Source organism: Dipodomys spectabilis, unplaced genomic scaffold, assembly GCF_019054845.1.
Source record: "Dipodomys spectabilis isolate Male_0828 unplaced genomic scaffold, ASM1905484v1 ptg000234l, whole genome shotgun sequence".
NCBI lineage: Eukaryota > Metazoa > Chordata > Mammalia > Rodentia > Heteromyidae > Dipodomys > Dipodomys spectabilis.
The window spans coordinates 5,895,669-5,967,757 of record NW_024870911.1 but is presented as its reverse complement, the minus strand read 5'-3'; the positions used below and the strand labels follow the sequence as shown (position 1 = coordinate 5,967,757).

The following is a 72,089-nucleotide window of genomic DNA, read 5'->3' as shown; positions in this document are numbered from 1 at the left end:
TCTGATACTTGGGAAATGCTAAATAATAAGCTCTTGCACATTTCTGATCCAGGAATAAATATGTCTTCCTCTGTAAATGGATTTTGTAGGATGACTGTCTTTGTTTGAAAAAGGAAACTTTTATAGGAATTAGCAATAAAATCTTAGATAATTAGAACTGATAAATAATACAACTGTAGCCTAGCATTTTCATTATATACTCATAGTATGTAAATTTTAAGTTTTTCATATAAAATTTATGTTTAATAATCTATATTTGTGATTTTCTTGGCTTGTTGTACAATGTTTTGTCCATTCTCTTAAAGACAAGTGTAAGAAGTCCTTTTATTTTTATCTAGTAATTGTCCATTATATATTTTTATTTTTTTTTTATTGTGAAAATACTGTACAGAGGGGTTACAATTACATGGGCAAGATAATGAGTTATTTCTTATCAAGCATTGTAGACTCCTCCTTTGTTTCCCTTTCCCATCCCTTCCCATTCTCCTCCCGCCCCTCCCCCCCACCAAATCCTCCCCCCTCCCACCAAAGTTGTAAAGTTCATTTTCAACATAACGACTTGTACATCTCATTGTTGCAATGGGTCCACCTGTATCCCTATTTAAATGATTTGTTTTTCCCCTTCCCCTCCACAAATTATACCGACATCAAATACAGTGAAAGCAGGGGTTATACTGTGGGGGAGGGACATACAAAAGAACAAAGAAATAATCTTATAAATGTGTTAGAAACAATCACATGAAAGAAAAAAAACATTTGAATACATATCATAGGATTCATTTCCCTAACATCACCTTATCTGACCTTTTCTGCTTGACTCAGACATATACTAGATATTGCAAATAAGGGAAACCATGGGACCTATGTTTCTTTGGGCCTGGCTTACTTCACTTATAATTTTTTCCAAGTCTCCATTTCCTAACAAATGGGGCAATGTCACTCTTTCTGATGGAGGCATGGAATTCCACTGTGTATATATACCACATTTTCTTGATCCATTCATCTACTGAGGGGCATCTGAGTTGGTTCCATATCTTAGCTGTAGTAAATAGTGCTGCAATAAACATAGTCGTGCTGGTAGCTTTAGTGTTGTCCATTATATTTTATTTTAAGATAATTTCTTAAATCCACATTAACTGTTGTTTTTTAAATATGTTCTCCCCGAATAGACTTAATTATCTCAAAACCATTTAAACCTGTCCTTACCTAATTTCTGAAAACATTCTTTTAAATAATAAAAATAATAAAATCGCTAGTAGAGGGATTTTTGTGCTATGTGTTTTATGTATTCATTTATGTGCATATGTAAGTATATTTAATCTATTCTTTCAGACTAATGTGTGTCATGTTATAATGTTTTACAAAAGGGGCATAGATTTTTGTTCTCATGCAAAATTAGAACTTCACTGAGAGATTAAATTCTGGAAAGAGGTGTGTGTGTGTGTGTGTGTGCATGTGTGTGTATAGTATTGTAAAAATCATCAAGGAGATATAAAGGTATCTTGGCAGAATGTTGAGGTAAAAGGTAGACTTTTACAAATATAGATCTTTTCTACATAGAGGATGTTACTTTGGTCTTTATCTAGGTTACATCAATTGTAAGAAGTGTGTGGAAGTTTCCTGATGAGACACACTCATAGGTAGAATTTATTTTAGAAGAAGTCATGCAATGAATTTTGGCCATCATACAACAATATCTGCCTTGTACTTGCTTGGGCTTTTATTAACTGGATTCAAATCAACCATTATATTGAATTTATCTAATGTTGATGTATTTTCCAAAAAGGTATTACTTATTCTTAAAATTTAGATCAAAACACAATGCATAGCAGTGGTTATTTTGAAGAATTCCCTATTATCTATTTGAAGTAATTATTTTGAAATTGGTCTTGATGAAAAATCTCTAGAGAAATCCTCTAGGCAACATTTGTAAAAACATAAATATTTCAATTCCCAAGAAATTACAAAATTAGAAGGGTTCTTTTAGCTTAGAAATATGAATGTAACACCTGAACTCTTGCAAATATTTTCCCGTAGCATGAGAATGAGACTTTATGTAGGAATAAAAAATGGTGATAATTGCTGAATAGCAGAAAGGTCAGAGCTCTAGTATATTATATTTTGATCTTATGAACTTCCAAGCTACTTTTTTAAACTCAGCAATACATTTTCTTTTATTTAAATCATTTAGGGCTTTTCTGCTTTAATGGTGAATAGCTTATAGTACTTATTACATTGTTTTTAAAATTTTAGTTCATGTCTGATGTTTGAAAGTGAAGATTATCAGAGAAAGCTGGAAAATGGCTTCAAAAATCTATTTCTCTTAGCCTCAAGAATGCATGTCCATATGATTTTTCTTAAAATTATTTGCAGGAAATATGGAATTGTATTACTATTTATCTAATATCCTTTACTAATATGTACAATTATTCAATTTTATTTTAAAGTAATTTTAACAAAATCGTATTGGGCCTTTTACAAGTAAAATCATGTTCCTTCACGCTCACTTACATATGCCTCAGAAATAAATCTGATGATTTTCCCCCATAGAACTGAGGCTTTTTTTTTTTTTTTTTTTTTTTTTTTTTGTCGGTTGTGGGGCTTGAACTCTGGGCCTGGATGCTGTCCCTGTCATCTTCAGCTCAAGGCGATCGTTCTACTGCTTGAGCCACAACGCCACTTCCGGTTTTCTAGTGGTTTATTGGAGATAAGTGTCTCACGGACTTTCCTGCCCGGGCTGGCTTTGAACCGCGACCCTCAGATCTCAGCCTCCTGAGTAGCTAGGATTACAGGCATGAGCCACCAGCGCCCGGCTAGAAGTGAGGATTGAAGTTCGTTTTTTGACATAGCATCTTGTACATCTCATTGTTGCAATGGGTCCACCTGTATCCCTATTTAATCAATTTGTTTTTTCCCCTCCACTCCCCAAATTATACCAACATCAAATACAGTGAAAACCGGGGTTATACCATGGGGGAGGGACATACAAAGCAACAAAAAAAATCACATGGTACCTTATAAAGACGTTAAAAACAATAGCAGCAAAGAAAAACACACTTGTGTCCTTATCTTGGGGTTCATTTCACTTAACATCATCTTATGTGATTTAGGCAGGGAGTGAGGGGGTTTGGGGGAGATGGGGGAGGAAATATAGTTGTGGATGTGGGAGGGCAGGGATGGTAGGGGAAAAACAAAGGAGGAGGCAACAATGCTTGATAAGAAATGTACTCATTACCTTGCTCATGTGATTGTAACCCCTCTGTACAGTATTTTCACAATTAAAAACTTATTTAAAAAATAAACAAATATAATGAATTCCAGGGAAAAAAAGAACTGAGGCTTACAGTGGAAGGTAGTGCCACATTAAGCTACAGAAAATTGAAGCATTTGTTTGCTGTATTCCTGCATAGTTCCTACAGACCCCAAGATCTGTCTTTTTCTTATGCTTGCTGCTAGCGGCAATATGTGTTGTTTGCATCACCATTGTTAACTGTGTGACCACACATGTTCTAATGCTGCTTTGCTGTGATTTTTATTAGACCTGACACTGAGCCTTTCTTTCTGGACTGTTTACCACGAGAATGGATATTGCCTTCTTTATCATGGCCCCTCTCTTTTGGGGTTCTTTTTCTGTCTTGTGTAATGATGGCACCTAGCAGGAATTCTGACGTTAAAATACACATTATACAGTATTTTGATATTTTTATACTGGAAAATCTACTGCTGAGATAATTTCTATCTATTATTTTCCTGTAGTCCTACAAATGGTTTACTACCATACTGAAATCTTTTAATATGAAAGTCAGTATAACAATTGGGTTACACCCAAATATATTAATTTAGTTCATAAATCAGTTTAATTCATTTCTATATATTTTCAGAAGAGAAATTAAAATCTTCCTCTGTCTACTTTCTACTTTTTCCAATACTAGGTAAAAAAGCTGCTAGCTCAAATAGATTGTTTGCTAGAATCAAGTTATTGATGATCATTTAAAAATTGTTAACATATATCAATTGTGCTTAACATCTCACTTTTGGAAACATAGATGCAAAATGAGGTAGTTAGAAAATGACTTGAAGGAAAATGTTCTGTGTGCTATCTGGACAAAATTTTAAGGCAAAATAACATGAAATAACAGGAAAATAAGAAATATAATGATTTCAGTTTGTAGCACAGAAATTGTTAATTTATGAGTTGAATTTAGTGTTCCTAGAATAAAAAAATGTTATAATACAACTTAAATAGCCCTTCCAGATATTAAGTAGTAGAGCTGCCTTATGTTTCTCTTAGAATTCTTGTATGCATCTCTCCTATGAGCCTCCTGGGAAGACTCGCTCATAGAATTTATTATACACCATTTAATTGTCTATCTTTTCTTTCTATATCTTTATTAGCCCTTTGTGAATTTCTCATTTACACACTTTACTCATTTTAATGAGTTGTTGATCTTAACATTTTTTGTTAAACTATTACTAGTGATGATTTCATACTTATTCATTTAGATAAACATTAAAGTCATTCATTCAACTGTTGACTTTAAAAAACAATGGACCTCTCCAGGAAAATGAAAAACTAAGTCACTTGAAGGAATGATACAGCTAAAAATACCAAAAGAATTAGATATAATATTTCACAACATTTTAGATCACAGAGATTGAACCAATAAGTAAATGGATCAATGGAATTAGGAATTTAAAGAAGTAAACATACAATTTTTGTCCTATGAGCTTTTTCTAACCCAAGAATATGTAAAATTTCTGTTTGGTAACCACTGGTTACATGAGAAACAGAAGGTAAAGTCTTGGGTTTTGCAAAGTACAGACTCCAATGGAACCTAAGACATATTACATTAGTATTTCCAAAAAATTGACTTTCCCAGGCAAGGGGCTACAATCACTACCATTAGAAGTCATTATAGAAAGTACTTAGAGCTTCGCAGAGTAAAGGAAAAGAATCCTAAACAGTAAAAATGGAAAATTGTCCTTTTATGTATTTGTAACTGCAACCAGACTTATGTATATATAAAGCATTGTTAGTTGATAGGACAAAATTGCAGATCACTGGAGAAAGTTCAGTTCCAAATGGAGTGGGTTAAAAGAAACATTTACATAAGATTTGAGAAAATGAACTGAAGAGTTAACCATATCCCTTCATATTCAGGGTATGGACACCATATATCAATTCCCATGCACTCTTATTTTATTTTCTGTTCATTCGTTCAGTATTTGTCAGAAATCAGATAGGTTGGGCCAGACTGTATTCTTCAAAGAGCTGTGCTGATTGAGTTCCTGCTATTATTATGTGTGATTTGTGAATATGATATCTTTGTAAATAAGTTCTTTGTAATCACACTTAAAACTAGGTCAAATTAGATTAGGGTGAATTTTGATTCAAGTTAACTGGTGACTTTATAAGAAAAGATAAAAAGCAGACCTACAGAAAAGAAGCTCACATGAAGACAAGGCAAAAGAGAGGGTGCTTCAACTGTCCAGGGTTCTGAATACAGGAGGACAAATGTATTACTGGGTTAAATATAAAATCCCGTGCTAATGCAAGATTCTACATTTGATCCTGAGGAAATAAGTAAGTGATCAGGAGTCATACTTTGGCAAATGATACAGTATCTTTTTTAATATATATTTTTATTGCTTTGATCTGAATTTTATCTAGATGAATTATATCTAGATGAATTTGTGTATGTGAAATTGCTAATCACGTAGTACATTTTCTTTACTTATCTCCAAATAGCTTTATATATCTTGACAAAAGTCACACAATTTTGGTTATTAGAAATTGCAATGTAAATTATAATCTACATAGAACATTCTCCAAAATAGACTATATTTTAGGTCACAAAGAAAATCTGTACAAATTCTGAATTATGCCCTGCATTCTCTCAGACCACAATGGAATAAAATTATAGCTCAACACCAAAAGCCACCAAAGAAAATCTTGCAATACATAGAGACTGAACAACACAGTTGAACCACCAGTGGGTCATCGAAAATATTACAAAGGAAATTCAACAAAAATGAACATACATATTACCCACTCCTCTGGGACACAGCAAAGAGAATACTCAGAGGAAAATTTTGCCTTTGAGTTCCTACCTCAACAAAATTGGAGAGAGCTCAAACCAATAATTTAATGATGCACCTAATGCTCCTTGAAAAAGAGCAACAAGCCAAATCCCAATGGGGTAGACAAAAAAATTAAAATTAAATCAGAATTAAATGAATTAGAGTCCAAAAATAGAAAGAATCAACAAAACAAAGAATTGGTTCTTCAGAAAAATTAACAATATTGACAGATCCCTAGTAAATCTTAAAAAAGAAGAGAACACACCCAAAAAACAAACTCAGAAATGAGCTTGGAAACATCAGTACAGAAACACTGAAGATTCAGAATATTATAAGGGAATACTTCTCAAACCTTTATGTTAACAAAATTGACAATATGGAAGAAATGAAAGAATTTCTAGCAAATATTGTTATACCTAAACTAAACCAAGAAGCTTTAAACCAACTAAACAGACCCATATCAAGCATTGGCATAGAAACAGCAATAAGATACCTCCCATCCATGAAAAGCTCAGGACCAGATGGATTCTACAAGACTTTCAAAGTAGAACTCATACCAGTACTCCTCAAACTCTTCAATGAACTTGTAAGTGAAATTTCACTACCAAACTCATTCTATGAAATCAACATAACCCACATCCCAAAATCAGACTGGGGCACATCAAAGAAGAGAACTATAGACCCATTTCTATATAGATGCAGAACTTCTCTACAAAATCTGGCCAATCAATTTCAATAATTCATCAAAAAGTCATACATTATGAGCAAAAAAGATTCATTTCATGGATGCAACGTTGGTTCAATATATGCAAGTCAATGTAATTCATCACATCAACAAGAGAAAGGATAAGAACCACATGATCATCACAATAGATGCAGAAAAAGCATTTGACAAGATCCAGCACACCTTCATGATGGAAGTTCTGGAGAAACTAGGAATCCATGAAACAATCCTCAATATAATAAAGGCTGTGTATGATAAACCTACAGCTAGTATTTCACTTAATGGAAAAAAGCCAAAGACATTTCCTCTAAAATCAGGAACAAGACAAGGATGTCTACTCTCTCTCCCCTCTTCAACATAGTATTAGAATGTCTAACTAGACCAATTAGGCAAGATACAAATATAATCATACATACAAACCATAAAGGGGATCCAAATAGAGAAAGATAAAGTAAAACTCTCCCTCTTTGCAGAAGACATGATCTTTTTTTTGGGGGGAGGGGTCCGGTTGTGGGCCTGAACTCTGGGCCTGGGCACTGTCCCTCAGCTCTTCAGCTCAAGGTTAGCACTCTACCACTTGAGCCACAGCACCACTTTTGGCTTTTTTTTTCTGCTTATGTGGTGCTGAGAAATCGAATCCAGGACCTCCTGCATGCAAGGCAAGTGCTCTACCACTGAGCTACCTTCCAGCCCATGATCTTGTATTAAAAAAACCCCTTTGCTCCACTCTCAAGTTACTCAAGTTGATCCAAAACGTTGGCAAAGTAGCAGGGTACAAAAATTAACCCTCAAAAATCGATGGCTTTTCTGTATGCCAATAAGGAGAAGAACACAGCTGAAATCAGGAAACCAATTCATTTTCTAATACCTGCTCCCAAATAAAATACCTAAGAATTAATGTAACCAAAGAAGTGAAGGACCTCTATGATGAAAAACTTTAAAACCTGAAAAAGGAAAATAATGCAGAACTAAGGAAGTGGAAAAACCTCCCATGCTCCCAGATTGGAAGGATTATCATCATGAAAATGGCAATATTGCCAAAGGCTATCTACAAATTCAATGCAATACCCATCAATATCTCAACATCATTCTTTAATGAAATAGAAGAAGAAGCAATCTAAAAATTCATAGTTAATAATAAAAGATGCCAAATAGCAAACTAATCCTTGCCACAAAGAACAGTGCAGGAGGAATATCAACACCAAACTTCAAACTCTACTACAAAGCCATAGTAATCAAAACAGTTTAATACTGGAATAAGACCTGAGGACCAATGGAATAGAACTGAAGACCCAGAAATGAACCCGTTGACCTATAGCCACTTAATCTTCGATTAGGGAGCAAAAAAAATAGGATGGAAGAAAGACAGCCTCTTCAGGTGCTGGCAAAATTGGTTAAACACCTGTAGAAACTAAAGTTAGATCCTTATATATCACCTGCACCAGAATCAACTCCAAATGGATCAAAGCCTCAAGGTCAAAGCAGATACCCTTAAAACATTACAGGAAGGAACAGGAGAAACTCTAGGGCTCTTTGGCACAGGCCAAAATTTTCTTAATAAAGACCCAGAACACAAAAAAATCAAAGAAAGTTGGAAAAATGTGATTATATTAAACTGCAGAACTTCTGCATGGCAAAGAACATAGGTAGCAAGATCAATAGAAAGCCCACAGATTGGGAGAGGATCTTCACTAGCCATACAACAGATAAGGGCCTCACATCTAATATCTATTTAGAACTCAAAAAATTACATTCCCCAAAAATAAATCCTTAAAGAAACAATCACACCATTCATAAGTGAGCTAAAGACTTAAGGAGAGACTTCTCTGAATAGAATATAAGAATGGCCAATAGACAAATGAAGGAATACTCAACTTCTCTGGCCATAAAAAAATGCAAATCAAGAAAACACTGAGATTCCACCTCACTCCGGTTAGAATGGCTATAATCAAGAAATCTACTTACAACAGATGCTAGAGGAGATGTGGCCAAAAGGGAACCCTACTGTTGTACACTTGTTCAACCACTCTGGAAAGAAGTATGAAGGGTCCTCAAAAGATTACATTTTTCTTACTTGAGGAGGGGAAGGGAAATAACAAAATGCTGAAACAAGGATACAGGTTGATCCATTTAACAAGACACTATGTTAAAAATGAGCTTTACAACTGGGAGAGGAAGGGAGGAGTTGGGGAGGTGGAAAGGAAAAGGATGGTAGGGGGAACAAAAAAAGGGGGTAACAATGCTCAACAGGAAATGTACTGATTACCTTATGCAACTGAAACCCTTCTGCATGTGTGTGTATGTATGTGTATATATATACTAAACAGAGCTCCCTATGATCCAATAATCCCACTTCTGGGCAATTACCACAAACAAGGCCATACTAAAACTACCAGCACAACTATGTTTATCAAGCATTATTCACAATAGCTAAAATATGGAATCAACCCATATGCCCTCACTAGATGAATGGATCATGAATATGTGATATATAAGTAGATAGATAGATAGATAGATAGATAGATAGATAGATAGATAGATGAATTCTATGATTCCATCAGAAAGAATAACACTGCCCCATTTGTAAGGAAATGGAAAGACTTGGAAAAAATCATATTAAGTGAAGTAAGCCAGACCCAAAGAAACATAGGTCCCATGGTTTCTCTTTTTTGTAATAATTAGTATACAACTAGGATAATCTTATCAGATGAGCAGAATAGCTCAATAACTACTTATATATGGCCATATAAGATGATGCTAATCAAAATAAGCTCCAAGACATGGACACAAGAGGTTTTCCTTTGTTGTTGTTGTTTTTAATGTACTATGTGATTTCTTGATTCTTTTGTATATTCTCCCCCCATGAAGTGGAACAGAATGGTGAGACAAAGAACAAGGGGTAACAATGCAACAGTGATACTCACAAGACATTATATAGGAAATAACCTGTACAACTTGGTGGGATATTGGGGAGGAGGGAAAGGGGAAAATGTGGGAGGGGGTAACAAGTTGGACAAGAAATGTACTTGTTACCTTACTTATGTAGCTGTAACCCTCTATACTTCACCTTGACAATGAAACAAAAAAATATATTATAATCTATGAACAAGTTATTAGATACATTTTCAATTAATATTTAAGCATATTTTCCACACGTTTATGCTGAATTAATTTATTCATGGAAATTGAAATGCTTTCTAATCCACAGGAATTTCAGAAGAGTATAGCATTCATAAAACTGAAATGTGAATAGAAATGAGGGTGTTAAACCAGGCACCATGATTCAAGCCTGTAATCCTAGCTACTTGGGATATGGGGATCATGGCTCAAGGACAAGCAGGGAAAAATAATTTCATCTCAATCAACAGCTGGGGGAAGGGATGAGAGGGCTAGCTACACGGGAAACACATGACTGCACAGATAAAGAATAGATAGCTCATGCCTGTCATCCCCAGCCACTTGGGGAAATAACAGGAGGAGGATTGCATCTTACCTTGGAAATAACCAATGCAACAGGATCTGAAGTTTGACTGAAGGGGTAGAGCACTTACCATATAACAGAACATTACTTAGAAACCCTTTTAGAGTCTTTTAAATAAGATTCAGTGTGTGGAGGATTCCAATGTATAACTTACACTCAGTCACTGTGTCAAAAGTTATATGAATTTTAAAATTGTCAGTTTTTTATTAATGATTATATTATACTAGTACTCTTTTGTTGTTGTTTTTGTTGTCTGTTTTTGTCAGTCATGGGCTTGAACTCTGGGCCAGGATGAGGTAGCTCCCTGCGCTCTTCTGCTCAAGGCAAGTGCTCTACCATTGGAGCCGCAGCACCACTTCCGATTTTCTGGTGGTTTATTGGAGATAAAGAGTCTCACGGACTTTCCTGCCTGGGCTGGCTTGGAACCACGATCCTCAGATCTCAGCCTTCTGAGTAGTTAGGATACATGCATGAGCCACTGGTGCCCAGCTTACACCAGTACTCTTGAATAGTCTCTTCAAATAACATTTCACTGTTTTACCTTGAATTCTTTTCTTTCTTCCTTCGCTTTCTTCCCTTTTGTCTGCCTTTATTTTAAGGAAGTTGTTTCACACACACTTCCTCTTAGTGCACTATAGCATAGTAAGATTTAGTCAGGTTAGGCCAATTTCACACTGCTGTTCTTCTCTATGTTTCTTAAAGATTTGATAAATAAGTAAACAAACATTTCCTAAACCTATAAAAGTGATTTTACATGTCTCCAGTAAAAATAATTGGCAGTAACACATGTGATAGTCACGTAATTATCCATGTAAAATTTCTGAAAGCCATCATACAACTTCTGATAAGTCCAAAGGCCTCCGTCTCCTGATCTCAAATATTCCCTACGCTCTCATATTGATAACTACATATTTTGGTAGATGATTTTAAATAGCTGTTTTAAATAAAATATTCTCTCAGATTATGTACTAAATTATTTAGATTTTTAAAGTAGTACAATGTATTATATGTTTTAAACAATCACTTAGATTTAATGTTTATCACAATATTTTTAAGCCTTCTTCTCTGAATTTAAGTATTCCATAGAATGAATATACCATGCTACTGTTCTATGCTGTAGAACTGCTTCTATCATCGTTTTGATTTTCTGATTTTATTTCTGCAGACCCCCTCACTAGTTCATAATTGGTTATGAGATCTGTTTGAAATTGAAAGAAACAACATCCGTTATTAAAGCTGATATCTGTTTTGAACATTATCTTCAGATAGGAAACTATTTCTAGAGGAGTAAACCTGTCTTGAATAATGAGGAGTTTTTGAAAACAAAGTTTTATTTTCAGGATCTTTATCCTTGTTAAAAAAAAGTCCAATCAAATACAGTGAAAACAGGGGAAGTACATACAAAGCAACAAAGAAATCATCTTATAAATATGTTAGAAACAATAGCAAAAAAGAAAAACTATTTGAGTCCTTATCTTGGGATTCATTTCGCCTAACATCAACGTATCTGACCGTTTTTGTCTCAGACATATACTAGTTATTGAAAATAAGGGAAACTATGGGACTTATGTTTCTTTGGGCCTGGCTTACTTCACTTAATTTAATTTTTTCCAAGTCTTTCCATTTCCTAACAAATAAGGCAATGCCATTCTTTCTGATGGAGGCATAGAATTCCATTGATGTTGGTATAATTTGTGGAGGGGAAGGGAAAAAACAAATTATTTAAATAGGGATACAGGTGGACCCATTGCAACAATGAGATGTACAAGATGCTATGTCAAAAAATGAACTTTATAACTGGAAAGGGGGCCAGATGGTAAGGGGAAACAAAGGAGGAGGCAATGGTGTTTGATACCTTGCTCATGTAATTGTAGTGGTATTTTCACAATTAAAAAAAAACTTACGAATAAAAAAGTCAAATCGATGTTTTGTAGTTCCAAATTTCTCTTATAAGTAAATGAAACACTTTTTCCCCCTTTTGAGCATTTTCAAAGCAATTCATTTGTGCTAGATATTCATTATAGAAATTGTGATGTTCCTAGTTTTTCTTAATAATAATAGCCAGATTTTAGGCCATTACATCTTAGCTGTTCTGAGTTGTACATGCTGTGCCTATGTTCACCTGAATCAGACACATTCCAGTGTCTCCAGAGGATTCCTCCAGCCTCAGACAGTATTGATCTCAATGTGACTTTGCATATGTACATTCCTATTTTACTGTAAAGTATGCATATTCTGAGATCATCAATAATTCTGAGATCAACAACGAAAGAATAAATGTAACAGTAGTCTGCAGTAAAGCTTGTAAGAGTGCTTTTTGTGTGTCTAAAAAGAAGCAAGACAAATATTAGTATTATTGGACTCTTGTCAATCATCAGTAAGTAAAAGCAGCAGAATCAAGCCCACTCATCAAGAAGAGTATAGGGACACACTTCTTTTGCTTTAATATTAACCTGTTAGGATTTTAAATAGATGCTATTTCTTTATCTTTGTTTTAAAAAGTTGAATATTTACATCACTCTTTGGGAATGCTGGGAAGACTTCTATATGAATTCTCTCAGTAATGATTTCCAATTTTTACTAAATATTTCTAATGGATGACTTCAGAAGACATTCTTCTATTTAGGTCAGAAGACATTTTTTCTATTTAGGTCAATTTGTATCTCTTATGTAAATACATGCTGTTTGTAGAAACATTAAATGGCAGTGATGGTGTATACCATGTATGAATGATAAAAATACAATCTTTTAAAATTAAATCTCTGGCATATTGTAATTTTTAACTGTGTATGTGTCAACATTCTCAAGATTATAACTGAGCATGCTCATCAGTTGCCTGTTGGTTATGAGTTCTCTGACTTTCTTCAAGTCAGAAGCCTAATAATTATATATTCCCCATACTTGTCACCAGCAATAGTTGATGAATACAGATGCAAGGCTCCTCCATCAAATGGAAAGGGTGTGTATATGCCTTTTTAATTCCCTGTAGTACTAAATATACAACCTAATTAAATTGGATTTCATGTGCAGAGATGTTAACTGTGCATTTCACAATTTTTATATGTTTCCAAGGATCTTTCACTTTTTATCTCTACCCAAAGATAACTCCACTAACATAGGGAAATAGAAATCATTCTGCTGTAAAGTACAGAAATCAGTGATATATTAAAAAAATCTGAGGCTTTTAGAGTTTCCTCAATGCTTTTATAACCTGATTTCAGTGGGTTTCTTGGCTATGCCAATATATCACATGGGTTTCTAAATCTTTTCTTCTCTTTCTTTTCAGGGCATCTGGGGCTAATCACAGAGGAAGAAAAGGAAAGAGAGGGGTAGAGAGAGAGAGAGAGAGAAAAGAGATTGACTCTGGGTAAACCAAATGGCATTTCCATAGAGCAGATCATTTTTAAGAACTGTAGACTTTTCCTCTGTCTTTTTCTTCAGTTGCTATTAACTCTGATTGCTATAGTATCAACTTCAAGATTTCTGTTAAAGTATCTCCATCTTCTTTCTTCATAAACATCAAGGACAGTCTTTTAGCCATGGTACATGTATGGCACATATAGAAAGGAACAGGGAATCTTCCACACCCTCAAGCATGATGTCTTATCACTTCATGCTCTAAAGTGGAAGTTCGGTCATGGCCTCTCCATGCCAAATACTGCCTACAAAGATTTTGAAACCATATGAAACCAGGAGCATTGCAATACACAAAGATATAAAGTATGGACCTCTCTATCTCCCATAGGAACTCTGCTTTGACTGTCCTTTAATATAATCTTGCTTCTCCTCTTTCTGTTTCTTTCAGGTGCCTATCCAGAGATCACATCACAGATACTCTATTCTGAAGTACAATAGTAATTTCTCCCTTATTTCAAAGGCAGACTGTTTTCGTAGGATTTAAATTGCATTCTTCTGCTTATATTTATTTCCTTTAAAATTGTTATCTGTTTTTGACCATGCTTCCAGTCAATTAAAATAAAAGACTTTCATCTATCTCATCTCTGTACATACTATTGAATCTTCTATGATTTTTCAGTAGGATGCAAAGAGAATGTAAGCAAATTTGTTATAACTTTATTGCTTATTAGATTTTTTTAACCTGGGAAAAGAAGAAAATAATTTGTATACACTATTGGTCTAGCAAGCAGTATGAAAAAAGGTGCTTTTGTTCAATTTGGAGCAGTTTGAAATGCTTGTACCAACAGACAGGGCACAGATGACTATAACTCCTATTGCTCCCTTGGCTTCCAGTATTTCTAGACTTTCTATTGCTGATCTCAGGATATAATGACCACTGGTTGGTTATTTCTGCCTCTGGCCATGTTTCTGTTGGGAAGTGTACCCAGAGGAATGTGAAAAAGAAGTTTGTAACAAACTAATGGCCCTAGATAGCTGCCTGTGAACATAGCTACATAGACACTCTATTATAAAAATTTTAAAAGAAATCAGTGAAATACCTAGGTTTTTACAGGAGTAGAATTCAGTAGGGGATGGATTGGTTCAATGACATCTCAAGGCTTCATGTCCTGATGTTTCATTACAATCCGTAACACATTCATGCTACCCAAAACTCCACCTGGATCTTAGTGGATTTGACAGTCCTTAGAATTTCAAATTTTATCACTGCAATTCATATTTTTTGATGTTCTTTACCTACAAAATTTATTTTATAACAGTTATGGAAGCACTTGTATTGCATTTACCAAATAATATTGTTCATTTTTAAGCATTGCAAAGTGAGAAAATGCCTGTGGCGATGTTTACTTGATTGGAAGCACATGGTTTTGCAGAGTCTGACTATGCATCAATATAAGGTAGGAGCTTCCCACCTCATGACTTGCTCATCACGTTTTCTTAACACTATCAATTGTTTTGCCTCAGCACCAATTGATCCTATCTTGTCACTATAGCCAACATCAACATCTTTCACATTCTTTAGACAACTGTAAACACAAGTCCTGGTCATTTTTGTGGAAGATCTTGATTAAATAAAATGTTCATTAAAGAGGAGGGTATAAATAGTAAATTGATGTGGACCTTTTCACATAGTATTCTAGGTGGGAATGCTCTGATGCTGTGAATCTTGCCTTTCTCAACTTCCTCGCTGCAGATTCTCATATATACATATATATACATATATGTATATGAATCTATAACATATATACATACATATACATGAATATACATGCATGCATATCTTTGTATATGCATACATGCACACATATAGGTATATGTGTTCACACATGAATGTATAAATGCACGTACAAATGTATTTGCACATATGTGCATACATATATACATAGATATCAAATTTTCCAAGGGAAAGAGTTTAATCATATCCTGCACAGAAATTGAAATGCTAGGCATATGTATTTAGGCAAAATACAGTTGAGAACCCAGAGATTTGTCTAACTAATTTTAAATCCATCTTTAAATATATATATATATATATATATATATATATATATATTCATTCAACAAACTGGTATCCTACAAAAGGAATTTTTTCAAAGATACTTTAATTTAGGAGTGATTAAAAAATAATTAATAGAAGTCTGAACCCTACTACAGACAACATGTGAAAATGTGGATATCATCCAAAGGTTTAAATCTAACGTTAAGTCACTTATGTGGGCATCAACCAAATGTTATGTCCTCTAGTGAGGAAAAGCATACAAACTCACTTTTGTTAAATCACTGTGACATTTGCCTGAACTCAAGCTACATTGTAATACATTACAACCCAAATTCATGGAAAAAAAGCACTTAACATAATCAAATTTAGAGTCCTTTATCTGAACTCTATTTCAAATATCTGAAGTAGGGTTTCTGCTTTATCTTTTTTTCCCCATTCTTCTTCACCTCATCCTCAGGTTGTATGGCAGCAGATTGTCGAGGTTGGGGGCAATTCAGGTCAGCTTTGATCTGCCCACGGGATTCTGTCTTATTTTTTAGGAGAAATCTTCCAGCTCATTGTAAGTGAACATCTGTGCACTTACTGTTTCAAGTGCAAGACTTTTAACTGTGGAATGAAAGAAATTATAACCTCAACCTTTTAATAATTATGATCTTGGTAGACTTAGCAAGCAGGATGTCAATGTATAGAAAGCATTTGAAAGGGAAATAATGGCTTCAGAACTAGATTAAAATATCTTGCTCCAAGATGGAAATAAAGAAGTGAGAATATTACCATTTTATTAATAACATTTGTTGTAGACCAAAGATAAAAGTCTAACTCTTCCTAAATTCTTTTCAAGGTTTTCTATTTATCACTCAAATAATGCTATGGTAAATTCACTCAAATAGGAAGTTTCTTCTTTGATCTAAGCAGCTTGCCACAGAAAAATAACTTATATGGAAAAAATATATATTGACAGATGCTTTTCAATTCTAGTATTTGGAGGTTCCTAAAGCTATTTTGTCAACTAGGAGGCATTTTAATAGATATAAAGTTCATAAGGCTGTCAAATTGGTTCCCCACATCTGAGAAATCTGTATGCATTTTAATAGAAAGTTAATATATTAAAACATTCCAATTTGTTCTTTCCAGGAAGTTGGATTAAAGAAGGAAGGAATACATTATTTTTAATATATCAGGTAGGTCAGAAATTAAGCTTTTGATGTTACAGGAAAATATTATAAAGTTATATTCCAGAAAGAGAACCAGGATATGAAAATATATAATATTTCAGAATTTATTTCACCAATAAACTCATTGTGCAGAAAATCTCCATACTGGCTTATGTATTATGTATAAAGCATGCTTTGATATTTTTAAAGAAAGATAATATTGAAAAATAAAGTATAAAATTTTCAACATTTATATTAGGCTTTTGCTGATATTTGATAATGAAGTTCCAAGCTCTGTCTACATTGTTTTTAATAGATATACTAGAAGATATACTTAGAGTTTTTGAATAGCCAACAGTGTACTTAATACAAATTGTTTAGAGCTATTTAATTTCCTCACAACTTTTATAAAGCCTCTGAATTTTCTTTCTGAGGAAGATTTTGAGTTAATAAGATTGTCAAGGTCCTGATTATGTACATTGGCACTAAGTGATGATTGTCTGATTAAACCAATCTAATCTAATCAGTTATATGCTTGACCAGAGAATACTCAGAACACTACACCACAGTCTTAGAGTTCCATTCACATTATGAGCAAGGGTAGTATGGAAAAATTTCCCTCATGCTTTAACAATTCATAACTTGAACCTGTAAAAGATTTTCAAGTTCATTTGCTAAATGTCATTTGTCTTACTGTATATTCAAATCACACAAGCAGGCTTGATTTTGTTGTTGCAATTAATAATTTTTTTCACATTTAATAAGTTTTTATTGTGAAAATAATGTGCAGAGGGGTTACAATCACATGAGCAAGGTAATGAGTACATTTCTTATTAAGCATTGTTGCCTCCTCCTTTGTTTTTCCCCTACCATCTCTCCTTCCCTACCATCTCCACAACTATATTCCTCTTCCCACCCCCACCCCCACCGCCTAAATTGTAAAGTTCATTTTTTGACCTAGCGTCTTGTACATCTTGTTGTTGCAATGGGTTAACCTGTATCTCTATTTAAACAATTTGTTTTTTCCCTTCTCCTCCACAAATTATACCAACATCAAATACAGTGAAAAACGGGTTATACCATGAGGGAGGGACATACAAAGCAACAACAACAAAAAATACATGGTACCTCATAAATACGTTAGAAACAATAGCAAGAAAGAAAAGCCGCTTGTGTCCTTATCTTGGGGTTCATTTCACCTAACATCATCTTATCTGACCTTTTCTGCTTGTCTCAGATATAAACTAGCTATTGTAAATAAGGAAACCCATGGGACCTATGCCTCCATCAGAAAGAATGACATTGTCCCATTTATTAGGAAATGGAAAGACTTGGAAAAAATTATATTAAATGAAGTAAGCCAGGTGTTGAGAAGTTTTTGAAAAATATCTGAAATACATTATTTTTGTTCATCTTTCAAGTATACATCACGGATACAGGAAGACCTACCTTAGGTTTCTAGAACTCAGTTCCTCTGCCCTTACTCTCATGTCTCAGCCTATACTTCTGTCTTCTTATCAATTAAATACCCGTTCGTTTTTTGTCAGTTGTATCTTCATCACTTGGTAGATGATACTAATACATCTAATATACTCTCCAGACATCTAATTGTGACTCTACTTTCCCCTTCACTTGAGAAAAAAAAAACCTTCAGTATTATATTAAAAGCCACAAAACACACGCAGAACACCCTATTTGTCTGGCCCATGACTCATAATTGAGGACACCTGAATTAAGTATAAGCAGTTTGAGATATTAACACATATCTAAATCTCAGAGGAACTAAGTGACTAGGGCATCCATTCCATGCCAACATGGAATGATGGAGACTCTTATTTGAAAACTAAATTCATTAACAGAATCATGGATATAGCCCTTCAGTGTTAGTGATACCTAATTTCACCTTTCTCTACTACATTCACCAGTCTTTTTTTAATGGAAGAACAGTTATAAAATATTTTTATTTTCTCTGTCTTTGCCATTCAACAAAGTATCTTATGAATGCATCTTGATGAACGTCACCCCTTTCAACATTCTCATCCAGCCCTCCCAACCTATCCCTTACCTCACTTTTCTTAATTTTTAGGCTATGTATTGATTTTTTCCCATTGACAAAGCAGTTTATCTATACAATGCATCTCAATCTGTATCATCCCTTCAACATCTTCACCCCCCTTTGACCCACCCCTTCCCTTATTTTTCTCAATTCTGTGGTATATACAATGTATTCTTACCCCTATCTCCCACCTCTCCCACCCTCTTCATTCTTCTAACCCTCTTGCCTTGGACTGATTCCCAGTCTGGCAAGTACTGGTTTCCTGGTACTTACCTCATTGGGCTTTGACTTAAATCCTTCTAAAGAACTATATACTATTTGAGGAGCAAAGGGCTGAACTCAGCAGTGTCCTACAGCACTCCTCACTATCTGGGACCAGAGACTAAAGGCCTTGATTTCACAATCCCACCCTGACCTAAGCTCATAGAGCTACGTGAAGCACAGGCTCCCAGCCTCCAGCCCTCCACTACACATACAAAGTATCCATAAAAAAATCGTTTTGGTGACCAATAACTGAGAGCACTTGCCTGTTTGATAGTAGTCTACAGACAACATCAAATTTTTAATTACTCTATTTTTTACTTCTCTTTTCAATATATTGGCACAGAAAGTTGTTCTCAAGATTTTCTCCCAGTTCCTGCTCTCGTAAAAACTCCCATTTATCTGCTTCCCTTAGTTATGACAGTTTTGGGCGAACCACTTTTTTTTGTGTGTGTGCTTACATTCTAAACATATTTCAAAAACTATCTTTGTCTTAAGTTTGCTTCTGATTTAATTCAAGACACTATTAATTTTATTTCTCAGGATGACTTTTTGAATGTCATATTTGAAGCTTAGCACAATACCTGGCTTATAATTGTTTCTATGAACACTTGTGGATTAAGAAAAAGGTTTAGGCTTATGCTATCAATGAAGCCCATTTAACCCCTAAGGGTCATTCTTGCTAGCTTCTATTAACACTTGAGTCTCCTTCTTTAACAATGTTTTTCAAACCTGCAAACTTGAATTTCTGTTGTTAGCTAAATTGTGCCGAGATGCCTAGGTTAGTAAAGTGCAATGTTGAGTGTGTCAGGATTTTTCCAGAAAAGCATCGAAGATAAATGTGCTGTTGTAGGCAATGTTTAGCCTATTAAAGGAATGTGAGTAGACTGCTGGGAAAACTGCAGAAGTGAGGAAGATGGGACTTATTAGTGGACACAGGTACCTGGGGATGTGCTTTTGAAAGTTATGTGTTGGTCCTGGCCCTGTCCTGTTATTCTCTCTGCTCCCATGAAGAAAGCAGCCTCTGATACTTGCTTCCATTGCCTCACCTCTCATCCAAAGCAGTGGAAAGTCAATTTTGGATTGAAACCTCTAAAATCATGAGCCCAAATCAATCATTCCTCTTGTAAGTTGTTTCTCTCAGATTATTCTTCACATGGATGGAAAGAAAATCAAACACAAACCCTTATAGCCCACTGATCAAACAAAAAACTTCAGCTCATGTTCTGCTTTAAAAAGTCCTGTTTGAAAATATTTGGAAGATACATGTCCAATTTTACTGTAGTTGTTATCACTGCTTATTGTTCTAGATAGGGCCTACCCATATTTATTTGCATGAATCTCCTTCTTTTTCTTTTTCTCCTAGTACTGGAGTATGGATATGGGGCCTGGTGTTTGCTAAGCTATGTTCCACAACTTTAGCCATGCCTGAATCCCTGTATTTTGCTGGTTATTTTGAGACCAAATCTAGTACACTTTGTCTAAGGCTAATCTTAAACCACAATCCTCCAAATCCCACTCTCTCCTGAGTAGGTATAATTACAGGAATAAATCACAGTTACCCAGTTAGAGATTAATTCTAAAGAGAAGATGAAGAGTAGGAGGATCAGACAGGCACAGAAGGAAGAGGAAGAATAGGTTAAAATTTGAATATGAGATAAAATTTAAATTTAACCTGGAGATTGAAGCTTACCAATCAAAAGACAGAATAAAGATATGTATAGGGAATGAAGAGAAATATACTGGATCCTGGTGGAAAGAATTAGAAAGGAAAAGGAATTACACATTTATGACTCAGTTGGACTCATCAATACTTACATCTACTTGCATGTTGAAGTTATGATTGATACAAAGATGAAGCAAAATCAATCACAGGAACACAAAAGCAAGTAGAGACGGAAAAGGGAGTCACCAATGTATCAATGTGTTGTAATATAAAAGGATGTAATAGAAAAAATTAAAAATAGAAACAACAGAAAGGATGCCTGGATTTATCTGTCTGTGGTGATTTATTTTCTTATATTGAACAAGTTTGGACTGCGCTCAAGGAACCTCAAGTGTAAAATAATATCTGATTCAATAAATCCTTTGGGTGCAGCATGATTGAGAATGTGTAGATTTAACGAGCTCCCAAGTGATGAGGATGTATTTAGGTTGTAGATAACCCTGAGAAAGTGACACTATAACAGAGGAAATACAGCCCTGCTGGTACCTCTGGGTACATGTTTTTATGTTGTTTGTTTGTTTGCTTGCTTTTTTATTTTTTTGCTGTTATGGTTCAATCTAATTTTTGCTGATGGTAATCTCTCCTTTAGTGTTACTGTGATGACATCGATGTTATCAATGGCTTGCTTGGGAGGGGTTGAATGTTAATATTAGCTCACCTTATTGCTAAAGTCATTTCACTGTAGACTTGTCTGAAGCCCTCTGGCTCCATCTGTGGGCAAAGCTCCCAATGGCACAGCATGGAAGCCAGTCCAGCCCTGGTGGGCAGTCTGATCTCGGCCTCATTTCTCATCATCTTCTTCCTTCGGGAGGAGTCACAGATCGGATGAGGATTTTTACTATTCCATGGTTTCTGAAAGAGCGTTGAAAACTTCAACGAGATAGAATTTCCTCATGCTCTTATTAAAGATGTTCTTCAATTTTTCAATTTTTCTTCAATTTTTCTTTCTCATCTAACCTTCTGAATTTCCATTTGTATATGTAAAATTTACATTAGTATTTTCCAGGTATTGTGATGTACAATAGGCTATCATCGAAGCACTGAGATGTTACTTGACATGTTTGTAAAGTTCTATATTTGATTAATTTGTATAGCTGTGATTCATGATTTTAGACTATAGGAAATAATTATACTTATAGGTCTTGGAAGGATTTCACAGAAAATTGAACGCTGGCCTGTTTCAGTATAATTTGTGTAACTTCACTAAAGTCACATTATTTTACTATCTGTTTTCCATTGAAAATTGACCTACCTCAGTGATAATTAAGAGAGCATCAGAGACATGCTGGAAAGTGGCTAGTACCCACAATGTTTTTGGCATGTACATATGTATATACTCAAGAGTTTTCTAGTAACTGATTCTTCACAAGAGAAAAATGATAAAATTCTAACGTGCAATGTTTACTGATTTCATGTAGTAATTATCCCTATCATAGCCAAATTAAGCTTCAAATGTAAGGCAACTGAACACAATTGAGAAGAGCACAGTGGAAACTTTTTTTGGGGGGGGGGGATCCAGTCATGGGGCCTAAACTCTGGGCCTGGGTGCTGTCCCTCAGCTCTTCAGCTCAAGGCTAGTGCTCTACCATTTGAGCCACAGTGCCACTTCTGGCTTTTTTCTTTTTGCTTATGTGGTGCTGAGGAATCGAACCTAGGGCCTCAGGCATGCAAGGCAAGCAGTCTACCACTGAGCCACCTTCCCAGCCCCCACAGTTGAAACTTTTAAGGTAATACAAGCCACTAGAAATCCCCATGTTCATTCCACCAATACTTTTTTTAATATCTTTGTTCTAGAAAAAATTCAGGTGGCTCATACAATAGGCAATAAGAGAAGATAAAATAAAATCAAGTAGCAGTAAAATGGTACATAATATGTTAATAAAGAGATTCAGAGAAGTTTGTGAGGCTAGTATGAGATTCAAACCTTAAAGATGTGAAATTTTCTATTTTTATAATAGAATGTAGCTATATTGTTTTTGTTAGGAGTCAGAGGGTCTTTCCAGTAAAAGTGAAATTTTTGCTTATGGTACAGAGTCTTTTGTTAGGAGCTTTAAAAGTAAAAGACTTTGCATAGTGTGTAAGGCTGCTATATTCTAAGCCATGATGCAGTATATCTCACAGTGAACTTTGTAAGAAATACCACTGGGTTTTCACACAGCTGCATATGAAGAAGATGGAGGTGGAGAGGATTTAAGATTGTACAATCCAGTTATAACATTTACATTTCATAATCATCAAAATTAATTCCATATTCTTGCCTTGACTGAATGGATGACATATTTCCCAGGAAAACCAACTGCACTAAGTTTAATATTAGTCTCCCTGAGAATTGCCTGTAGATAATATAGCTAAAAATAGTGCTATGTGCTTTAATAATTAGCTGAACTTGGAGCTAAGATTGTCATGTTCACATGAAAATTGAGGCACCCAGGAAGAATACATTGTCTCAATTAAAGGCCTTCATTTCTAATGAGAGGTGTGCTGAATTTATACATAGAATCAAGGCTAAAATTTTCTTCTTCGAATGATAATTAATCCTATTTTAAACTCAGGTTTGCTTCACTGTTACCCTTTCTAGGTTGTCTTTTTGTTGCACAATTTGTTGCTGCTCTTTCACGAAGTAAGTTTTCCTTGTTACATCCGGTAAACCTAGGTTGTACTTTTATCATTGTAATTCGAAGATATTATGTGCCACCAGTTTTTGAGTAGGTACAAGTTACACGTCTATGGATTAGATTCAACCTGAGTATTAGATAAATGGTAGATATCAAAATATTTTGGAGTGTCCCATTTCTTATTACATATCTTTGTGCTTATATTCATACCAGAAATATCTTTTCTATTAATGTTGAGCTAGACTCCTACTGGCTATTCATAAAAAGTATCATTTGTGCCGGGGCACTGGTGGCTCAGACCTGTAATCCTAGCAACTCAGGAGGCTGAGGATCATGATCAAAAGCCAGTCCAGGCAGGAAATTCCATGAGAGTCTTATCTCCAATAAACCACCAGAAAACCAGAAGTGGTGCTGTAGCTCAAGTGGTAGAGCACTAGTCTTGAGCTAAAGAGCTGAGGGACAACACCCAGGTCCAGAGTTCAAGCCCATGACCGACAAACAAAAAGTAACATTTGTCAATATTGGTTATAATTTTAATTAAATACACGCACATATATATATATATTAATTGTAGGGAATTAATACCTGTAAAATGTTCGAAATAATGAAAAGTAGTCAATATGTATGTTGATCTTACTGTTTTCAAAAACATTTAATTAGATAATGTATAAAATCTGATTGTATAATTTGTTTTACTTCATTTCTTTTGTGGTTGCATTTTATTCTCATTGTATCTGGTTATTATTATATAGATAATAAATTATATTCTACGTTTTTATTCAGTTTTAAACTAGTTACCATCTAAATTGTACCACTATATTATTGTTCTAATATTTTCATTTCCTTGATATCACAAATAAAGGGTTAGGTAATGATAATTTTTTACTTCTTCCTTTCTAATGTAAGTGCTTTTATTCTTACATAAAAGCACTTACATGTAAGTGCTTTAATTCTTATCTAGTATTAAATAAACATTAGATAAACAAGCTTGAACTTTACAACTTCGGTGTGGCAGGGGAGAGTCGTGGGCAAGGTGAGGGATAGTGAGAGAAAAATGGAGTGGGTAACAATGTTTGACAAATAATATACTCACTACCTTACTTATGTAACTGTAACCCCTCTGTACAGCACCTGTACAACAAAATAAAGTAAATTTTAGAAAAAGCATCCTTGTCTTAAATCTGATTTGATGAAGGAGTTTTTAGACAAAGACCATAGAATTTTAAATAGCCTTTTATTTAAAGCACACAGTAGTTTCATAAGACTGTAAATATATGATTGCCACGGTACAGAATATTAACATGATACAGTAGCTCAAATTCTTCATAGTTCAACACTTTTATCCTAGGAAAATTGTCAAACAAAACAAGAAAGACATTGACTAACAAAACAGATATAAAGATGACAACACTGTCCTCAACTCCATATCTAGAGTGTTATGTCAATTTCATAAGTAACAGTTAATGTACATTATGTTTGTAAAAGACAAGTCAATGAGGAAGCAGACAATCAATCAAACAAGAGCTAGAACATATCAATGAGCAAAAAGAAATGAGCTTTGAAAGACTCAAATAGTGTAATTCCTTAGAAAGGCAAAGTTGAAGGTCAACAAAATAAACATCAGGAAGCAGTTACTTGAAAGTGGTGGGGTAGTGTCAAGGGGAAAGGGTGGATGAACAAAGAGTAGAGGGTGAGAATGTAGTCAATAAGTCAATGTATATCTTACCAAATTAATAAGAGTTAGAGAAGGGGTGTGGAGGGGAAGGATGGGTGAGAAGGTTGAAATGGGTGGCATTGATTAAGATGTACTGCAATCATTTGTACTGCTTTGTTAAATGGCAACTCCTTTGTACAAGTACCTAAAGAAAGAATAGCCATAGCTCTCAAAGCAGGAGTGAAATATGCCTGAAAGGACAAGGCTTCCACACAGGTATTCATCCTTCAAGAGCACTACATGTTTCTATACTGTGTCTGATTAAATCTTTTGATGGCCCAAAGAATCAGCTGTCTGTCTCCATTACTAAGTTGTCCCAATTGAGATTGAAAGACAATCTCCTACTGTATTCATAGTCACTATCTCTAGAGCTATACCCAAAGATCCTAATGAAAAAAATGTTTATCATTTTTAATATTCTGAAGAGGAAATATTGAGAATTCTGGCTTCTATGTAAAAAAATTCACAGAAATTAATTCTGTGCTTCAAACAACCACAAGCACTTGGCTAACCCCAAAATTTACAACTTCTCTCAGAACCATCTGGAAATTAAAGTTTCTGGAAAAATCAATGCATCTGAATCCTAGGAAAATGCAAGTTCCTTCAAATTGTTTAAATCCATGGAATAAGTTGGCAAGAAGAAAGTTTTAACTGTCATTAATGAGAAATTTCAAAAAGCCATGTACAGAATAACAAACTAATACAGACCTATTAGAGGTGTAGATATAAGAAAAACTCACTCCTGTAATTTTTTCGATTTAGACTTTAATGGAGAGTCTCATAAGACATAATCAAAGCCAGGCTCCGGTGGCTCACGTCTGTAATCCTAGCTACTCAGGAGGCTGAGATCTGAGGATCGCGGTCAAAGCCAGCCCCGGGCAGGAAAGTCCCTGAGAATCTCATCTCCAATTAACCACCAGAAAACCAGCAATGGCGCTGTGGCCCAAGTGGTAGAGTGCTCATGTTGAACTGAAGAGCTAAGGAACAATGCCCAGGCCCTGAGATCAAGACCCATGACTGACAAAAAAAAAAAAAAAAAAGACATAATCAAGAATGCTAACAAATGAAAGTGGACAGTTATTGTAGAAAGCTTCTATTAAAACGTTGCCAAAACTGAGGTCACTACTTCCATAGAGAATGTCCACCAACAGGAGGAGTATGATCCCAGCCTGCCTGAGCTAAAAGCAAGATCCAATCTCAAAATTAAGCAGAGAAAAATGGTTGGATCCATGGATACATATCTGTTAAAACACATGCCTAGGAAGAATGACACCATGAGTTCAATCCCAAGTACCAAATGGAGAAAAAGAACATTTAAAAACAAGAAGAGTGAGCGTCTCCACTATAGTAATGACTAGTGAAGCTATGGACACATCTCAGAAGTCCACAGCTACCAGCCTTTAACACTGGTCTCCAAGAGCCATAGACATGAAATAGCAATGGTAGTTGCAGGCAAGGCCCAGGACCCCAATGGAGATGAGGTTGATGGAGGCCTTGGGGAACAAAGCATCCTCCAGTGTTGACAGAGTTGGAGCATGGATTCAAGGGAAAATTTTCTGGAGTCTCTTTTTGCAAAGGGATAGTCTATTCTGTGCCTCTTCCATCTTTTTAATGTTTTTGAATTTCACAGGTCTAAAAATGGAAAGAAATAATCCAAATCATGCCTCGACATTCAGTTACATTTTTTTTCTTGTGTTCCTGCTGGCTCTGGGGCTTTAATGCTCAAGGCTAGTACACTACCATTCAAGCCACAGCCCCACTTCCTATTTTTGCTGGTTAATTGAAGATAAGAGTTTCATTAACGGCCTCACCTGGGCTGACTTAAAATCTCAGTCCTCAGATCTCAGCCTCCTGAACAACTAAGATTTCAGGTATGAGCCACTGGCACCTGGCTCAGCCTCAGCTTCAGCTTCAACTTCACTAAATCCAATATTTTAAGTGTTTTTTAAAAAAATTTAAAAAATAAAGGGAGAAGTCTCATATCCTATTGATCTCTCTTGTTTTGTCTTTGCTTTCCTGCCATGGAGTGATATATGCAAAGGCCTAATCAGATGCTGCTCTCTTGATCTTGGATCTTCCACAAACCAGCAAATCTTTCTTTACTATGAGTTACTCAATATGTAGTATTTTATAACAGTGAAAAACAAATAAGCCATTGTACAAGGTCAACTTATATAATAATCATCTTTATTTCAAAATACTAGCAAAGTATGAGTCAAGCGGAAAAAGTCAGATGTGATGTTAGGAAAACGAACCCTCAAATATGTATTTTAATGTTTTTGTTTCTTTCATGCATGTGTTTCTAACGAATTTATAAGATTATTTCTTTGTTGCTTTGTATGTCCCTCCCCCACAGTGTAACCCCCGCTTTCACTATATTTGATGTCAGTATAACTTGTGGAGGAGACGGGGACAAACAAGTCGTTTAAGGATTCAGGTGGACCTGTTGCAACAATGAGAAGTACAAAATGTCATGTCAAAACCAGCTTTACAATGTCGGAGTGGGGGGGGGAGGGGGGGGCTGATTGGGTGGGGGGGAGGGGGGAGGGTGGGAAGGGAGGTGAAGGGTAAACAAAGGAGGAGGCTGCAATGCTTGGTAAGAAATGTATGCATTATCCTGCCCATGTAATTGTAACCCCTCTGTACAGTATGTTCTCAAATAAAATAAAATAAAATTTAAAAAAAACAACAACAAAATACTAGCAAAACCTTCAGATCTTTTGAAAGAGAAAAAGAAAACACTACTATCTTTGATACCACTAATCATGAATAAAATATTTGGGTATAAATTTAACAAAAGATTTATATGCTCTTTATAACATTTTATATAGATATAAATTTAACAAAAATGCTCACACTATATATATGTGTATATACATATTATGCATATAATGATGAGCAGTTGATAAAAGAAGATAGAGAATAGCTACATAAAGAGGGCTAATGGTCTCATACATTAGAGATTCAATATTGCTATGATGTCAAAGAAACCTAATCAAAATCACAGCATGGCTTTGTTGTTCATATTGACAGAATGATTCTAAAATCTATACAGGAAAGCAAAGGAAACAGAATAGCTAGACAATTTGGCAAATAAGTTGAATGACTGACACTTTCTGGTTTAAAGACATACAACGTACTCATCAAAATATTGTGATATTGATAAAAGTAGATTAATGAAACAGAATGATACTTTCAGAAATTGACTCAAACAAATACAGTTTCCAGTTTGACTTCCCAGAAATGAACATCAAATTAATGGAGAGAAGACAACATTTTTATATCAAACTGTGAAGAAAAATTGGATAACTATGCGCAATAAAATGAGAAACAACATGTATTTTGCACCTTGTACAAAAGTAATCATAGACTTACCTGTTAAAAGTAAAACTACAAAACTTATTGAATAAATAGATAGGATGAAGTCTTTGTTATATTATTTAGACATAAGAGTTCTGGTTCTAATGTATAGTTCTAAAAGTTTTCTCCAAAGAACTCCATATGAAGGAAGAAAAAGATGCAAAGGGCTGGGAAGGTGGCTCAGTGGTAGAGTGCTTGCCTTGCATGCATGAGGCCCTGGGTTCAATTCCTCAGCACCATGTAAACAGAAAAAGCTGAAAGTGGCGCTGTGGCTCAAGTGGTAGATTCTTGCTTGAGCTGAAGACTGAAGAGCTCAGGAAAGCACCCAGGCCCAGAGTTCATCAGTTTATCATGTCTTAATCTCATCTCCCCATTCCTTGCCAGTTTTCCCTCTAAATACTCCCACTTAATATTACGCCACTTTTGTTATCATAGCAATTGTCATCATTGTCATCATCATCATCAAGATCATTTTATATCTTCAATATGCAAATGAGTGGGGTCAGGAAATATTTGGCTTTTGGAGTGTGACTTATCTAACTCCATATGATGATATCCTACTCTATCATGTTTTCCTCAAAATGACATATTTTCATTTTCATTTATGGATGAGTAATATTTTAACATGAATTCCACATTGCCATCATTTCCCTCTGTCCTCTGAATCACATGGGAGCAATGTGAAATAGGCAGAAGCTGTACATGCTGCTTATGTGCAACAGAGCCAAGCCTCCCTGAGCTAAGGAAACCTTGATCCTGTACAAGGATTGACTGAAAGCCTGCCTAGTGTTTCTCCTGAAGAGTGGAATATGGTAGGCAAGAAACATACGTCTCTGAACTAGGAGACTCTACTTCATATTGTATAATTTTAATTAATTTTCTTACAAAAGAAGTGATGAATAGAAACCATTAGTGTCTATTTTGACAAGCAGAAACATGAGGTACCAGTGAATAATTCTCTCCTAATCTAGCCAATAGGTGGAAGTATTAAAACCATATTCTTCAAGTATTCTCTAAGAATTAGTTCTAAGCCAGTTAGACCTTCGTCAGTTCAGAACATTCCCAACCACAAATTCCAAAGCAATGTAATAAAGATTGAGACAATAGATGAAAATATTTTGAGTCCTCATTTTCATGCCTGGGCACTTTCTAAGTCTTTTTAAATGCATCATCTTATTTTTCTCTGTGGAAGGTATTTTGTTATCATTTCTTTGACAGCAAATGCAATGTTATTTTAATTTGTCCAACAATTCCCACAAAAATAACTACAAGTGGTCCTGACAATATATGTATTAATCAGCTTGGAAAATAGTGGGCTCACTTAATGTTATCAGTGATACAGAAGTGGAGCTATGTAAGATAGTTGATTTTGATATTTCTTGAATGTTCAATATGCTTTATATAATTCATGCCCCTTTCTATACACAATCGTAAAAGGAACATTTCTTTTTTTCTTTGTTTCTATATAGCTCTTCCCTGCTGCCTTTACATTTCTCAATTCAAAACTATGAGATCATTCTAGTTTATGTTATTTATGTAAGAAGAATTATTTCTCTAGGCAATTACTTCAAATTAACCCAGTTATGCTGACAATCTAGAACACCTTTGAGGAAAGGAGATAAAACCTAACTGGTCCTACTCTCCAATGAGACCATAAAAATTTAATATGGCTAAGAGGAATCCAGGAGAGAACCTTGAATTGTCAATTTTGACTCTTATGCTTGTCTATTTAGGCATTTGGAACCAATGTGCTTAAACTTTGGCAACTTTTCAAAAGCAGAATTCCCTGGCTTGAGTAGTTTGTGATCAACCTATGGGGGTAGTCAACATACTGTCAAGAATGTTTAACCAAAATTTAATTTCAAGACAAGGCTAATGAGAGGCATAATGGAAGAACTGATCCTATGTCTAGCAATGGGAAATTTATTCAGATTACTCTTACTCTTCCAAGTAGTCTTCTTGGACCCAGTTTAAGTGATTCAAAACACCATAAATGTAAAGCAGCATTTATTTTTTGTAGTTAATATAATTGTTTTGTTTTGAAAGAGTTTCCTATGAAAGCATGTATTGGATATTTAATCCCTAGTGCAATAGTCCTAGGAGATGGGGCCTAAGTAGAAGTACTTAATTTCATTATTGAGGGTGAACACTCATTATGGTAGAGGTGAAGAAACAATATAATCTCAGTTCCCCTTCTCTCATATGCCTATACTTCTGCATTTGTTATGTCATGATCCAGCAAGAAGGCCATGATGGGAGTTCCTTCATCTAGGACCTCTCAGTCTCCAGAACAATCAGAAATAAACTACAATAATTATAAACCACACAGTCGATAGTATTCTGGTATCACTTCATAAAATAGACTAAGACATCCAGTAAACTGTAAATGAGAAACCTGCAACCAGGTTTAGGGCAGGCCTGTTAAAAATACCATGAAAAATGTCTATAAAAGTGGCTACTATAATTTATTTTATTTCCAACTTCATATTTTTATAGCAAGAACAACATTTTATAATTAATAAATTAACTATTCAAAACTTACATTGTTTCTGTATTTTAAAAATCCACTTATTTGCTAGTGGCCCAGGAATATTTCTACATTCATATGTTCCCAGACTTTATTCTATATACTTGGATTCAGCTATCATAATAATTGAGGAAATTAGAACTCCTATATGGCCAGGCAACTATCAGCAATAATGATTTATAGCCATAGACCAAGTGAATTATGATTTATGGACTATTTCTACAGATACAATTTCTACAAAGAATGTCTTCTAGCTACAATATTTCCATGAAATTTTCATACAGACTAACTATGTTGTATGCATCTACATTCCAATCAAATTTGTTCTCTTGGTCCTAGAAACTAGGTCCTAGTAACATCATCTCTTGTACATACTATACCCAACCTAAGGAAATAATCAGGGGAGAAAATGTATCTATGCTAAGGAACAGTATAAATATACACCAACTACTGCTTGAAAGTACAGCCATAGAAGTGACCTTTGCTTAACTCTTCTAGGCCTGATGAATAGATGCAAGAAGAACTAAAATGTTGGAGAAGTACCACCATGTGTGTCTTATCTTGTTATGCTTCTCACACTCCTGTGCTTCCTTCACCAAACCCATTAACAGATGTATGCCTACCTATACCAGCAAAAGTAATTGAAAACAAGTGAGCTCTCCAACACTTGTTTTGAAATAATGTAATATTTTCCAGCTTTTTTCCCTTTTGTCTCTTCTTGCCACTGGAATGTAGAGCATTGCTTAGTTGGAATTAAGCATTTTAAATTCTGTCATTTAAACCTTTTTTCCTGAGTGCTTCATATACCTTAATTTTTTTACATATTTTCCTTACATATTTCCTTCTTGAATTGTATTAGATTTCAAATCATAAAGGTCAGAGGTTTTAGACACTCCTGTTTTACACTTTCAATTTCTTTTTTTAAATTTTATTTTATTGTCAAGGTGATGTATAGAGGGGTTACAGTTACACACTTAAGGCAGTGAGTAAATTTGGTTTGTGCTGATCTGTATGGTTGGTTCCCCCTTTTTCACTAATACTTCAAATTCAGTATAGGGGAGATCATCATAAAATACTAACAAAGTGTTTGCTGTTGGATTGCGTAGTACATTAAAGATAATCATAGACTGTTAAATGGATTGTTAGGATGTCCTTGGCAGTTCCTGTATTCATATGAAGAACTGTCATAATTCAGAAATATTTTTCAAACAACCCTGTTAAAGTTGTTGTGACATTCCTTTTTGGTGGCAAACTTCAGTGTGAAATTACCACGGGAAGTTGTTAGGCTATCAGTTGTATTCCAGGACATATGACAAGATGCTTCGAATTCTTTATTCTTGTATAACCCCCAGTTAATTCAGATCAATCCAAGAGATCTTCCTGGTGATATATGTGAGAAGATGTCAGAACAATTCAAGTGAACTTTATCAAACTGAGTGATGGGCTGGTTTATCTAAACTGAAGTTTACTTTTCTTCTACCTTTTAATAGTGGATCATTCTTAAGGTGTTTTATTATAATTGTTCTCAGCTTGCACTGGTATATTGATTAAGCTGCTGTGAAGGTACAGCATAAACCAGGTGATATGAGCCTTTTAAGGTTATTTTTAAGCTTGAAGTCAGATGGCTGCAGTTGTGATGGCTGTGAATGAAAAACAAATGAAATGATTTTAGGGAACTGTAATCACATTTGTCTTGACATTTCACCAATTCCCTCTGGGTAACTAATAGATTCTTTCCATTTCCAAAAGGAAAATTCTAATTAAATATTACTTCTGTTTGTTTCTTCCCCGTAGGAAAGAATTCTATCTATATAAAGACCTTGGACACTGTTTGAAGTTGCATATCTTTCTTCATATTACAATTCCTACTGTGCATATTTCTAAAGTGTTTGTATGCATGTCTATTTCAAGAGGTTTAGGTGTACTTACCTATGGTAAGACAAAAAGCTTATACGGTTTCTAATTAGATTTTGTGAGCAAACAGAATTAACCTGAAACAGAATGAATCTGTTATTGATGATAATCATGAGATGACAAATTTTGCTGAGCATGAATAAGAAGCCAACAAAAGAGATGGACTCCCTGTTCCTTTGACTTTAAAACACTGTGATATCCCATACATCTGACACACTAATGCAGTAAAACCTTCTGTTTTCTTGAGCATCTGATTGTAAGACGTGAGATTCAGGAATGCTATTTTGATGGTCTTGGTCAATTTTTTAACGTCTTAATTCTGACTTTCCTCATCTATAAAAGTAGAGCAACAGTAGTCTCTAAGTAATAAGTTGGTCCCTAAGCGTTAGCTCTATTAAACGCATCATACATAGACATGCACCTATTGGCATACTCCATATAAAAAAGAGATTCTGTCCATTAGAATACTGGGTAGTCATTTGAAATATGACATAATCCTGAATGCAAACTTATTAGAATTAAATTATTGGCATTATTTCCTCTGAGCAGAAAAAAACACTGAAATTATTACTAAGTCAATAGCTGGTAAGCATGTTGCATATGAATCTCATTTGTGTTTAAAGAAAGCATTCATACAGAGTCACTAACACTGATGAATAAGTTAAAGCTATGGCTGGTCAGTATTTTTTTGAGAATTGATGTTACCAGTTGCTTAGTATTCGGAGACTATGTGTAAGAGCTGCTGCACTACTTTTTGTATCTCATTACATGTGCAAGTGCATACACACAGTCAAATAAAAAAGAAACACTTAATTTTCTTTGGTAGGCAAAGTCTCAGGATATACCCATTATGGATGAAGCTGACGCATTAATTATTTGGGCATTGTAACATCAATATTCAATTTTCCAGTGTTAGGACCCCTCTCAGGAGTGAAATAGCCATGATTTATCTCTCTAAATGAAAAAGGTTGAATGGTATTATCTCATATACATAATTCATTTTAATTAAATGCATATTCTCAAATAGCTTCTTAATGGCTATCCAATGCCTCATTAATCTTAAATGTAACAACCTGAAATCCTTTGAGAGGTCATGTGACAACTCAAAATTCACAAACAATGTGTGATGCCCATGCATAGTGTGTATTAGGAATCTTTGTATTTGAAATATTAAGTATGATAAAGGCTCAGATTAGAAGGATATAGTTTTTTAACCATTGCCATCTTCAAAATTCTCTTTTTTGAAGTTTCAATATATATAGTTTCAATATATATAGTAATTTCAATGTGTATAGTAATTTAGGCTATACTGAGTTAAACCAAGTCAATTGTATTTATAATGTATGTGTGTGTGTGTGTGTGTGTGTGTGTGTGTGCGCGCGCGCGCAGAATGTTCCAGTCCACATTAGCTTACAAACTTACCAAAGCAGAAATGTCTGATTGTTTCTTTTTTTATTAATAAGTTTTTTTATTGTGAAAATACTGTACAGAGGGGTTACAATTACATGAGCAAGGTAATAAGTACATTTCTTATCAAGCATTTTTGCCTCCTCCTTTATTTCACCTTCCCATTCCTGCCTTCCCAACTCCCCACCCCCCAACGTTGTAAAGTTCACTTTTCGACATAGCATCTTGTACATTTCATTGTTGCAATGGGTCCATCTGTATCCCTATTTAAACAATTTGTTTTTTCCCTTCCCCTCCCCAAATTATATTAACATCAAATACAGTCTGTTTACTTCTGTGTTTCCAAAAATCTAGAAAAATCTTTCCAAGTGTAATGCAATTCACTAAAAATTGCATGGGTGAATTAATGGCCTTTGAATACTCTAGTGCACTGTGACCATTCAGATGGCAAAAATATTTGTAAGCCTTTTTGTATTCACCTTTTGCATGTTCTGATGGAAGTAGCAGTGGTAACATGATTTTCTAACCAATAGTGTATCTTTCATAATATCCCATAATATCCCTAGTGTAGTCCATGCAAATTGTGATACATAAAACTAAAACAATATGATGTATGATCCAGCACAAACCCATCTCTGTTACTGGGAGAGAATTGTTGTGAGCCAATAAAACAAAACAAGTCAGAACAGAATTCCAATACTTAGCAACTCATTATTCAATAATTGGACACCAAAGAAATATACTTCTACACTATCTTTTCAGGAAAATAAAAACAAAACCATGTATTTGCCATCCATATGTAAAGTCACAATAAATTGTCAACTTATTGAAGGTGTGTGTGCTGGGCAGGGGGCTGGGGGTGGGGGTTGTTCAGGTACAGGCCTTGGACTCAAGGCCTTATGTTCTGACTCAGCTTCTTCCCCTCACAGTAGGCACTCTGCTGCTTGAGCCACACCACCAATCCAACATTTTGCTGGCTGTTGGAGACAGCTTCACAGAGTTTTCTACCCAGGCTATCTTTGAACCATTACCTTCAGATCTTAGAGTCCTTAGTACGTAGGATTATAAGTATGAGCCATCATTGGCCCCCTCATAGTTAACTTTTGATAACAAGAATTTTTTTGTTTGCAAAGTAGACATTTATGCAGGGAAAATAAAGTGTGTAGTATTTTTTTCCTTTTTAGTACATCACAATTTGAGAAAAATAATGACCGAAACAAAAATAGTACATATATATATATATATATATATATGTGCTATATATATATATATATATAGTACATATATATATATATATATATATATATATATATATATATATATATTATATACAGGCTTTTCAGGTTGGCTGCTGAGGTTCCAGAGGTAGTGACATTAGTTTTTAATGATTATTCTTAAGAAACTTGAGAAATATATAAGACATTTGGCTTTTTGAAGCACTGTTACTTCATTAATTAGGCAATGTCTACAACAGTTTAATGAGTTGAATTGGAAGTATGGCCCAGGTTTACAATAATAAAATCTGATACCCACAAGGAGGAATAATTTCTTCAAGGTCACATGAGAAACAAATTACAGAGTATAGAATTATAGTCTCTAAATATGTACACTCATATGACCATGAACAAATCGAGAAGAGAACTGTGGAAGGGAAATAATAGGACAGAAAGTAAAGATTTATATAGAAACTTGACAATATGTCTCTGAAACTTCACAGATCTTTAGGCAAGTTCCACAGAGGAGCTCATGCTTAAAACAGAATCCTGTAGCCATTACACACAAAGGATACAAAAATAAAACCTTCTACAGAAAGATATTCAAATGAACATTTTAATCAGAAAATATACTTCACTTTTTTCAAATAAAATAAAATAGTAGTTATAGTCTTTGTATGTATGCCAGGCAGTTGTTTTCATTCTGTACGTATACATATATTTATCTTCTCAATACTATTATGGCATGGCTAGCCCTATTTTGTAGATTAAAAGTTTAAAGCAAAAATAGATTAAATTTACTTAATCCAGGGCACAAAGCTGAAATTTATACCTGGAGCATTTGGTTCCTGAGACCATGCTCTTACTACCCCTACATTTGTGCTTCTAAATAACTGACTGGCTTTCTTTTTTAAATGTACTTGGATTAAAAATGTAATCTAAGTGACACTGTACAGTACTACAGGACTTAAATGCAAAGAAATTAATTGCACAGAAAATGACCCTTTGATTTCTGGTGCTTGCTGTGTGGTTTTGGAAAAAATATTTAATTTCTCTAAGACAGATTTCTGTTGAATAGGAATAAAAATGGTAAATATGGACTAACTGGAAAAACTAAGTGAGAGGAAAAATACAAAAACGTTTAACCAGGTACCATCTAGTAAACAGCCATTCAAGACAATTATCAATAACTGAATTAATCAATTGATATGATGCCACTAAGTTTTAGTCATGTGGCAAAGAGACTCTAAGAAAAATTTATATATCACCTTTTGCACCATTGGAGGCCTGGTTAGTAGCTTGCTTTACATAGAACATGGAGATATTGAAATGGCGTTTTGAAGTGTTTGTAGGAAATGTTTTCTCTAAAATGTTTTCAGTTTGCCGAGACCCAAGGGTAGAGATGATCTTGATACAGTTCTAAAATGCACTAACGATCCTTTAAAGCCACATTTATTGGAGTTACAAAGAACGAGTTGACTAACAAGAAGATGAGGTTTGGTGACTTTGAGAGGATGAATATGAGTTGTGTGGCTCTGTGCACCTAACTAGAATTTTCACTCAATGTTTTAGAACGTTTTTTTTAAATAGAGAAACATTGATCATTCTTATTCATTTTAGAAGTATATGTTATAGTTGGAACAATATTAGATCTTATGTTTTACCTTGGTGAGAATGGCAGCTGTAAGTGTTTGCATCACCACCATCTGCACTGAGTCACAGCACACAGTGCTCCAGAAAATGCCCTAATGTCCCTTTCAGTCTTATCCCAACCCAGCCACGCTCTTCCATTGTTCTCATTGCCTCATTTCTTCCTTGGACTTCACACACAATATATGCCAGACTTCTTTCAAAAGTCCTCCAGGGTGGACCTCCCTCTTTGTATGTGGCCTACTACTCCAAAACTTGTGGTAGACCTATGAGAAAAATTGGCTGGTAAATATATTTTTAGTGTTTACATTGACAGTACTTGTATTCTAACTAATGCTGGAAATTTGTTTGACAGCAGTGGTAGGGGTGGAGGGGAGCTTCTAATTCATCATCTTCACCAAGATGTAATGTAAAAATTTTAACAAAAATTATGCGGTATTTTACTTATAATATATTACTAACTATACCAATGACAGAATTAATGGTATTTTATTAATGTTTGATGGTAGATTATACAGAGATACATATTTAATAGTTATATGTTAATTTATCACATTACATAATACAATTCTATATTATATATATATATATATATATGTTTTCAGAGGTCTAAGAATATCTAATATATAACTATCTAATACATATATATATATATATATATATATATACATACATACTATTGGCTAGCTTGTTCAATTTATTTCTACCTTTATGGTATTTGTATATTTTGATTGCTTCCACATTGCTACTTTGAAATTTAATTGGATGTATAAAATTCTTTATTCTTTAAAACATTTTTATCTATTATGTACATGCAATACACAAATAAGTCCCTTTCTACATCTTGTCCTCTTTTGCTGCACATTTATGCAGAATAACCATAATTAAGACACAGATGATAACTCAGGGTTATTTTAATAATCTAACCCAGCCACTGCTGAGGGGTTCCTCTCAGGTCATGCAAGTTGTTCGACTTCACTAGCTAAGGATTCTGCTTATGTCCCCCCATCTCTACTGGGTCAATTATTGGTCCCAAGACATCTGGTGTCATCAAACTCTGGACGAAATATACGATCCACAAAGGAGCAGGGGAAACATCAGGGTCTGCAGGGATGTGAACAGGAATAGAGGCTAGCACAGTATCTGTTTAGCAACCTATTTAGAATTTCTAAGTGCCCTTCTCCTTATTTGGTGACCACCACCCAGTGAGAGAAAGTAGGAAATGACAGCTTTTAGCAATGAACCATCTTCAGTCTTAAAAATTCACAGCATGACTATGACCATTCAACACAGTTTAGGGAACTACTGAGTTGATAATTATCTTTTATATGAATGCTGCTTTTATAATTATGCCCTTCACACCCTTCCACTTAGTGCTCAGGAACTCTTCCCATCCTCCTTCTTCCTCACAAAAGAGTGTGAGTATGTGTATTTTGAAAGGAGAATGCTGATATTTTAAAAATAAACCATTTTAAGGCCATTATTTATAAAAATCATAATAGTGTTATGGAATGATTCTATATGCTCCAATCCCAAATATACCTGTAATTAACATCTTATAGTCTTGTGTTCATCAGACTGAGAAGAATTTCGTTAAGCCCACATTTATTCATATGCTTCTAGTTTTCGTTTACTGTGGAAATGACATGTATTTGTAGAATCTCCTGGCTGCAAGTTTTTTAAAGTTTCCTTGTTTTGATGGTCTATATGGCTTAAGGTACTGGTCAGGTTTGTTCCAGAATTCCTACTGTCAGTATGTGTTTATTTTTCCTAATTGATCAGTGAAGTTATTATGGACTCAAGAGGAAGATGTCAGAAGAAAAGTAGCCATCTACCATTCTTCTCTTTTTACAAAGGGTACATACAATCAATCTAACATCGTTCTTGATGTTGACTTTATCACTAGAAGAGGAAGTAGATGTTTTCTCAGCAATGAAGTTACTATTTTCATTTCTCACTTTAAATCTTTTACTCTTTTGAAGAAAGTTACTGTGTGCAGCTCACTGTTAAGGAGTCATAAATTATATTTCCCTTACTGGGATTTTCTTTTCATTCTATTTGTTTATTTATTCAATTATTTATATCACTATGTACTCAGATATTTACCTTTGGATTATATCCAGTACTACATCATATTGCTCAAGTTGTAAATCCTTTCACTCCTCATCTGTATGCTTTGGACCACGATTACATGGCATGATAAGGCATAGTAGCCTCATCCTGTATATTTGATAAGCAATTATGTTTCTGGTTGGAACTACAGCTCTTATATTTTGTGGTTTTCTCTGCTGCAAAGTTGTGTGTATGTGTGTGTGTTGTAATTAATTAATTTAAAAAGTTGTGCTAGTCTAGGCTTGAACCCAGGGCCTGGACACTGTTCCCTGAGCTGTTTTTCTCAAGGCTAGCACTCTTTGTCACTTGAGGTACAGCTCCACGTATAGTTTTCCTTGGTGGTTAATTGGAGATAAGAGTCTCAGGGACTTTTCCTTGCCCATGCTGACACAGATTTCATCATCTTGACTGATAAGTCCACTGTGCCTACCTGGAAGTGAAGAAGCAGTTTAAGTAATAGAAGGAGTGAACATATCTGAAAGAATGATATACATAACAAAGAATTTGGGGGGTTTCAAGCAAGACTCATGTTATTTCAGTGGGGTTTCTAAATCATAGGTTCATATATATATATATATATATATATATATATATATATATATATATTTTTTTTTTTTTTTTTTGGTTGTGGAGGCCTGAACTCTGGGCCTGGAGGCTGTCCCTCAGCTCTTCAGCTCAAGGTTAGGGAACTACCACTTGAGCCACAGTACCACTTCTGGCTTTTTTCTGCCACGTGGTGCTGAGGACTCGATCTCACGGCCTCATGTATGTAAGGCAAGCACTCTACCACTGAGCTAACTTCCCAATCCCTATTGGTTCATTCGTAATAGGCATTTGTACTGAATTTTTCTGTATTATAAATGAATTTCTGAAAAAATGTCTCCCTAAATAGCAAAGCATAGTTAAGTCAAAAATCATCCTAGACTATACTGTTTGGGTTAGTTTTATTGGTTTAAACACATAGAAGTACATTTTAAAATCACAAAGGTGAACAGTTGGGGTCTGATTTCTTTAGTCATTGTAATTTCATGATTTTGAGTATAAACACATAGGATGAGAATTTTATTACTGAAAGTGGTATTCCATTGAACATAAAGGGACATGAATAAACTTGCTGGTTCTAAGCATGGCCTACTTTTCTATTGCCCTAAGCAGTCTTTGCTCCAATAACCTCAGATACTATAAAGGGACCTGTAAGAATAAAAGACTTGCTCTTTCTTTGCAGTCCATTGTGTGGTGATGAGATCTTTTATTTTCATAAATGTAAAAGTAGTGTGGGGATTTCCTTAGCAATGATATGAACACATTAAAAATCTGGCTCTGCATTACAGGAGAATGCTAGAGTGATATGATACCTGAACTAAGTCTTCTCTAGCAATGGCCATTATTTGAATGCAAGTATAGGGTCAAGCTTTTCATGAAAGAAATTCACATGTTAAAAATTCACAAAGCAAATTATAAACAAATAGGATTCAAGAATTTACCTAAGAAGCTAACCCTTAAGAATTTCTATTGGAGATACAAATTTAGCTATATGTTATAATTTTTGCACAAATTAAGTCTGAAAAAATGTGTGTATATAGGTTTTCAGTTTGGTTTTTAGGAAACAAAACTGCAAACCTCTTTAAGGGCTTTTTCTAAATATAAATTAAAATATATTAAACACTCAATTATAGGAGTTAATTGGCCATATGTGTATTTTTCTTCATATTCTGATGTTTATTTAACAGCGTTTGGGTAACTGAAAATTCTATTTTGATCTTTCTTAATTTTGTTATATAGATGACCCTATATCACACCAATTTAAAATATTTCTATTATTCATAGAGTGAGAAGAAATGTCAAATATAAATGAATGGGTTTGGCTAGCTTAAATGATGAAAATGTTTGTATTTATGGGAGAGCTAGCAACTTACCTTTCATCAAGTTTTATTGACAATGGCTCATTTGATCTAATAACATTGATCAAAAATCAAAAGGAACATTATTTTAAATGAGAAAATGAGAATGGGTTAAATTTTTAATGAGATACATAATTAAAAGGTAAGAGTAATGTTATATGCATGTGAGGTGTCAGGTTTTTATTTTTTTGTATTGGTAGCTAAAACCTACATGAAGTAAATGTAGGAAGCTTTGTGACAACTTAAAACCTAGTTATTCTTAAAATTCTAAATATATGAAAAGTTCTTGACCAGAAAGAGAATTTCAATAATTAAATATGCTCTTAAAAGTTAAAAAAAAATCACTTAAGTTTCCAGAACAGATTTCCTTTCAATCTTGAGCTTTAATCTTACATCATCTTAAATATTCTAGTCAGATAGGTGTGTTTTTAAATTAAAACTGGCTTGATTATTGACCACATTTCTTTTTAACGTTCACTCTGGTCATAGTATATTTCAGCAGAGCATCAATGCTTTTCCTCCTACTATCTTTTTTTAAATTTTATTTTATTGTCAAGATGATGTACAGAGGGGTTACAGTTACATAAGTAAGATAGTGAGTATATTTCTTGTCCAACTTGTTACCCCTTCCCTCATTTTTCTCCCTCTTTCCCTTCCCCCATCCCCTCCCCCCAAGTTGTACAGATCATTTCCAACATACTGTCCTGTGGATATCGCTGTTACCTTGGTTCCCCCTTTGTCCTTGTCTCATAATTTTTTTGCTCCCCTTCCCTTCCTAATTCAGATAAACAAATATACAATACCCAGTGTACAAAAATCAAATACAGTGACAGTAGGCGATAAACCATAGGGTGGGGGGCACAAAAGAAAAAATCGTGTAGTACATTGAGAACAACTACAAAGAAAAACCGCTTGTGTCCATGTCTTGGAGTTCATTTCATTTAGCATCATCCTATATGGTCATGTGTACATAGCTATTGAGCTATGCTACTCATCTGCTAAGATTGCCCTAAATGTATATGAATTATTACAAATAAGGGAAATCATGGCACCTATATTTCTTGACTTCAATTAGCACAAATCTTAGCAAGAAGGTCAAATACAGTATATTTTTATACAGTACATTATACATAGATTTGAGAACACAGAGTTGTTGAAAAAATTAACGGAAGCTGGCATAAATAAAACCAAACTGTTGACATATAAAATTTAAAGGAATTTCGTTAAATAATTTTTCTTTGGTGACACAGAGTTATGACTCATTTGTCCAATTTTGTTTAGTAAGTTGATAAATAAGAGGGGATTATTTTGATGCAGTGTATTGATATGTTTCCAGTGACACTAATTTCCAGGTCAACGATTTGTTTGTAATCGGTCATTCAATACTGTTCAACTACAGACTGCTAGTAACTGGTCAAATTATTCATAAATGGTTTCATTTTTATGGCTGATATAATCATTCAGTATCTGAGCTCAGACCTGTATTGATCACTGTAGCTTAAGGTGTAATTTTTGAAATTTGAAATATGTTCACTGGCTATACTTTTTATGTTGCAGAATTTAAATGTAATATAATTTATAGTGGAGATGAGGATCCTTCATTGGCATTGTTAACATTTATATGACACTTTATATTTGAGGGGTGTATGTGTATGCATGTTTGTGCCTATGTATGAGTGCATGTCCTGGGACTTAAACTCAGGTCTAAGTACTTGTTCCTAAGGTTTTTTGCTCAAGACGAGCACTCTACCATTTGTAGAGTGTTTCCGGCTTTTTGGGTGGATAATTGGAGTTAAGTGTCTCTTGGTCTTTCCTGCCTGGTCTGGCTTTGAACTGTGATCTTCACACCTCAACTCCTTGAGTAGCTAGGTTTACCGGTATGTGCCATCACACCTAGATGTATAGGATTATAGTATTTTTATATTATTATTTTACATAACATTATTTTATAGTCTGAAAATTTATAATTTATATATAATTGACAACTATTTAATGAGTCTCAGTTTTGAACAATCCCATTTTCTAGTTTGTTTAAGATAGATAACTGAGTTCTTATCCAAAGAGATTTTGTACTACAGAGCAGAACTATAGTACACTTCACAATGAGTCTGATGAGCATTTGTGTGTAGATTAAATTTCTAAATATGAACGGCATCAGTGATTTTTATGTTTATTATTCATAATTTAAGGCATTGTCTAGGAAACTTAATGTTGCAAATTTAATTCATTGTAATGGTAAATATACCTTGAACTATCTTTTTTTTATCTTAAATACCATATACTCTGAGATAACATGAAACTATTCAAATTATTATTATTGTTACTATTAGTGTAATGAGACTTGAACTCAGGACATTGCTCTTACTAGCTAGACTTTTATCATTTAAATCATACCCAGAGTCTTTTCTTAAAAAATGATGGACCACATGTAAAAAGTTACCCCTTTTGTTTATTTTGGTTTTCTTTCTCTGTCCATTAGAACCTTCTGAATCATTAAAGATTAAATATCTGAAAGATGAAATAATTCACATCAAGGACTAAACACACAGCTTCTAGAAACTTGAGCATTCTCCTTGTCTCAACAATGTAGTTTTTAGGCACTTTACCATTAATATAATTTTGTCATCTAACGTGAACTATATCCAAATATCTACAGTTCTGTGATTCCTACTATTTTTTGAAAAACAATCCAAGATTGAATCAGTGATTTTAAATGGCACTTCTTTGTCATCTCTCATTAATTCCTAGAATTTACAATACTAGGTCAGCCTTCTATTGCATTCTTTTGCATGTGTGTGGTTGGCATGACATTTTGGAAAGCCCACTTGAATTATTTTGCTGAATGACTTTCAGTTTGGATTGCCGGATTGTCTTATCATGATTAGACTTAGGTTGAACATTTTGGAATTTTTCTAGGTGATATTGTTATCATCTTAGTTTGTCACTATTGAAGTAGGACACACTATGAAAATGCCAGGTCAAGTGAGACTGCTTGAGGGAAGTAAATTCCAGGCTGGAGAGTAGGTAGATTGAAAGGTCATGTTTAATTCAAGGCACAGTAGGATGTCCATTATTGAGTTATTTGTGAACATGAGTATTTTGACATATAAAGGATAGATCAATGGAGAATTGACATTTAATCCAACATTGGAATGACCGAATACTTGAAACTGACACAAACAAAAGCAATAGATGCAAACTATATCAGTCACGATGAGCAGGGTTTTATCCACCCCTGGTACTGTGATTCTGGTGTTATGATAAATACAGGTACAGAAACAAAAATAGTGAACGTAATTGCTTGCTTACTCTTTGTAACCTCTGGTTTTATTTTTTAATTTTTATTTTATTGTAAAGATGCTGTACAGAGGGGTTACAGTTACATGAGTAAGGTACATTCCTTGTTGAACATTGTTGCCAACTCTATTATGGTTTCTCCCACTATCCTTTCCCTCCCCCCTTCCCTCCCCCACCCTGAAGTGTAAAGTTCATTTCCAATATAGTGTCTTGCGAGTATCATTGTTGCGATGGGCCATCCTTTGCACTTCTTTCAACATTTTGTTATTTCCCTTCCCTTACCCAAACCAGATAAATGTATATACAAGATGGAGGTTACTAGAATCAAAGACAGAGATCGCCAGGAATAAAGCTATGGAAAAAGAAAAATGAAAAAATATAAGAAAGAACTAGATACAGTACATTGGGGACATCAGGGTTGACGTCTGAAATAAAAACCCGGTGTTTCCATGTCTTGGAGTTCATTTCAATTAGTATAACCTCTGGTTTTAAAACTTATATAAAACTGTATATTTAGGAGATTTCAACTTATAAAGAAAAAGACCTTGAAAAATACAAGTTAATGGTGTTTGGATAACTGGAAATTTTTGGTGTGTGTGTATGTGCTGCCAAGAAATTGACAATAGCTTTGTTTTACGTATTTATTTATTTAACTATATTTTCCTTTTTTTTCTTTATTAACATGAATTAACTGGACAATGGGTTTTCTTCTGGCAGGACCATATAATCTTATAATATGCCTTGATCAGACTCACCACCTGCATCACTGTTCTTCATTGGCACTCCCACCTCCCAGACAAATTGCAAGAAGCCTCATAGTTTCATTTTCACAAAATGAAACCCTCTACATGGTAACTGTGTTTGTATTTTATTTCTATATCTTAAAAGTGTTTTCAAACACAATTTTATTTAACATCAATAATTATTACAGTGCAAAGGTAAAATTATCTTTAAGAATGCTAAATTATAGAAATTAAGAAACAGTTGCTTCGCGAGCTCATCGGTACGTGGAATTTGAACTTGGATTTTTCTTTTGCCAGATTTGGTGCTTCTAATGTTTAAATTGTAATAGTCCCTTCTCGGGACAGCTTTTTATTTTGCACTTTTCATCTATGTTCTCTTTTTCTGATATCACTGGTAGTGGCACTGTAGCCAGATTTCCATTAGACATTTTTATTCATTATTTTTACTTTTGTTTCTGATGAATTTGGGCTAAATTTTTATCTGCAATACCTCTTGAAGTGGAACTGATCATATGAGACAAATGTACTTTACTCACATTAAGCACATCTTATTTTAGAGAGTACAAGTAGTAAAGTTCTTGAATAATGCACTGAAATATAATATAGATTTTAAAGGAAAAAAACAGATTTTTGTCTAGTGGAAATATCATGACAATATATTGTCTTGATATATGTATTTTAAAATACTTTACAGAGCATCAGTAAGACTATCTTTTGATTCAAATGCTGTGATTAACAGAATTCTATTTGAGTTAAAAGATTAGTCAAAGACTTTCATAGGCATATACAATAGGCTTTTATTGAACTACGTATTTATGATTTTCTTCACCAAGTGTAATGAATTTTGAATTATGAAGACTGAAGCAGTAAATGGTGCTGGTCTTAAGGCTTGAACTCAGGACCTGGACCTTGACCCTGAGCATTTTTGTTGTTGTTGCTTTTCAAGGCTACATCTCTTCTACTTAAGTCACAGATCCACTTCCATTTATTTGGTGTTTTTGATGTTGTTGTTTTTGTTTAGTTGTTAATTGGAGATAGGCATCTCACAGGCTTTCTTGTCCAGGCTGTTTTTGGACTACAGTTCTCAGATCTCAGCTTGATCAATGGCTAAGATTACAGGTATGAACTACCAGCCTGTCACCAAACTAATTTCTTAATTTTGCTGAGGCTGTATCCATTCATAAGTTAAGATTAATAACATCATTGGAAATGATTACTAGGAGAAATTTAAGCAATGGAAATAACATGAGCTCTGCTTTATGTAACTATTTTAAAAATAAGGATGCTACTCATTATTCTCCATCATGAGAAACAAACTACTATAACCCAAAATGAGTTTTATGGACAGAGTATTTATTTTGGAGGTTAAAACAGAAGTTTTAATTTGTTATCAATCTGTCTGTTTATCTATATGTCTATCTATTTATCTATCTATCTATCTTCTATTTATACTCTCTCATCACCTACATCGATCATCTATCTCTCTGTCCATAACTACATTTTAAAAATTAATATACCTATTATAGATCTACATATTTTTTATTGATCTACATATTTTTGTAAAAATTGGTACATCTTTCAAAGAAAAGTTTAATGCTATCTTGCAAAACAAAGTAAATCTGATAAGTATAGAAGCAAATCTACCTGGCATTGTGGCACACAGTTTGAAAACCACTGGGCTAAGTAAGCCTCATAGATGATGAGGCATTTCAGTACAGCAGAACTTTTTTCTTTTTCTTTTTTTCGTCCTGGGGCCTGAACTCTGGGCCTGGGCGTTGTCCCTCAGCTCTTCAGCTCAAGACTAGCACCCTACCACTTGAGCCACAGCACCACTTCCGGCTTTTTCTGTTTATGTGGTACTGAGGAATCAAACCCAGGGACTCATGCATATGAAGTAAGCACTCTACCACTGAGCCACCTTCCCAGCCCCAGCAGAGCTTTTCATATGTCCTTCTTACACTTTATTTAATAACACTTTATCATAATCATCTGGATTTTCTTGTCTTGATTATTTTACTTTTTTATGAAGGATTTTGGTAGTCAGCTCAAGCGAATTTGTACTAATCACTAGGAATAAGTAATCCATTTAATAAGAATGTGTACACAGTGTTTTCAAAATAGTAAATCAATGTAGTTTCATTTGAAATATGTCTTCATACTCCTGGTTATTTGTACTCTGCATGTTTTTGTTTAAATAAAACATTTAGAGATTCCAGGAGAAGAACATTCGATAATGTCTTAAAAAATCATGTCTGGGCTTTGGCAAAATCCATGTTCACATATGAACATAAATATGTAGAAATTGGTTAGGTCTAGTGTCCAATTTTCATGAATAAATACTTGAGAGACTTACAAACCTTTTAGGGAAAACTTCTGTTCATCGTGTCTCCCTGTCCCCATGTCATGGAAGCAAGTCCAATACCTGGGTGAATTTAGGTCGATGCTTCTGGGTCAATGCACCCAAAGTCCTAGATGTCTCATCACAGTTCAGTAATACGGTCCACAGTTGTCAGACCCTGCTGGCTTTTGAAGAAGTCCACTTTAGCTTAGGACGTGTATTAATACATCTTGCATTACTGTAAGGAATTATCTGAAGCTAGATAACCATAGAAAGAAAAGATATTCATTTAGCTCATAGTTATGGAGTTGCAAAAGCCTGATGTTTGGCAGCAGCTCAGTTCTCCTGAGGCAGGATCAGGTGAAAGAAAGACAGATCACAACACCAATTAGGAAGCCAGTCCTGGGAACTCACTCCAGGGGATCGGCATGCCATTTCAAAAGCCATTTTGGTGACCTAAGGATCTCATGCTAGATCTTCTTTTTTAAAGATTCCATTTCGCCTCTATTACCAAACTATGGATAAACAATATCAAGCCAGAATGTTATGGAGTGAGGGGACTTGTCACTGAATAAAATAGTATAGATCACACACACACACACACGCACACACACACACACACACACATACACACACACACACACACACACACACACACACACACACACACACTATCCTGTGAGTCAAGCTACATATTGAATAATGGAGCATAGGCAGTCAGTAAAATCTGTAGTCTCAAATGAAGCACTTCACCTAGGGTCATAATAGAAAGCCATCTCTTTCCAGATTTAGAGATTCATACAATTCTAAAGAAAAGAGTGGTCATTTGGGGTCAGGGTTTGTGGTTAAAATGACTATTTTTTCTCGCAGATAACTAGACGTACAAATGGACAATGACTTGAATTGTTTTGACAAATCATTTGACCGTGTCAAGTATCCTTGAATAGAACAGAGTAAATTGTATGCTCAAGGGAACCAGGATATAAAACGTGAACTTCTACTTGAAGAACTAGAGATAGTAATGTTTAAAAATACCTGAGACAACATATATACATGAATTCGTGAAAGCACATTTTTTTTTTTTATTATTGTGAGAATACCATACAGAGGGGTTACAATTACATGGGCAAGATGACGAGTACATTTCTTATCAAGCATTGTTGCCTCCTCCTTTGTTTCCCCTTCCTATCCCTTCCCATCCTCCCCCCCAATCCTCCCCACCCCCGACCAAATTTGTAAAGTTCGTTTTCGACATAACAACTTGTACATCTCATTGTTGCAATGGGTCCACCTGTATCCCTAGTTAAATGACTTGTTTTTTTTTCCCCTTCCCCTCCACAAATCAATAATTAGTATATGTCTGAGTCAAGCAGAAAGCACATTCTTATCCTATTACTTGGCTCATATCATGTCACCTGCTTGGCATCTATCTACACTGCTCAGCAAGAAATCACAGTGACCCACCAATGACCAAGCGGAGTCACTCACCCTTGGCGGTCATATACCACATGTCCATGAAAAAATAGTTATTCGTAACTTCTTTTGCTTGTGGAGAAAAAATGAATATGAACATATTTCTGTACATTTAGACAAGGAAGCTCTGTGGCAAGCTAGTGTCTGCATCAGTGCACAGAATATACTGAGCAGAATTTTGCATACTTTCTTAACCATAGCCCTCTTATTGTATCCAAGGACCCAGACAAGAATCCATATAGTCACAAGATGGATCTTGAATTCATCTAAATGACTGCCACTATTTAAAAAATATTATTTCCCCATATTTTGAAGATCCTATAAACTTTTATCATCTTCCAGGGTGTCTAGATGTAGAACATAGTCAGATGGTAAGTGGTTTTGTTTGTTTGTTTGTTTTTACTTTCTGCTTTTCCATTTGGGACTATCTAAGAGCATAGTGATTCTATGGCCCCACAAAAAAGATATCGAGATGAACCCTGGATATTAACTTGGGGAAAACAAATTTTTCCCTGGTCTTCTGCATATCAACAATATGAAATTTGAAAGAAATCAACTCTCCAAACCTTACTGTTTTCATACAAAGTGGGATAATTATGATGTCCTGTATTTCATATTGCGTAGATGAGAATAAGATGATCAAAATGTATGAATATATTTTTTTTTAATTTTTGTTAGTTTTGGGGCTTCGGCGCAGGGCCTGGATGCTGTCTCCAGGCTTTTTGTTCAAGGCTAGCAATACCTCACTTTGAGCTACAGCTCCACTTCCAATTTTTTTGGTAGTTACTTAGAGATAAGAATCTCATTGTCTTTCCTTCCAGGGCTGGCTTTAAACCTCTATCCTCATGTCTCAGCCTCCTGAGTAGAATTATAGGTGTGAGCCACTAGTGCCCAGCTCATAGTTTTTAAGATGTGTGCATGTATTGATTTTGTTATTACATGTTTAAATTAACTGGGTTTCATTGTGTAATCAGCAATCACCCACCAATGTAAGCAAGTGCCCTCAGCCAGTCGACTGAAGTACTTTACTACAACTAATTACCCCTGGAAAAATGGTCTCACTTTTTAACGCAATTCATATGTAATTCTTCATAACATAGGTGGCATTTTCTTACATTCTTTATATTTTGATTTCCACTTAATTTTCTGTAAACATTTCCCCATTAAGTCAGAACAAAAGAAAATATCTTTACTGTGGCTTGAGACCGATAATTATTCTAAACATATTTTCCCTGAAATTTGAAAAATTGTGAACAACAGGACTAGTTGAAACCAGCTACGCATTATGATACCTTTTGAAAAGCAATACTGCAGTATTTTAGTGATTCTTAGTCCTGCTTGGAATATTATATTTGCATGGGGTTTTTCTATTGAAATTGAGTATATATGCATTATACTTTTGCCCACATTATAAAACAGAACATTTTGCTCTTTTTCTTTTCCCTCAAATCCCATCTCTGCAACAGGGAGACCCTACTGATTTGAGAAACATAATCCATAATGCACTGCATTAAATTAACTTCATCAACATTGGCCCACACTTTAAAGTCACCACTCTAAAATTTTTCTTTCACTGTATCTTTCTAGCCATGTTTATCAGTTAAGAAAAGGTTCTTTAGCATAAATCATTAAACTCTCCACACTTCCCCAAAAAGGGAGCTATTGTGTCTGTAAACCAATCAATCAGATCGACATCACATTAAGTTTTGAAATTACTAGATGAGATCAATCTATTCCTAACTGCAAATGGAAAACTCAGGTGTATATTCACAAATCTCGTTTTGCTTACATTTAAGGATTGCAGAAAGTGACTCAGATATTTATTCCTGTATATTTCATCTCATATTTCCTCCTTTTTACTGATGTGTGAGGTTTTTCCTAAACCACAGTTGATTTAGCAAACAAAATATAACATATGTGATACCCTTTTTCTAAGGGTATCTCAAGAAACCATGGGCATTTCTGCTCACTGTCTTGAATACGAGTTAGCTATATTTTGATGCAGAAGAGTGAAAGGCAGAACTTCATTTTCCTAGCCTACACTTTGCTAGTCTAGGCATTTTCCAGTTGACCCAGAAGCAGATTGTAGATATAGAAATAAGGCAAGCCCAATATCAGAACTGTTAAGCCAACCTATCAACCCCTGCACCATATAAATAATTACTACTGTAAGCCATTCAGCTGGGGGGGGGGTTGCTTATTATGTAGCAATAGATAACTTTTATAAAAGGCTGGTGTGTGATGTAGGAAGAGTTATTTTTCACACTGTGACTGAAATGTCATTTTATTTCACAAAGGTATTATGCCAAGAAAACCTTTAAAGATTTGAAACATTCAAGTAGGAAAAAAGAGTGATAATAATAATTTATGTATTCATCTGATACTAGTCAGTATCAAAATGGAAATTGAACTAAATTCTTTTGGTTTCTTGAAAAGAACATAAAATTGTAAGAGGAAAAAGAATACTATAAAAAGGGTTAACTCCACTGTTCTCTGGATAATAAACTGAAAAGATATGAGGCTCTTCTTAGCAAGACTTTCCTTGGTAATGTATGAAGTTCAGATGAAAGTTTGGGATGGTTGGTTTCGACTAGAATAGAAAAAAAAACTGTATCTTGTTTATTGCCCACACGCTCACATGGGCACGCGTGCGCACACACACACACACACACACACACACACACACACACACACACACAGTGGCTTTCATAGACAAATGGACATGCCACTCGTTCTTGTGTGAACTTTGGTGCTGGTACTGATGTCCCAATAGGGGGTATGATTGTATTCCTGACTGCTGAAGTATATTTTTCTCACATAGCAGAATATATTCGACTTCAGGAATGGCTGTATATAGAAGCTTCTATTTCTTAGGACAATATGAATTCTGACAATGCTGACTTTCTCAACATGGTGCTGCATTGTTATGGGCTGTGTTTTGGGAATAGGGGAGGTGAAATTCCTCCCTGAAACAAAGTTATTGTACTAGGTAGCTCCTTTAACTGGGTTCCAAGCCTATGGAAGCTTGTCTGGTGTGGTCTGGTGTGGTCTGGATCTTTCTGGCCATGAACAAGGTTTTCAGTTGCTGATTTTTTTTTTTTTTTTGCTGGTCATGGGGCCTGAACTCTGGGCCTGGGCATTGTCTCTCAGCTCTTCAGCTCAAGGCTAGCACTCTACCACTTGAGCCACAGTGCCACGGCTGGTTATGTGGTGCTGAGGAATCGAACCCAGAGCCTCACGCATGCAAGGCAAGCACTCAATAACTGAGCCACTTTCCCAGCCCTGTTGCTGGTGTTTTGTGGGTTTATTTATTTATTTTTAATTGTCAAGGTGATGTACACAGGGGTTACAGTTACATACCTAAAGTAGTGAATACATTTCTTGTTACCCTCTTCAGCGTTTTTCTCTCACTTCCCTTGTCCCCAATCCTGCCTCCCCAAGTTGTAAAGTTCATTCCCAACATATTGTCTTGTGAATATCGCTGTTGCATTGGTTTGCCCTTTGTCCTTTGTCTTACCTTTTTGATATTCCCCTTCCCTTCCCTAATTCAAATATATGAATGTACAATACACAGGGTACCAGAATCAAATAGCATGACAACAGGGAACGAGCCCCTCTGTTTCTCTATTGCATTATATGTCACTGTGTCTGCTAGTTTTCTTGTTTCCCTAGGTGAGCCCAGTGCTCTCACTCAGCTATTTATTCACCTTGAAATTCAGATACTCATTCGTTGTTTGTGTGCTTATTTGTGGAGGAGGAGACGTCATTGAACCTCTACTCAGCCTTCTTGTAATTATATTGCATCAATTTTTAATTTGAAAATTTGTATTAAAGTACACAAAGTACCTTCCATAGTTCACAGTGTATGGCAAATATTTTATAATAAGTTATTATTAAGCTAATTGTCACACTTTGTGATTTCAACATGACCAATTTGCAAATTACAATCCAGTAAGTTATTATTTTATTTTTAAAAGGAATTTAAACCTCATTATTTTGTTGGTTTATTCAAAGCTACTTGCAGCTGCCTAGGAGTGGGAAGGTTAAAAGCTATGAAAGGAAACAGCATTTAAGCATTTGAGTCAAAGTGTATGATGAACTCTCAGGAGACAGAATAAATCCTGAAGATGATGAACTAAACTGCTTTCTTCTAGCTAGAGATGGGTAAAACCTTACATTTTAAATGCTTTCCGGTGAGAAAAACAAAAGCAGAAGCAATAAATACACTTCTTAAAGCTTACCTTCAAGGTCAACACAATGATTTCTTTTTTAAAATTTCTGCCTACAACAGAGAAATATTTATGGGGAAACCTGTATGAGTAAAAAACATTTATAAACTTTTTTAAAGATACCAGGATCATCATCTTCCACACGAGCTTGTAAATACTAAGATGTTAAGATACATTTTAAAAATTGGTGGGCACCCTTATAAGCTGTTGGATTGTTCCGTGGAATTTCTGATATGATAGTTATGGCTTATATTGTTGTAGGAATCTTCCCATAATTATGTACAGGTTTCTTTTTTTGTCTATAGGATGAAAAACATCATTTTTATTATTCAAATTATTTTAGTTTGGTTTTCCAAGTATTTTTTTAATAAAAATATGTTTTTTATTTGTATTTTAGATTAAGAATTTTCCAATGGAAAGCTTTTGGTAAAAAATATTGCACCCACTTTCTAGGAACATCTTATAATGAGAAACATGAAATAAGAAAGCCTTAAATGTTACATTCATGAAAAGGCCTTGAGTTGCATACTGTGGCTTGGCAGGCTGACTTGAGACTTGATTATGGAGATTTGGGGGAAGTAGATACTTAAAAGGGGTGGAGCGGGGTCAAGGTGAAAAGGGTAGACAAATGAAGAGGAGAAGAGGGGAAGAATGTGCCCAGAAATCCAATTAATAACCTACAAAATTAAGAAGGATGGGTAAAGGAGAGATGGCTGAGAATGTTGAAATGGGTGGCATTAATTAAAATCGATTATATTCATAAATTCATTTGTGCAACTACTTAAAGATGATAGAATAAATAAATAAAGATAAAGTTTTTTTAAGTATCACTGAGAAACAAATGGTATCTCACATCTAATGAAAATTTCAATTTCATCAGCAGTTCTTATATGAATTATAATTATTTAGAAATATATCTTAATACAATTGATTTTTATATTAGGTGAATATAATTACATTGACAAGGTGAAAAACAAAAATAATATTGATGTTTATGTTCTTTTCATTACATTTAATATGTATAATTATTCTGCACGTCACAGTAAATTGTATTCTCTGCTGTGATTGAGTTGCATTTTTCATCCAATGTCCAGTTTCTGTTGTCTCTTTCATGTAGGAATGAGTATGCTCACCAAAGATGTATTACCACAGTTGGGCTAAAACACCTATTGCTCTTGATATAAATAAAAGGAATAAAAGGTAAATTTAGTTCAACAGACTGATGACAATTTTCTCAGAATTGGTATGCTCCTGTTTCTCATTATGGCATCCAAGCAAATGCATGATGTACAGAAATCTGTACTGGTATGGAACTATATATGGAGCTCCGAATTTAAAGTGCTTTATTTGATTATCTGGCTGTGGTATGTTGTACTCACTTAAAAAACTAGTGTTTTGATACTCATGATTTAAAAAAAACACCTCAAGATATATTCTGCAATGGAAAAAAAAACTAAGAAATTTGTAACTGTTCTTTCTGTTTTACCAGAAATGTCCTTACAAACCAGTGTAGGTGTTCAGAAGTGGGTCCTTTCAGGCAGGAGTGAAAATAAAAAGGAAAATCGCTTAACAACCTATTTTAGAAATAATAAAAGCTTAAGGTTTGAATGTGTCTCAAAAAAAAGTGGGGCAGGATCAGCAAGGGTTTTCATTTTATCTAAAATAGGTTCCTTAAAACTTGAGTATTTGAAATGTGTCAAAGATTTCCTCCCTTTCAAAGTGTCTTCTTATTTAATAAATGTCTAAAAGCCAAGGGAAGTATTGGAGAGTGTGACAAAGTTCACTCTGAGGAACTCAAATTAAATTCTTGTTCTATGATTTATATTGGTGAATCCAGATAAATTCTCTTTTTGACAAGAAACAGTGAGTTCAGAAAAAAAAATTTAATCTTTTGAATTTTTGTTGTCCTTTTTTATCCCTTTAGGGAGATAGTAGGTAGAACACACACACACACACACACACACACACACACACACACACCACAAATCTGAAACAGATTGAGTTTAATAAAACCCCACCATAACCTGCTCCAGGAAGAGGAAAAGAACAGCATTTTTTCCAATGATAAGTTCTTCTTGTAAGAAGACCAAAATAAATATACCTATATTTAAGAATTTACGTTCTAAGGGCAAATATGATTTTTTTCTGCCACATGTAAAAGTTAAATAAAAAATGATAGCCATAAGAAGAACTAGAGAGCCTGATACTGGTGAGCAGGTTTCTGTAGTTTATTAAAATGGGGACCAACACTGAAGCTGGAAAAGGAGCTATCTTTAGTGGTGGCTTTTGTTTCACCTGCACCCTGGCCAAAGGTCATTGTGCATCTTCTCAACTGAAGCTAACTCAACTTGGCATTCTATCTTGTTTCCTAAGAAGTCAGATGGTGGTCAGTAACCCCATCAAGCTATGACTGATATCAGGGGACTTATAAACATTTCCTTTAGGAATAAAAGAATAAAAGCAATGGAAGTGAAAATATGAAATAAGAAAGGGTTGGTAAAAAGTTTAGAAGGAATCATTCCTTTCAAAAACAAAAGCTGGTAATACCAACTAGTAATGAACACTTAGATTCTTCAGAGCTGCTAATACTTACATTAATGGGACACAGAAATTCTTTTCCAGAGCTAATACTTAAATTCATGGGAAATATTTTTCTCATATATGTGTTTTTATTTTGGTAATAGGGTTTCAATTGGGTTTTGTTCTTGCTTTGCTTTCATGGCTGGTGCTTTACCACTTGAACCATGTCTACAGCTCTTTAATCACCTTTACTTATTTATTTTTAAGAAGAATACTATTAGGGAAGGGAAAGGTACCAACAAAATGATGAGACAAAGGACACAGGACAAACCAATGCAACAGCAATACTCAAAGACAATATGTTGGAAATGAACTTTACAACTTGGGAGGGAGCAGAGATTTAGAAAGAGGGAAAGCGGGAGAAAAATGAGGGAGGGGGTAACAATTCAACAAGAAATGTACTCATTACTTTATGTATGTTACTGTAACCCCTCTGTATATCACCTTGACAATAAAATTAAATTAAAAAAGAGAAAATAAAGAATACTACTACAATACAATAAAGGGAAAAATGACTGTGGAAACATCTTTCCCTTTCAGAATTTAGATTTTTTTTTTTTTTGGGTCTGGTTGTGGGGCTGGAACTCTGGGCCTGGGCACTGTCCCTCAGCCCTTCAGCTCAAGGCTAGTGCTCTACCACTTGAGCCACAGCGCCACTTCCGGCTATTTTCTTTTTGCTTATGTGGTGCTGAGGAATCGAACCCAGGGCCTCAGGCATGCAAGGCAAGTGCTCTACCACTGAGCTACCTTCCCAGCCTGAATTTAGATTTTTTTTAAAGGGACGTTGAGATAATCCTCTCACATAAATGTTGTGAAGGACACTCTGAGTGCTAAATGAGTCAATGTTTATATATTATCTTCTACACTTATGATAACACAGACCAGAATTTTGTAGGCTGGGCCTGATCTGTAGGCGCTCATTGGCTTAGTTTTGGATTATCTGTGTAAAGACAATCTAAATGTGACAGCTATGGAACATCCCAAGTAGTTAACACATTTTTGGAATTACTTTTATAATGTGGTGTTAGTTCCCACTCTGTTTATAATTTACAAAAACAATGGGAGTAGGATGATGAATGCTGTTATCCCAAACAACAATAAAACACAGAAGAGTCCAGTGCTAATCAGGCAACTAAGTCCTAATGGTTCATATTTCCTGCCTACCTCCTTCTTTTCATCTTAATAACTTGTTGTTATTTTCAGCTTAAATCTTATTGTCTTTGTTCTATAAGTACTAGTCTACTTTCTAAAGTAGGATTTTTATCATTCAGGATTTTTATCCATTCTAGTTAATTTTGGTTCTTTTATTTGCTTCTTGTCTATAATTTAAGGAAATATAATACCGCCAAATATACTTAACGACTCCCGTTTACATTCCTGTAAGTCCTTCTCCCATGTTAGCGATGAGCTCCATATCTATTCATTTGAAATAAAGTGAAACAATTTTGCTTTGAAATTCAGTCACCCACAGGGCTTTCACATTTCTCACCCAAGTTACTTGCAAAAAAGGACTGATAATTATCTCATCTAGCATGTAAATGGCTTCAAAGAATAATTATTAACAAAATCCCAAGGGTTTCTTTACTTTGCTTCTACTGTTTCTCTATACACTGAATTTTTATATGATCATTAATACTAGCTATACCAGAAGCTATGATTGGAAAAATCAAAGTTGAATGTCAGCCTAAGCAAAAAGTTCTAGAGACCTCCATCTTAACAAAAAAAGTTGGATAGTTGGATGTAGTAGGAAACATCTTTCTTCCTAGTTATGGAAGGAAGTTACAGAAATAATTCAGTCCAGGAAAACCAGGCAAAAAGCTAGATTGTCTCAAAAATAACCAGTGCAAAAAAGGCTAAATTTATGGCTCAAGGGCTATAGTCTCTCCCTGCCTACTAAGCGTCAAACCTCATTGCTGTCAGAGAAAATATTTTATATATGAGGTTTTCAGAACATAAAGGTTACCACCCTATATAGGATTCTATCACTGTCACAATTATCCATGCTTCGAGAATCTGTGACAATGTACACACTCATGTTATTTTCACATTGGATGGGGCAATAATAATAATAACAAATTAATGTAAAAATAAATTCTTATTTATTGAACACCTATTTTTACATTTACTCTTTTTAAAGAAATCATTTTTATTTCAATGTCTAAAGCATAGTGAAGTAAGCTTTACTGTTTTAGTCTTACTTCTACTGATAATGAATTCTATAATCTGACTATAAAAAGTGTATTTTTTTTGTTATAAATTGCTTTCTCTCTGTCTTCAAAGACATAGCAGAAAATTTCCTTTATCATAAAAGAATACTTTCTAGAGCTAATAGAAGGTTTATTATTTAAGAAATAAATCATCATTTGATGATAATTTACATAATTTTCATTTCTTTTAAGTTCATATATACTTGGAAGAGTCATTGAAAAAAATCACAGATATCCTTTTTGATATCTATTAACAAGGACTCAAAAGGTCTTCAGATTTTTTTAAATGGATTATCTTCAGTATTTAAATCTAGTATTTGTCATTGTCTGTATACTTGCCAGGCACTGTCCTAAACATTAAGCATCTTATCTGTAAACCAAGGCCAATGTAAATAGCTCCATTTTCTAAATGTGGAAACTCAGGCTTAGATTCTTTAAATGATTTATGAGAGCTCACAAAGCTAGATAGGGGCAGAATTAGAAATCCAACATAGTTTTGATTATGGAACTCCCTTCAGTAAATTATCCATACAGGTATTTTTTTGTTTTGAATACTTTATTATCTTTAAGTAGATGTACAAAGGTGTACAATAAAACAGCTTATGCAGTACATCTTCACCAATGTTACCCATTTCAACATTCTTACCCTTCCCTCCCAGACCACCCTGGACTCATTTTTCTTAATTTTAGGATATGTACTTTTATATACACACACACACACACACACACACACACACACACACACACACACACACACACACACAGGCTATTTAACAAATCATTTTATGTAAACAATGCAACTTGAACCGTGCCATTCCTTTAACATTTTCACCCCCCACCCTTTGACCTAGCCTTTCCCGTGTTTTTCTCAATTCTGTGGTATATACAATGAATTCTTGACTGAATTTTGATGTTGTTGTTTTGGCAATGATGAGGCTTAAACTCATTACCTGGTTAATTGGAGAGTCTTATGGGAACTTTCTGACTTTGAACCATGATCCTCAGATCTTAGCCACTTGAGTAGCTAGGATTACAGGTGTGAGCTACTAGCACCTGGCTTGCATTCTTTTTAATTTCAACAATTTCTATCCTGTCCATCAGTAGCAGCCAGAAACATTGCAGGGTTTTGCCTAGGTCAACGATGGAAGTTTAAGGCTCTGTTGAATTTGATGACTCCATTTCACCTATAATAAAATACATAATACATTTTTATCTTTATTTAATCTGCAATGTTTGTCTTTGACATGATTGCTGGCTGTGAATGATCAGTACAAAAAAATCAAGGTTTTTAATACCAAACAGGATTTCATTATACTGTGTTCCAAATGTGAAGGTCACTCTCTTAATTTTATTATTAAATTATTATACATATTTAATAACAATCAAATTTTTCTTGTGTAGGAAACTAGGCCTTCAACTCAAGCCTTCACATTCTTGAACTCTCATCTTCATTACACTTACCACATATTATGTACGGGATCTTAAATGTACCCCAAAGCTCAAGTCTGAAGACTTGATCCTTAAATTAGCAATGTTCAAAGATGTGGCCTAGGGTTGTTGAATGTTCGTAAAAATCTCTAATTTCATGAGTAGCCAAATCTTAAAGAAAGAAAGAAGCACTTCTGCCTCCAAATTGTTGTGGCATTTAGCAGCATAATTTTATAAGCATCAAGTAGCAAACGTGTATTCTAATTATAGTGGATAACTCCCCCTTTACTGTTTTCTGATACTTTTCCATTATTTCTCTTCATTGATTAAAAACCCTGCCTTTGTGTTTTACTGGATTTGAGTTCATGATCTTTCCTCTATTATAATCTCTACTAGTGTTCTTCATGTTTATTTAACCTTGTTCAGTGCAAATTTCTTTTGCTGTTGTGTCTAATAAATGAATACTCTGTACAAACTAATATTCTTTCCCCCATGTATCATGCTACACACTCATTAATTCTACACGAGAATATTGAATGAGAGTCAGTCATTCTAGAGGGAAAAAAATAACAATAAAAATGTTAGACTGGAAAGTCATTTTTTGGAAGCAACGGTTATTTAAAAGGCAAGAGCCAAGCTATTGTAAAATGATGATTGACCTGGGAAAAGTAAAAACAAAAGAAAAGCATAACTGATACATTACAACTGAAACAATCTGGTGACTTAATTCCTTCATATGTTTCTAGGTGTGCCAATAAATGGAAACTTGTCAATAAATTCTTTGTTTTCATGTCATCAGAAGATATGACGTTATTCTCAAAATAAAGAAGAAATATACCTCTGCATCCCTGGTTCAAAGTCAAATACAAATATTATAAAAAATTATCGGTATGAGTATATTTCCAAGAAAATGAGACAATAAAAAATAAATAAAGACACTGCTTAAAGTCCCTGTCTCTGTCAAACCTACTTCAGTGTATGCTACTTATGATGATGGTTGTTTGTGTAACAATTAGTATAAAAATACTTATGATTGTTATTATGTAAATTTTATGTAAATGACAAATTATTATGGAAATTGAAGGTAAATTTCATCCGTATTCTATTAGTAATACTTTGGGAGAGGATGTAGGTTAATTATGAGTTATTTGGGCCCAGTTTTATAGATTGAAAGAGGAGAATTTTTTTCTGAGATCCCAGAAAACATGTCCATGGTAGTATATGAATAATAACAAATAATCTGTAGGAATTTTATTTCATGTTTTGGTGACATAATGGATTGATCAGGATGTTTCTTACTTCCTCTGGCTAGAATTTAACCTTTAGAAAATTCAAATATAAGAAATGGAAATTTTAATATCTTTACCTCTTTTATTTATTTATTTTTAACATATTTTTTATTGCAAAGATACTATACAGAGGGGTCACAGTTACATGAGTATGGTAATGAGTACATTTCCTATCTAGCATTGTTACCTCCTCCTTTGTTTTTCCCCTACCATCCCTTCCCCCTCCAAAGTCTTCCCTCCTCTCCCCCTGAAGTTGAAGTTGTAAAGTCTGTTTTCAACATAGTGTCTTGTACATCACATTGTTACAATGGGTCAGCCTGTATCCTTGTTTCAGCATTTTGTTATTTCCCCGTTTTCTCTTTTATTTATTATTTGTGGATGAGCCAAGTGCAGATGGTTCCCACCTGGAATCCTAGCTACTCAGGAGGCTGAGATCTGAGGATTGCAGTTCAAAGTCAGCCAGCACAATTAACCACCAGAAAAGTGGAAGTGGTACTGTGGTTCAAAGTGGTAGAGTGCTAGCCTTGATGTGAAAAGCTCCAGGACAGTGCCCAGGCCATGACTTTAAGCCCCACAACTTCCAAAACAACAGCAACAACAACAACAAAACCTGTGTAGATTAGCTTTGACTTTGTTAAAATATACACACATATATGTACACATGATATGCACATATCATACACATATGATATGCACATATCATACACATATATATAAGGGTATATAATTGAATGATAAGCTGTATATCACCAAAACAGGCCTGAATCACACTTTATTGACAAGTTTCTACTATTTAATAATTTTTCACTGGAAATTTTATATGCATAATCAAAACTACAGCATCCTATAGTGGAACAGATGTTTAATAAAAATACCTGATTTGAATGTACCATAATAATTTACAAACCACTTGCATTTACATTATTTGAATTAAATGAAATGGATTGATAAATGGAGATGTTTGTTTTCAGTACTCTCTCCAGTACTAAACAAGAAAAGAGACTAATTTCAATTCAGCTTTAATTGCAAACAGAACATTTTGATTTTATTTTTATCTTTACAAATATGTGCTGCAATATTTTAATATCACACAGAATGCCATGATTTTTTAGGCTGAAACCTGCTTTATATAGCTAATTAATTATTAATTGGTCATTCCTTTTTGAGTACCTTCTCTTCTCCAGAGAAGGATTAGATGTGGAGCACATGGTCAGCAAAGATGGCGCTGAGAGGGAGTTGAGTGGGCAGAGTCCGATTTGCTTTATGTTCAGGGCATAACCAGCCCCTGGAAGCTTAGGTGCATGATAGGGTGTGACCTTTACAGTGATTGGTTCCTCTTCTTCCCCTCCCATGCCACCAGGTCTTTTTTGTTTAAAAAGTGCTTCCTGTGTGTTAATAAATGAGTTTGAGTTCCTGCTTGACTTGACTTGACTCCCCGGGCTAAGGGAGGCTGGGGAACGGGCCAGCGGCCACACTTTCTTTCGTGGGACAGACAAAGACCTGTCAATTAGAGAATTAAATGATTTAACTACAACTATTTTGTAAATTTACAATATTAATTATATTACATAGACAAAGATTCATCAGTTCTACTGCAAGTGAAGACAAAGGGGGTGACAGAAAACTACAAATATTTAAATGAAACATGGAGTTTATCTGGCATTTAAGACATGGAAGGGCACAGAAGGTATTAGCAATACGCAGAACATAGAGTTGTTTATATTTACAAAATGAGGGCTTTTTAGGTGCTTGTGTTGGGTGAAATATAAAACTTTTCAACACAGCATTGTGCTTCAGATTATCTGAACACCTTCTTCAGCCTCTGAAGGATTGTGAAAGGAACATAAGAAACATTTGTATCTGTAGTACAGATGACATTTAGTTTCCATAGTGTCAATGAGCTCAATGCATGAATCCACTGAAGATCAGGACACGGGGAAGTACTATATCAAAGAGGAATTACCAGTAAGCTGACCTATTACCAAAAAAATTCTTACATAATTCCAGGAAGCAATTGTATTTTTTCATTTCTACTTCTTTTCTAATACTATTAGAAAAAGGATAAATGGCCTATTAGTAGCATTATTAGTAATACTACCCATGTTTGCTAAAAAAAAGTTCCTGTGTGTCAAGAATGGTCATGTATGATTTTTTTTTATTCTGCCTCATTGAAGTAACCATAGCTTAATTAAAAGATACACAGATAATAAAACCGTTCCTTTTGGAGGGTGAACAACTTGCTAGTAGGATCACATGTTGGAAAATATAACATGAAACCTTAGATTGTCCAAAAGTGTAGTTTAACCAGCTTGTTATTCTGCCACTTAGATTCTTTTGCAAGAAGATTAAGTGAAGCATTTGATGTTCTTTGGTTTTGTTTGTGCATTATTACAAAATTGGAGGACATTTGATGTGTTCAAATCATTATGAAATAATACTGTCCTTAATATAATTACAAATTCTCTTATTTTGGTGAATGGGGCCAGTGTAATAGATTTCTGCACACTGTATCATCAATGACTTCTTATTGTTGATTAGTGTGAAAAAGCTTGATATCTGCTTCTCCGGATCTCAATTCAGCCATTTCTTCATGAAGTATTATTTTTTTAAGAAATGAGAAGCTTGCTCAATATTTTAGCACTTCTCAGAAAAAAACCCATAAATGTTTAAAATGAAATCGTTCCTTAAGGGGGTGAATCAGCAAGATGGAAATCAGAGTAGAAAGATGTACATTTCGGTATTTTCCAACAATAACAATTCAGAACTCTTTCATGGACCAAGTTCACTATAAGGGAGCCTTAGGTTCTGGCAGAATGTTATGAAATCCTAATCAAGGTCAAACAGAGGACCCTGTTATCAAAAAGATGAAACATAACATGGGTTGGAGAAGATGTAGAGACAAGGCACACCTGGGCAACATTACTGTTCACACAAATTAATACAACCTATGTGGAAATTTAAATGTAAACTAGAAGTACAATATAGAATTCAATTGCTGGCCTTTGTAGCTTCTAGAAGCATTGCTTGGCTCATGACATGCTTCTTCAATATTAAAATCTATTTTCACATTAACCATTCTAAACATTACTCCCTGAGCAAAGCAAAATGAAACTTTTTTGTTGTATTTGACAATACTAGTATTTGGACTCTGGACATTGAGTTTGCTAGAAAAGACATCTACTACTTGAGCCTTGTCTTCAATGTTTATGTTTTAGTATGTTTTTGATAAGGTCTCATGCTTTTGCCAGATCTAGCCTATTTTCACATTTAGAGTAACTTGGCTTATAAGTGTGTGGCAGCATGATAGGCCTAGTTCTTTAATGATAAGGTCTCATGTAACAAACTCAGATTATCCATGATAATCTCCCTTTCTAATATCTGCATACCAAAAACACATCTACAAAAGTGGTTTGCCATACAAGGGAATATATTCAGGTCTGGAGACCATGGTATGGATCTTTGTGTATGAAAGTGCAGTGGAGAGGTATTATCTTCCTGTTATAATCCCCTTTCTGAAGATACAATAGTAACTACACACAATTTCATTTCAAGGACTGCTCATTCATATAAATTCACAAAAAAATGTTCACAGGAATCTAAAATCAAAGTTACAAAACAGTTGTTTCCAAAGATTTATTGTGAACATATTTATTAATGCCTGTTTATAATCAATTGTATTTTTAGAGAGTCACATACTGTACTTGCTTTTGACTTAGTATTATACCTTGTGTATTATAACTTTTTTCTAATATGATAGTTCATATTACTATGTACTGCTGCTTAGTACTCTATTTGTAGATGTACAATTTTTAGATTAGTCTTGACAGGCATTGATTGTCTCCAGTATTGAGCTAATAATACTAATAGTGCTTCAATGATTTATTGAAATTCTTACTTCTCGTGCTGTTAATTTTTTAAAAGCATTATTTATGATTTTCTCATTTGGCTTATAATAATACATACCATCCTTGAAGCTTGATAAAAGGTGAGGAAATACACTGGGAATTGGTAACAAATGCTCAGTCTTCTGGTATTGATTTTTAAAATGCCATTATATTGAACAAAAAAATCCCTCACACATGGATTAATGGATGAGACTTATCAGAAAACCATAAAATAACAACTTGGACTTTAGAGTTTTTAGTTAGTGGCTTGTGCTTTGGGGTATACTGTTAATGTCTCATATAGATTAAGAGCTAGAGATGTCACAGTCAGCAGAAGAGGACAATGATCTCCAGAGAATTTGGATGTAACTTTGACTCTTCTTTACTTGGTTCCTTCTTTTCTCTTTTAGGATCAGTAAAGAGAAGTATTTACACTATGCTAATAAATCTGTTTATCTGCATACAGTTGAACAAGTCAATACAGCATATATATTTTCAGTTTGACAAAATGAAGAAAAATAATTGGCTTATTCATGCTTTTTTTAACCATCAACACTTTTACCTCTGACATTACACTCTAAAGATGTAGTTGAGTTATTATTAAAACTGTGCTTAACAACGATGTGTTAATGATGAGTTCACTGATGCTGTGTTAGAGCCAAAATATACTCTGCATCTATCTTTATGCTGATGATACAGTAGGAAATATGCTTGTTTAAAAGACCATCTGCCATTGTTAGGCATTTATTTGCAGTTCTACGGTAGATAGCTATCTGTCATGACTGTAACCTATAAAAAAAAAACAGCATATGCTATTAACTACAGTGAGGGTCTCACCTGCCCCTAGATATTTATTAAAAAGATGATTTTAGTATACTATTTATGGGAAATGGCATTGGTTGCCTTGAGTGGCTTGGCTTGTTTATTAACGTATCAGCTTTCATTGAAATCAATGTTTGAAGTTTAAGTTAAAAAGTATAACAGGAGAATGAAATATTGGCTTATTCTACAACCCACAGGTGTAGTGAAGTAAGAAAATGCCATCCTTTGACTTTAATTTACTTTTCTGTACAACAAAAAATTTTGTCTCTACAGTATGTGGAGACACACATAAAACTAAATGTAAAACAAAACTAAAATTATAAATCGAAGCTTTACACCTTTCAAATACTTCCTGATTTTTTTTTAACCATCAAGAGTAGTGCTGAAAAAAATAAGTCCCTAGTTGGCCATGCTCCAAATCTATATTGGATCTCATTTTAGAAGCTTCTTCAAAAAGTAATGTACAACTGATAACAATAAATATTAAAAGATGGATGAACAGTTTGCAAATATACAAGCCATATCCAATCGCAAGTGTAGGTGATAAGTAAAGCTTGTGTCATGGCAAAGTGGAGACCTGGAGAGGTTTTCTTGTTCTTTATGGCTTAGGGCTTTTCTGCTAGAGATGTCATAGCTGGGTGTAGAAAATCAGCTCTTCACATCACCTGGTGATACAGATAAACTCTCTGGATCACTTTGGCATATTCTACCCTTCTTTTTTTAGCAGTCAAGTAATTGAACATAACAAACACTGTCAATTTTTTTTGAATAAAGAACTCTGGATATATTCAAAATAAATAAAAAACAAACTTTCTAGAGATATACAGATCTTTCTTGACTAGCTTATCACTATTGAGGTCAATGAGAAAATTTAACATTTGTGCATGTGTAGGCTCTTACAGATTCGAAGGGGGAAGGGTCAGAAGAAAGAACTGAACTGGAAGGGAAATTAATTGCTTTAAACATATGAAGAAACGTTAATGAAATGGTACATTACTATCTTCTTCACATTTACTAGAAGAATCTCAATAATAGAAATATGCTTTCTCAATCTCATTATAGCATGGAGAGTTCCTTCCCAATTAGAAAAGAGATTCTTATGAACATGCAAATATCTGATATCTTCAGTTTAATTTTCTGCTATGATGAGTATTTCTAGAATGGAATATAATTAAATACAGGAATATAGGAATAAACACTCATTCAATAGTTGAAGTTTTATGTAAAGTCATTAAAGTAATTGATAGAATATGGTGATTTTTGGTGGGGTCGGGACAGCATATACCAATAAGAAAATTCATTTCAAGTGTGTAAAAGTTAAACCATTTTCTTTTTTTTGTTGGAATTTCTATTTATTGTTAGAATGTATAACAAAGTTTATTTTCTTCTCTGACCTTACTAAGCCACTTATAAATTCTTATAGTCCTTTTATGGATTCTTTAGTATGTATTGGAAATGCTGTCTTCAATAAAGATAGTTTTAATGACTGTCTTTTTTTCCCTCTCTTTTTTTTAAATTGTGAAAATACCTTACAGAGGAGTTACAATTACATGGGCAAGGTAATGAGTACATTTCTTATCAAGCATTGTTGCCGCCTCCTTTGTTTCCCCTTCCCATCCCTTCCCATTTCCCCCCCCTCCCTCACCCGCCAAAGTTGTAGAGTTCATTTTTCAACATAACGTCTTGTATATCTCATTGTTGCAATGAGTCCACCTGTATCCCTATTTAAACAATTTCTTTTTTCCCTTCCCCTCCACAAATTATACCAACATCAAATACAGTGAAAACAGGGGTATTGCTTGGTAGGTACCTAACCCATTTTCCTGATACCTTCAATGATAACGTTCATAAGTTCCAAATTCATTTTAATGGAATAATGCTGTTATAATTAACATAAATTTGAAATAAAGAGTAATTCATATGTATTAGACAAAAAGTCATCTATTTACAAAATTATTGTCATTGTTGAATAACTCACAGGTTTTAAATTAGATTTTCTGATTTGCATTAGCTTTAAAGTTATAAGTAGCTCTGTTGATTTGGTTTAGTTTTAATTTTTTTTTATTTTTCCTGGGGCTTGAACTCAGGGCATGGGCACTGAGTTAATTTTTGCTCCAGACTAACATTCTGCCACTTGAACTATAGCTCCACTTCTGCCTTTTTTGTGTTTAATTGGAGATAAAAGTCTCACAGGCTGTCCTTCCTGGACTGGCTTTGAACTTGCTTCTCATATCTTTCTGAATAGCTATGATTATAGGCATGAGCCACTGGAACCTGGCTATATATGTTAAGTGGCAACTCCTTTGTACAACTACTTAAAGAAAATTAAGAATATATAATTCAGCTGTATTGAGTTTATAGAAACAGCATCCCATTAAAATATTGAGATTATCATTAATATTTTGAGTTATGTATAAACTCAGAGAGAGCAAGGGAAAATCACAATATTAGCAATGTATAACTCATATGTACAATATCTCTAAGTTTTCCTAAGAAGTCTCACCAGAGAATCACAACAAAAGAGAATTAAATAATAGCACAGTTAATATTCCCCTCAGAGCCATATTTTATAGAATGCTGTAAAAATAATTGGGTGAAAAACACAAAAAGAAATAAGATTTTCATACTGACCAAAGGAAAAAAACCAGTCAGCACTATGCCAAATACAGAGGTGCTGCCTAGTCTTAAAACAACTGCTGAGCAATCAAACAATCCACTTGACCTCTATGTGAGTTTGTATTGACTAATAAAATATAACAGAGATCAAGAAAATTCTATTTCATTTGACAAGAAAATTCAAATCCATTTATAGCTTGAAGATGGGTGATTAGAAGATTCATGGATAAATATTCTTCACATATGAATGTATGGCAATATATTTTCATGGTCTGATTCTTCAGGACATCTGCACAATTGCTTCTCTGACATTTCTATGTAGATAATCCTCAGATTTTATCCATAGCTAACCATTTCCACAATTCCTGCTATCACAACTGTGCAAATGATTCACAAATGGGTATTTCCATTGTGAATTTGTTCTCCAACTTATATTCATTAATTTACTCATTAAAATTTGTCCTGGGTATTGTGATTGTCACTTTCAACACTGAAGGAAAATTAAATTTCCTCACCTTCTTACCCCCAAATCTCTCTCTTCTCATATATTCCTTTTGTTTATAAGGCATCATGATGTCTTCATGTGCTTGACTTCTTCTTTCTGTCTTTTACAGTTAATCATAGATAGCATATGTCATTTCTAATGTTCTCTTGTCTTTCCTCGTCTTTTATATCTAAATTGTAATATGGCTTTTGAGCCTGTGAATGTAAAGCATTGCAGCATAGTCATACTGGATTCCTATGAGGTTTAAATTTGGAATAGCACACCACCTTCCTCATTATTCCTAATCTGTTCTAGCTTGAGTCAGTGGTCACCCGTATATTGCCTTTATCTATTCTCAAATTCTCCATTATCCCATTCCTATCAGTGTTTGTGAAAACTAGATGCTCTCTCTAACACTCAATCCTAGCTGCTGTTAGAAGGAATTGGCTTATAACTGTGCTCAACTCATGTCTCTAGGTAAGAAAATCTGACATTTGTGGGATTTCAGGACGTCTTTTGTCATGGTTACAGATCAATAATTGTAACTATATGTTTACATCTGTCAGACAGAGCAAAGAGCAGCTAACATGATGTCCATTATCTTCCAGAAAACAGTGCATCTGCTACTTCAGTGTATTTGGCCTTGGGACACAGTGGCATTGATTATTCAATGGAGGTACAAAATAAAGTGTCAAATGCCTCACATATTGCTCTTTCATCTTGCTCTTTCTCCAAGCAATCTCTAATCAAGTTAATTTCAGAAATCAGGATAAAATGGTAGACAAGAAGTATAATTTTCTATAAAATCTTTTAACCCAGAGATGACTGTAGTAATACAATGTGTAAAGTTAGTACTAATTCAAGTCCCTAGCCAGCCCCTAACATTTATTCATAAGTACTCAATGGCATTATTAATCAGACTTAAATTGACTGTATTATCTGATTATAATCTTTAACCTATGTCTGTATAACATGTATGATGTGTGCTCATTTACCAAGACCAATTGATGTTTAATTTATTATATACTTATTGACCAGACTTTACAATTCACTGCATTGGATGTAGACTTTTTAAGCTTTTGAGATATTTTACTTAGAAAGATTGTTAGTTATTATAATAATAATCACTATAATGATACCCAGAGTTTCTTTGGATAGTGACCATGACATCCTTTGAGACAATATTTACAGGGACAAGGCTAACAACACACTCCTGAGTTCTATGCTTGGAAGTGTCACACTTGTTTTCATGCTGGTAGTTGTTCTCTTAAAATTCTTGATAATGGTTGCTGAATGAACAATGAATTGATCAAATATGAGAGAAAGTTCTACAACTGAGGCTGCAGAGATGTTAGGGTAATATTAACTACTCAAGCAATCACAGGTTGTCGATGGCTGATCATAATGTAGTTTTTCCTCATTACTGAAGAGTCCAGTATGGCTATTTGTGACCTGGATAACCTTCTGCTTAGATGATTCAGGACTCAAGCCATTTTTGTGGACTGTGGAGTTATCTGTATCCATGTAGGAGGAAAGAGGAACTGAGAAACTTCTGGGACATTTTAAAACTCAGGCTTAGAAAGAAAAAAATTGCTTCTATTCACATTTATTACAAAATTATTTTTTTAAGGAGAGGAACTAGGAAACATGATACCGTGCCAGGTAGTTTCCTGTACAAATCCCAAGTTAAGATGCTACTTTAAAATATCATTTTTGACCCTAGTTTATTTTGTCCTTGTTTCTTTCACTGATCTTCATTCCTATCCTTGGATGCCTTATTTTACCACAGGATCTTGCTTCTTGGTGCGTATATGGTATTTGTTTTCAGGCATCTGTAGCAGCTACTCTCAATAGTTTTGCTCAGCACCCCTGGCATCACTTTTGACTAATCTGTGGTCTTTAAAAAACATTTCCATTGGGCTGGGAAGGTGGCTCAGTGGTAGAGCACTTGCCTTGCATGCATGAGGTCCTGGGTTCGATTCCTCAGCACCACATAAGCAGGAAAAAAAAAGCCGGAAGTGGTGCTATGGCTCAAGTGGTAGCTCACTAGCCTTGGGCTGAAAAGCTGAGAGACAGCGCCCAGGCCCAGAGTTCAGGCCCCATGACCCCCCCCCCCAAAAAAAAAAAAAAACACTTCCATATACCTGTGCATATAAGAGTCCATACCTGAATTTTTCTTTGGAGATCACACTCTGTCTAATGCTGTGCCCTCATATCACGTACTTGATTATATTTTGTCCCCTCTTCTGCCCTGCTTGTCCCATTCTTAAGAGAATTCCTTAATACATTGCTTTTGCAAAGATACTAAATACTTGTACTCCAATGAATCGAACTTAAAGCAATGTTTCTCAGATCTCCGATCAAATGTCCTCTGCTCAGTGCAACCTTTCCTAATGTCCCAGAAAAAGATCATGTTCTTTATAATAAGTTTTTTTTTAAATTTTGATGACTCTATGAAATATGTTGTCATTGCATCATGCCTGGTACAGAGCTGACCGTCATAAAATGCTGAATCAATAAATGAAGCAAAGAAAGAAGAAAGGACTAAAAGAGAAAGGCAATGTTCTCTTTGATGAAGATATAAATTAATTCTAACTTTACCAGTAAAAATCAGGAATTCACACCTGCTGGTCAATTGCTCTACCACTTGAGTTATGCCTCCAGCCCTGCAAAATATTTTTTCAATGCTTTCCTCCTAAAGAGAGGAATCAAACTTCATTTCCATCAAGGTAATATATTACAGAAAGATTTCTGAGGAATTAAGTCTGTTTATTTAAGTATATTTTATTAAGTATATTTATTAAGTTTATAAATAGTAAGTTTATTAAGTATATTTAAGTAAGTATGTTTAAGTAAGTATATTTAAGTATGTTTATCATGTTTTAAGACCCAGTTAATTTTTTTCAAATAATTTGAAAAATTGTCAAATGACAATTTGGTTCAAATGACAACTTCTTATAAACTACAAATAAAAAGGCCCTTGCATCATCTTTTCTGTGTGTGTCATGTATTCAGTTAATAATTATTTGATACTATTGGATGAGAGGGCAGCAGGGTATCATGTTAGCCACTGAAATCAAAGATAATACAAATATCCATGTATTCACTTTCCTGAAGTATGAAATATAGCGGGTATTTGAAAATTTGTATAGCTGCTCAATTAAAATTGTACTGTTTGAATACTTGCTGCTTGTGTAAATGATAGGATTATTCAATAGTACAGGTTTGTATGTTTCTCTAGTCCTTACAGACATAATAGATTTTCTGGTTTTCCATTTTTTCTAATTTTTTCAACGTCTCCCTTTTCAGACTGACCAAGAATTGTTTATTATAACTGGAATGTTGCTGGGTCAGTTTAGTCTTCCATTCTCCTGAGATGCTGTGCT

The 72,089-nt window shown here is 34.5% G+C and overlaps 1 long non-coding RNA gene across 1 annotated transcript; it reads right to left on the bottom strand.

The window, feature by feature from the left end:
- Positions 1-18,955: 18,955 nt before the first annotated feature.
- On the bottom strand, positions 18,956-36,560 carry LOC122124084. The gene is made up of 3 exons (XR_006150496.1): positions 36,549-36,560; positions 33,778-33,779; positions 18,956-19,030 (listed from the first exon to the last, which is right to left on the bottom strand). It is a non-coding gene; the product is annotated as an uncharacterized LOC122124084 (long non-coding RNA).
- Between the last annotated feature and the right edge of the window lie 35,529 nt (positions 36,561-72,089).